The 72,089-nt window shown below is 48.2% G+C and overlaps 1 long non-coding RNA gene and 2 other non-coding genes across 3 annotated transcripts; 1 reads left to right on the top strand and 2 right to left on the bottom strand.

Annotated features, from left to right (window-relative positions):
* The first annotated feature begins 7,972 nt into the window (after window positions 1–7,972).
* On the top strand, window positions 7,973–8,054 carry TRNAL-UAG (transfer RNA leucine (anticodon UAG)). Its single transcript has one exon. It is a non-coding gene; the product is annotated as a tRNA-Leu (tRNA).
* A 37,251-nt stretch (window positions 8,055–45,305) lies between these two features.
* TRNAL-UAG (transfer RNA leucine (anticodon UAG)) lies at window positions 45,306–45,387 on the bottom strand. The gene has a single exon. It is a non-coding gene; the product is annotated as a tRNA-Leu (tRNA).
* Window positions 45,388–48,686: 3,299 nt separating this feature from the next.
* LOC149357535 (uncharacterized) lies at window positions 48,687–53,858 on the bottom strand. The gene is made up of 2 exons (XR_016289909.1): window positions 53,478–53,858; window positions 48,687–48,965 (listed from the first exon to the last, which is right to left on the bottom strand). It is a non-coding gene; the product is annotated as an uncharacterized LOC149357535 (long non-coding RNA).
* Between the last annotated feature and the right edge of the window lie 18,231 nt (window positions 53,859–72,089).

Consider the following 72,089-nt stretch of genomic DNA (forward strand, 5'->3'; position numbering starts at 1 on the left):
GAGGGGGGGGGGGGGGGTGTTCGTTAACTAGTTGTGTACTTCAGTACTTACTAAAAATGCTCAAGCTTACATTGGTTTCATTATTATTAATTTTCAGGACTGTCTTTGTACTGCATTTCTCTAGGTTTTGAATGATTCGCTACAATTCAGTTTTGAACAAGAACATTTCCGAGGCTCATTTTTTCTTCTTAACTTACCACTTGATGTGCGGAATACTTGTTACAGATGTGCAATCAATAACAGCGATGATGTTATGGCCATTCTGCTTATGCCCCTTCTCCATTTTCTCATTCCTTTTGTGGCGTACCTGGGTTGCCGAGCAGCCCTGCTTGATATATTCTAACATATTTACGTTTGCTACCTCGATTCTTTTATTACGCAGCGCTTCTAGGACCAATGGATCCAATGCTTGTTTTTTCGCCTTATGCAAAGATCATATCTAGAGGCGCCTCGTAGTAAATGTGTCTATTGTCGAGTACCCTTTTGCGGAGACCACTTTGTTTTTTTGGGCAAGTTGAAGTTTAGCTTTTCTTCGGATCTGTCAGTAGTAACCGTGGTAAACGTCTCGCACATGACCGGCAGTAAGCGGGTCTGTCTATAATTTTTCAGGTATTTCATATCGCCCAAATTGTGGATAAGGGCAGCACTAGAGTTCATCCATGACTGTGGTACTCATAGGGACATAGTACTACATGGTGCATTCATGATTGCAAGCCTTTTGAAGTATTTTGTATCCGCTTCCTTTCACAGTATAAAGACAGTTGATCTCCAAGAGTCGCTTCTTCCTTCTCCTTTTTTGTAGCCTTTGTATTATAGTTGCACTGTACATCTCCCATGGTGATATTTCCTTGTGTAGCTCCCTGACTGGGCATACATTTTCACAGTTCACTAAAGCACTCGTTTGCCACCATAATTGCCTTGTTCTTGCGGTTAATTACAATGTATTTGTCTTTTACTGACTACATCTAGGTTTTGCCAGATCACAGTTTCCTCCTTGCTACTTTCAGTTCTCCGTACTCCTTTTTTGTCATGCCTCTTTATGTCGCTAACTCTATAATCCTGCTAGCCTTAATTGTCTTTCATGATGAATGTTTTTATGTTCTGAAGTGCTGTAATTAAAACCTTTATTTTCTGCGATGATTCTGTCGTTGACTTGTTTAATTGCCTTAGCTCCTGCTTCTGGTGCATATTATGCGGTAACTTAGGCTTCGATCGCGTTCAGTGCCTTTACATATGGTTCGTCTTCTTGGGCTAAGGTGAAATATTTGTTTTATATTAAGATGCTGATTCCCTGTACATTTTTCCTTCCTGCTAAGCTATTTGTCTTGTTCGTATTGATGACTTTCCCGCCTTATATTCTCTAATCCAATTTAGTGCTGACATCGCGGTTGTATGGTCACTATATGCTTCAAGCCGCCGCGGTGGCTCAGTGGCTATAGTGCTCGGCTGCTGACCTGAAAGATGCCGGTTCGATTACGCCGGCGGCGGTCGAATTTCGATGGAGGCGAAATTCTAGAGGCCCGTGTGCTCTGCGATGTCAGTGTACGTTAAAGAACCCCAAGTGGTTGAAATTATTCGGAGCCCTCCTCTGAGGCGTCCGATAGCCTGAGTCACTTTAGGACGTTAAAACTCGTAAAACAAACTATATACTTTACCTTGCTTCAGATTTTCTATTGGGCCGCTGCGGCGGAAATGACGCGCTTCACGTGCGCTCCGCTAATTATTTACATTTTCAATGGTTAATTGTGTGCCTACCTGCTGAGAATGGGCGGACACTCTCCTCAGTGACCCTGGTGTGTGCCCTGCAGTTTTTCGGAGGTATGTATTCCTTTCTTAGTGGACTTTTGACCATTATTCATGGTGGTGTTGCCAGGCCTAGCAGCGCACAGCAGGCTTAGTGCGAGTGCGGGAGACTCCAGCGCTTGGCGTTCGGCGTTAGGCATAGTACAGCCGGGCGCCTCCGCCAGGCCCATCTTCATCCAGCAAATCAAGACTGGCCAACAACGAACGACAGCAGAGATTATGCTGCAGTCGAGCGTCCCGGTGACCGCGACCAGCCGAAGACAACCGGACCATGAATGATGAAGGCGGCTTTTGGACAACGCGGGAGCGCCGGCGCCCCAGCAAGCGGCACAAGATTTCTCACCAAGAGAGGGTGAACCGGCCCCGCTGTACAACGACAGTGAAGCCCACAACTAAAATATTGAAGAATGAAATATTCCTCCAACGCATTAGCCAAAGTTAAAGGCATGACTGAACCCACAGATGATTCAGCTAAGCTGGCAACGGCGCGCTGTGACGACTCGCCAAAAGCACCCTCGTCACGGTTTATGACGAAGAGCATGCGGATAAGCTGATCGGATTAAATCACCTCGTGCATAAAGATGGCAACCGAATGATTATCATTCTTAAGGTCGAACAGGTAACTTCTGAAAATTCCATGCGTGGTGTCATCCGCATCGACCCGCAAGAAGACAGTGGAACGATATCAGTGGTTTAGCTTCGAACGAGCTGAAATCATCAAAGTACTGAAAAGGGGCAAAAGTGATGAAGCTATCATCGTATCCGTAGATAACTCAACTAAACTGCCAAAAGTAGTCAAGTGCTGCATAAACATAACAAAGGTAGAAGAATATCTGCCGAAACATATGGCCTGTTATAACTTCCATAACATTGGTGATATGGGCAAGTTGTTTACCAAGAAGGGTCAAGGTCTTGATTACTGAGGGTAGTGTGTGCAAGAACTGAGGCTGCAATCACACTCCTGAAGAGGAGTGCGATGACGAGTTACTCTTCACCCTGTGTAAATCGTTGAAACGCATTGAAGTTAGGCTCGCTTCACACAGCACAGTGCCGACAACCGCTTCAGAGACATCTGCGTCTGGAGAGGCATCGTCCAAGGCAGGTGCGCAGTGGGCTTGCGCAGCATTGGCAACCACTCAAAACCGACTCGCGATAGTAAAGTTAATCACATAGATGAGAGCAACCTCGTGTATGCTCTCCGCCAGGAGATCGTGCAGCTGCGAACAGAAACGCGATCGATCACTCTCATCGTCACGTAGCTCCGTCACTCGACCAAGCCGATCCAGGTGCGTACGTAGAAACGTCAACCTAAAAAACGCGACAAAAAAAAAACACCGCTGGATACTGCGACTCCGCTCTCGCAAACAGCTCGGCAAGTCAAATACGAGGCCACACGTGACAGCCAAAAGAGATTTAGTTCCTCCAACAGGACTTCAAGTCTCGGTTTGCCACTCTCGAGCAAGTCATGAAGTTATCGGCTTTCCATGCTGGAATTAAAATAAGGAGGAGTGTCAGACTCCACGTAAAAAGAAAGCCCGATTTCAACAGAATAGCGGCCTGAGGGGCGAGTTGTTGCATGATGAAATTAACGGCGGCGCAACAAGGACACTACAAGAAAGGGACAAGTTGGTAGTGTGGTTAGTAGTGTGCGCATGTGGTGTCCCTTTCTTGTCAGTGTCCTTGTTGCGCCGCCGTTCATTTACTAATCCCAACGACAACCTTAAGTTCAACGACCGTTTCCGTAATGGGGCTATGGTTCTACAGTGGTTCTACATTGGAACTGTCGAAGATTTGTGCAAACAATTGGCAATCCTGCTTTAAGAAACGCGAGACGCACCTTTCCTGGGTACGGACTGATCGCGGATCTTACTATCAAACGCAAGGTAAAGGATACGGATGACGTTATCGTAACTTGTCACGCTGCAGTCTTCGTCCGCACAAATTTAGAGGCGGCGCAGGGCCACCTTTCTGGAGCCATTAATGAATACCGAGAAGTCGTCATTAGGAAAATGAGGCAACTGGACCCTAAACCCATGATTCTGGTATCTGTTTAGTACAGGCCTCAGGCCAAACATCCCAGAGTAGACAAATCCCAAAGGCTTCAACAGCTGATTGCAACCGATGACAACAGTCCAGTTACTGTTGGCGGTGATTCCAATACAACAGGTGCGCTCAGGGTTGCTCCATGACTGCCTGCAGGGGGCGTCATCTCGAAAAAGCTGTGGACTTATCTAAATTGCGGCTTTCTAACGAGCCACAGGTGCCCACGCCTGTGGTCCTCCACGCTTCAAAGCGACGAAATGGGAGTTTTTGCTCTTGCAATCCCTGGCGTGGTAAAACAATGAAAAATTTTAGACATTACGTGGGGTAGCGATCACTTCCCCATTGATATCCTCATTAAAGGTTAAAGGCTTCAAGCCTAGAAGACATTCTTCGTACATTGTCGCACCAGGCAGCAGTGGTGTGAAGAGCACGGTGCACGTTCCAGAGCTCAGCCGTCTTTCTGTGTTTGCTGCAGCTCCAAAAGTGCAGACTCTCCAGTGCCATTTACTGCCGATGTGCAAGTTCGTAATCCCGGGACTTCGACTACGCTGCACCACGACTTTGCCCACTGTAACTGTCAAGAGAACCACCTGTTGCGTCACGGTGACGTCGACACGTCTACAACTACAAATATAGGGTCATCGTCGGGGCTCGGTTCCTAAGGCAGCAGTCGTGTGAGCAGCACGGCGCACTTAACAGAACTAAGCCGTCTTTTTGTCTCTGCTGCAGCTGCGACATTGCAAACACGCAAGTGCCCACATGCAAGTTCTTTATCCTGAGACGTCGACTACGTCCCACCGAATTATTCACTGGTGCTATCAATAGAACGGCCTGTAGCCGGGACAGCCTCCACTACTGTGACTGCAATACAATTCGAGCACCTGAGGGGTGCATTAAAGAAGCTGAAGTGCTTGCCATATACGGTGCTCCCATGCAAGTGAAAAATGTTCTAGCCGGTGATCTACTCCAATTTGAAAGGGCGCTCAAAATCCGCACACTCCCTTATTCACATAAGGCGTGCAAGCAGGGTTCAAAAAATGAAGTGCCTTATTCTGTGGCAAGAAGTGCGTCGGCTTTGCACTTATAATGTAAATACTAAGGTGTGTGGATTATCAATACATGTGGGCTAGAGTGCATTTTTGCCTTAAGAATCCGCTGGTTTGACATGACCCATTCAAATGAAATGAAATCAAATCAAATCTTTATTTTCCATCAAGTGCTACAGATGGAGGGACTACGAAAAAAAGCTGCCACTTGGTGGCTTGACGGGTCCGCAGCCCCATGTATAAGGCAGCTTCTAGACAGCCCCAGAAATTAACAACCAATCAAAACACTTGATCAATGCAGAACAAAAGAAAAAGTCCTGAGCCATAGAAAACAAACACCAGAATAGATGAAATCAGGTTAGTCAATCAGCAAACAGGTCTCTAAGTTTAACAGTGGGAGAACTAAAGAAATCAAAATTAAGTGACTGATAATAGTTTCAAAGAGATGGCAGAGAATAACACAAACGCTCCATACCAGAATTCAAGCGTATTACAGCAACCTTCCACGGTCAGTAAGTTCTCCAACCCAAGTCCCACCCATGGCAGCGCCTGCAATAGATGGGCAGTGGCGCATCGCTTGACCGCAGCACCACTGCGCCATAAGTGGTAGGGAGTCCCAGGGATCTATGAATGGTAGGTTGGCTTGCGACACAGGTTGCTCCTCCCGAGCAGCCTCTCATGATTAATTGAAGTGTTGCCTGACACTGTGGGCAGATTTATATATATATATATATATATATATATATATATATATATATATATATATATATATATATATATATATATATATATATATATATATATATATATATATATATATATATATATATATTTATATATATATATATATATATATATATATATATATATATATATATATATATATATATATATTAAGCAAACAAGGGAAGGGGATTGAGGGGCTCGTTATAAATACGACAGAAGCCAACAGCCACAGAAACCAAGGGGCACAGGGGATTTTTTTTTTAATGGGCATTGAAGTCTCCAGTGAAGATCCAAGGGCCAGGTGTTACAGCGAGCACGTCAGCCTCTCGGCATCAAGCCGTGCTGTCGGAGACAAGTACGCGCCCACAAGCGTAAAAGTCAGGGTGCGTCTTTTCAGCGTTAGAAGGACGTACTGGCTGTCGTTGTGAGGGCGAACCGTATGGTGCACTTAAGTAAGCTCCCTTCGAACGGTAGACGATGCCCTTGCTGTTTCCCCTGTGCGTGGAGGATGCAAACGCTTCATAGCCAGAAATTCAGGTGCGTTTTTGTAGATTGGGCTCAGAAATCACGAGGACTGGAAATCGGTATTTGTAGACGTATTCTACAATGCCAGAAATTCGGGAATTGAGTCCACGGGCATTCAACTGGAAAATGGATGCTTCTCTGACTTGGCTTTGAAATGGTAATGCTAGAAAAGCGAGTCTATGTGCTTGCTACTGTAAAGCTGCAAGGACTGTATTAAGCGTGTCTAGCACCTGCAAGACATTCCGCGCTGCTGACGAGTGAAGACTAGGCAGTATCACACGCACGGCGTTCATAAGGGACCTGAAGATGGCGATCACCTGCACCTCCTCACCTAGGGCTAGATCTCGGCCTTGGGCTCGCTCAGTTGTAGGCGTAGGACAATGAAAATGTGGCGCCTGCTCAGACACCGAAGTCGACCGTGGCTGTGACAGTGGTGGCCATATGGCCTCTGAAGCACTCGTTCCGGCTTCGCCAGTTACTCGGTGGAGGGGCAGGACAAGTAGCAGGAGCGATGGGTGTTCTCTGGCACTGTCAGCCGATTGTTTTGTAGATCGTCGGCGACGAAAACGACGCCGACGCACAGTGGCTGCGGCCTCTCTGTGCGTTTAATCGTCTCGCACCGTATGTTTTAACACTGCCCGTTCTTTCTTTATGCGAGGACAGACTTTTGAAGAAGCGTCATGAGTGCCACGGCAGTTGGTGCATCGCGGCAAATATCACCACTAGGTGGCACAGCAGCGCGGGCACGCTATGATGTTATTACACCGACATGCCAAATGTTCATGCGCTTCCTGTACTGAAGCGGTTTCGGGACGAACGGGCGAACTGCATGCCGAAAATAGCCAACCTTCACATGCGATTAAACACAGTCGCCCTTAAAGCTGAGCTTGACGCATCCTAACTTGCCAATGTGGTGAACTTTGGTTATTTCGATGCTGTTTGTCGCTGGTTTAATAAGTATCAGCAGGTTGGAGTCAGAGATAGTCGCATCGACGTCGCAAATGAGGGTAGCGGTTGTGGCATTGTTTTAAAGAAGAGAACGAACGGAGATGTCTGCGATCTTCTTGATGGTGGCAACTCAATAAGGCGCTCCGCTCCGTGACATCGATGGCAAGGAGTTTGCTTCGGCTGTTGATCCTGACGTCCATGATCACTCCCGGGACGCGAGCCTCGAAGAACACCGACGTAGCTTGCCTGTTCAGCTGGTTGAGGTTGTCGGTGGATGCTTCAGGTACAAGCAGGACCATATGTACCGATCCAACACGCGTCGTGATGACGGTAGATGTAGTTGATGAGGACGAGTCCTCACTCTTACGCAATCTACTCTTGGCTTTCTTGCTCATCATTGAGACGATTCCGTCGTCCGCCGAGGAGTCTTCGCTTGTCGCCTAGTACAGCAGGGGGGCCTGGCTGCTTGCTTCGCTCGATTGGTAGAAGCGCTTGCTCTGGGCGGCTGCCGCCGACCCACCGGGTTCCAGAGGAGACCTAACGTCCTCCGCTTCCATCGCCGTCACGAAGAGGGAGCGGCGCCTCCCTGATTGAGCAGAAAACGAAAAAAACTTCAGAGGCAGAGAGACAGCATTCTGGTCTCGAACGACTTCGTCTTCCTTGTCCACTATATACCGGAAAACACATTACCTTCCTGCAGCAAAATCTTCTAGAGGAAATTCAATTGCAATATTACTTGAAAACTTCTTGCTTCTGAATTTTTGTCCCCCTGGCTTACAGTCGACACCTACTGAGTAACTTGCTGTGTGACGTTTTTCTTTCACTTGCTACTGACTGCAGTAAACTGCTTGCATGGAGCTAAAGTCGACGCTGTGAACATCGGTAGCGTGGCCGAGTGGTCTAAGGCGCTGGTTTTAGGCACCAGTCTCTTCGGAGGCGTGGGTTCGAATCCCACCGCTACCAGCATTTTTTTTTTGCTGCTTTACAATAGCCATGTCCGACGGGCACTTTCAAAGGCTATCGAATAGAGAGCATCCGAGATTTTCAAAGACTATCAAACAGTTGTGTTGCTGCTAGACGGGAAACTCGATCGCCGTGAGTTTCCATCATCTCACACCTAGGTGTTATGCCGCCACCGTCGCCGCCTATAATTTTGCAGGCATGCTAACAATCAGCTTACAAGTTTAACCTAGAAATATTAAAAACAATGTTTGTTCGTTACGTTAACATCAATCACTCTTGAAATGAACTTTCTTGTCATGGATAAGCTGAAGTAGCATTCTAGCACTTTTGAAGTAGCTGGTGTTTTTTGCTTTGTACAGCTAGCAACGATAGTACTATGCTTGCTGCAGTGTTTCAGCCCGACCTTTTTTTTCTGCAAAATAAGTTGTATATTTTAAAGTACCAATTTTTCAGAGATGAAAATGCAGTAACATTATTCCCGAGTGCATTGCTGTGTGCGCTCCGCGTCTGAGAGTAAACGCAGCCCCCGCTCGAAGGCCTTCGACATCTCGATAAAGTTCCGCGGTGCTCCGTTAACTCTATAGACTATTCGCCGTGTGCAGCGCTTGATTGCCGTTTGAGTCGATAGATTCAGGGTCATTTCGAGTGACAGGGATTTAAGCTAGCTTGGTGTACCGTATATGTGGGCGTCTCTTGCGGTATCTGATCCCACGTTATTGGCAAACAGGAGGAACGCTGCTATATTTTCTCTATATCGCAATGACTCAATCAAGGTTGCTTCTATGATGCTTGAAGATAAAGGCTCATTTGTCAAAATGGGGTTGCCGACAATGATTGAAATATAATAAGGAAGGTAAAGCAGAGCGAAAGAAGACATTTAGGCTAAGACAGCGGATACCAGTGAAAGACAACGTCATCATATGTTGAGAAGAAACGCGGCACACTTGAATTCCTATTAGTACTTGAGCGTTAAAGGGGCGATGTCCGGAATTTTAGGTCTATTATAGTCGGGTACAATTCAAGAACAAAGTGCCACGTGCTCCCGAAAGGAATAAATTGCGTTAGAATGTTTTGTCGGGCTAGTTTATTATGCATCCTCTATCGAACAGCGCGAATACAGAAAAGCACAAGACTCGAGGAAATAGCCGCTGTGTCCGTATGTTTCCTCCTCTCTTGTGCTTGTCTGTGTTCGCGCTGTTCGATTCAGAATGTTTAGCCCGCAAAGGAAGGCCTCCACTCCATCCAATGGCGTTGACCGATTCTCATCACGTCGGGGTTAATCATTATGTACCTGCCAGCAAGACATCGCAGCGGGTGGCAGATGAAGGGGGGTTAAAGGTGGCTTAATCGGATTAGCCGCGGCTTAATGAAACTCGGTCGACGGTATTGGCTGGAGGGCCTCCTTTACGGCGTATCTGCGGCTTCGTTCTTCGGTTGTATTCGACTTTACTGAAGAAGGATCATCAGAAAAGGAAAGGTGCAGAAATTGTGTCAATTCTCGGTCGACATCTCAACCGCGCCGTGAGGGAAGGGAGGGCGGTGGAAGTGAATAAAAGAAAGATAAACAGAAGTACTGTAATGGAAGGCTCCGTATTAATTCACACCAGCAGGGGATCTTTTAACTTTCGCTGACATCGCGCAGCACACACGCGCCTTTTGCGTTTCGCCTTTTAGAAACGGGGCTGCTGCAGCCGGGATCGAACCCAGGTACTCCGGCTCAGTAGCCGCGCCGCAGAGGAAGGGAGCGCCGCTAAAAATGATAAGAAGGTAAGGAGAAGAAAGAAGGACGGACAAAAGTGGACAGAAGGAGTGATTAAGAGCGCCCGGGCTACCCACGCGTCGGAGAAGAACGCAGAAGGAGCGAGAAAGAAAAATTAGTTTATGGTTTATGCGGGTTTAACGTCCCAAAGCGACTCAGGCTATGAGGGACGCCGTAGTGAAGGGCTCCGGAAATGTCGACCACCTGGGGTTCTTTAACCTGCACTGACATCGCACAGAGCACGGGCCTCTAGAATTTCGCCTCGATCGAAATTCGACCACCGTGGCCAGGATCGAATCCTCGTATTTCGGAGAAAGAAAAATGAGTCGGGCAGTTAGGATGATGATAGCACGCGCGTCCGCGAGTGGAACCAATGAAAGGGCAGCAGTCGGAGAACTTGAGTGTGCAGAAAAAACTAAGAGGAGAGGGAGGAAGAAAAAGAGAAAGCACGCGCCGGCTGATAGTTCACCTCATTGTTTGCAGCATTGCGAAACGCCGAGCTCTCTCGTCCAACCAGAGCCAGGCAACACAACAAATACTCCTGATATGTAAGCAGTATTGTGACTTTTAACGCGATACCGTTAGTGAGCCCGTTTCGCTCTGGTGTCGACGTTGTCGGCGTCTTCGTTGTGAGCAAAAAATCGCGGGCATGGATCTGGCAGGTGGTCTCCAGAGAGCAACCTAGGAGGAAATGGACCACCTAAGTCACGTGACCTTGTAGGTTATGACAACCTGTCAGCGGATAGTGAGCAAACTGCATATCGTGACAGGTGGCGGTTACATGAAGATTGGTCGCTCGGCAAGGGCAGCCTGGGTCTCACAAGCCCCACCGGTGCAGCTCCTACCATCGCAGGGCAGTGGTGCATCACCTGACCACTGCACCACTCCGCCAGGAGAGGTATGAGGACTCCCAGGGATCTATGAATCTAATTTAGAGAATGACCTTCAGCATATATGGTAATTAACCCACTACGGTATGACGTCATTCACTTCAGGCGGAGCTTAAGTGTCCCGCACATTTTTTTTAGAACAACTATTGCAGTATATGAAAAGGTAGTAGAATGGATAGTCTGGCTAGTTGGTATGCGTTCATTTTGGGCAGGAAACAGCGCTAAAGGAAGAAAGACTTGTTTTGTTCTTTGTTCTCTGTCTTTCGACCGTTGGCGCTGTTTTCTACCCATAATGAAAAATATAGTTTGAGATTATGTTTTTAAAGTATAGCGAGCGTTTCATTCACTGGTTCAATCAGCAGAGAAAATCCGCACGAACACAGCATTGCGAAGTGGTGTGCCGTCATTCGCAAACATGACGTCCGCCGAGTCGTCCCAGTCTCCTGCAGGCAGCAGCAGGTCACTTTAGCTCCTTCCTTCCCAGAGGTGGAGCCACCAGTCGCGGGGTGAGAGGCGCGTGGAGCACGTTTTGCAGCGCACGGCGTTCTGATTGGCTCAGATCGCCGCAGTCTTCACAGCACTGCTAACAACTTGTGAGATGGAGAGAAGCGCAGCTGCAGCAGGACCTTCGGCGTAGAGGAAGTAGGGCTGGGCACGATCCTTGAAAAAAGAAAAAAGAAGTATGTGAGGTACGAATTCCCTAAACAGCAGAAAAAATTGTCTTTCCGGACAGGTACAAGATACCGAATCAAAATTTATTTCCGGTGCAGATACTTGATATTGCATCGTGTATACTCCGATACAGCACTGAAGTCGCCAATAACAATAAAACTCGTAATATGTTTGCTAAGATAAGAAATTTCAGCCTGTTTTCTTGAATTTACAGCATACGCGATATTTCTCACTCTATTTGAAAGGTTTAAACGAGTCCTTACGCACGTATTTCTACAATTTCTTGAAACTCCACTGTCGGCGCAGCTGGTTTCTTTAAAACTTCAGCATTGGAATGACGCCATGGTGTCGTTGAGACGATCACTTCCATAAGCAGCCTAGCAAAATCTTTTTTTTTTTGCAGCTAATGTTCTTCGTGCGAACCAGTCTCTGAAGACTTGTCGACACATGGATACTTGAAGCCGTTTCTTATTATCTCCGTTTATTACTACAGTATTTACTAGGGGTGTGCGAATATTGATATTTTCGAATACACTCTAAACACGAATACACCTATAAGGGAGTAAAACGGAAGAAAGTTGTCCTTTTGCGCGCACCCTTTCGTAAAGGGTGTGCGCTAGAGGACAACTTTACTCCTTTTTTACTTATTTCTGTTTAGAGTGCAGGGGTCGGATGCGAATATGAACAAGAAACGCCTTCGAGTATCTTTTCAGTACAAAAAAAAAACTATTTCAGAATATGGTACAAAAGCAAATGTTGTTGCCCTTAATTTTCCAAAATAATGTATGGTCATTTAAAATGAAATAAACAAAGCTAGACAAAAACATGATGTGCACAGAAATACATACTACCTGAATAGACAGCATAACAGTATCCAACCTGCAATGTGCTCATGCAAAATGAAATCCCTAAAACGACAAGGCTGGGAACAAAAAATAAAATGATGGCGAGCAGAACCTCATTAATTCGGAGTTGAAGAGACCAGAAGAAATGCCCGAATTGTACGAAGGTCGATTTATCAAATGCCCCGCGGCCCTCGGAAAAAAAATAAACTGCCGAAAATGCGAAAATGCTGCAAAGCCTTATGAGGCGGCCCACGGCGCAAACACCTGCAAACCCGTGAAGAGCACACAACTTCGGCGTGCTGGGAGAACAGTGTGAACGCACACGATTGGGGGAACGTACATTGGCGTTGGAACTGCGAGGCTGCTTCTAAAAAGGAAAAATATGTGACCAGCGACGCAGGAGTCGGCGCCCGAAAGTGGCGCGGAGATGAGATTGGACTCCAGGCGAATGCGCGGCCGACAGCCGCAGTTGCCGCGGGTGAGCGGCGAAGCTCAGAAACCGAAACTACGCGGCCAGGCTATTTTTTGGCCCAGCGACAGGGGCCCTCGGGATGCCGTCAGCCTGCCGTTAAGCGCATTTAAGAGGTGCACGGGATAGAATGCACCATGCAGTAGGCGGGGTTTTGCTGGATAAATTTTGCAGGATAATAATCATAGAATTTCCTCAGCAGTCGGTCCGGAAGAGCCTCGCGATGCGGCCGTGCTTTAAGCGAAGAAAAAGAAAAAAGCCTCCGTAGTACACAGGAGCACGTAAGCACGTTGCCGTGCTGTATTTTATGAAGGTGGCTTTTAACACGGCAGCTTTAAGTGTCCCGTTCAGCGGAGAAACCGCCGTAGTTGGCGCCGGCGTGTCGAGAAAATGAGGATTGGTCGAAAGGGTTGTGACGTCAAAATCACATGATGTCGCACGGGTAATTAAAACACCCCACAACAATCACACAGCGTAGCAATGACGACGTCTCTACAGATGTCTCATTTGTCTACATGATCGTGATGTCATTCCACCGCCATTACTATGTGCCTTGAAAGAAAGAAAAGCAACTGCGCTGAACAGAAATACGGTTCAGCCGGGACTCGAATCGCTGCCGTTTGAATCGTGGGGCTGGAAGCGCTATTCCTAGACAGCTATTTAAATTGTTCTTTCTTTATTGCCTTCAAAGGACTGGGAATTGCATGCAGTACAAGTCGCGTGGTTATTTAAAAACTGCAGGACTGATATCTTGCAATGAACATTCCAACTTTTTCAGCTGTGGTATATTCCGAAACAGCAATACGATTTCATAATATCAGTCTCTGTCCTTCATCATATCTTGAATGTTTAAACACTCGTTCGACTTGTTTGAAGGCAGGCCTTCTGAGAAATAGCAGCAAATTTTTAAAACAAGATGGATAAATAAATAAAATAAAACAAAGGACATTAGCCGTGTCTACGAAGTGATATACAAAGAGGACCACAGGCCACCGAATGGACATATTGACCCTATTTACGCTTAAGGCGGAGCTTCAGTGTCCCCATGATTTTTATCAACGGATAACAGTGAAGCACTCGAGGATCCTCGAGGTACGGTCATAAAACTCAAGTTTCACTAACTCATCTTGATAACTGCGGCTTGTTGTAGCGTTGCACCTCCAAATGAAAGTAATTCGTCAGCTGGTGCATTTGACGCTGCCGGCACTGGTGACCCCACTGAGTCGCGCGCGGAACAGTGCGTGACATTTATTGTGCTTACAGACCAAACAACCACGGCCGCTCAATGGAAGCGCACTTGGTGCGGCCCGCCGCGTCGCGCCTCAATGACTGGGGAAGCGCGTATTGGGAGAAGTTACAGTTTCCGCCGTCATTCTCCGCGGGGGCGCCACCACTCCGTGACAAGCCGCCGCCTGCACCTATGGCCTGCACGGACGGCTAGACGACGCGGAAGGAGTGTGCTGGCTGTGTTCGCACGTGTTTTCGCTGTAACTGCTCTGCATGACCGCTTGTCTCCGCTAGTTCTGCGTGCTTGTCATCGGTGCCTGTGTCGACAGCGTCCTAAGCGCATGCGACACCATGCCACGCAACTGCTGCGTGCCGCTGTGCACCATAAACGCAAGAAAAGATCCGAACATCGGTTACCATGAGTTCCCGCAGAAGCAGCAAGCTATGCAACATGGTGGTTTCAACCCTTCTTCCCTATTTTGAGCAATGTCCGAGTTCATTTGCGAGAGAGAAGACCGCAGTCACACCGAGGACCTCTGCAAAGCCTTCCTAACGAAACTACCACTGCTGACCAAATGGGTAAAAAACATCAGTCTTACGGTGGAAAAAATCATACTTGCTCATAGACCTCTTTCGAGGAAAGTACTTCGCTTTCAAAATAGGCTTGAATTGCTTCGGTGCATCAAGTGGCTTCAAAATAAAACGAAAAACATTGGCTGAGCCTGCTGGCGTCTGGTTGAACTGGCTGTCTTGTGTTGTTTCTTTTGCAACTGTTTGTGTCAGCAGTATATTTACGAGGGCAATCCCAAAAGTAAGGTCTCCAAAGGGCTGCGGCCGCAGGGAAACTATATGCGTGGCTGCTCGCTATACTGCTGTGTTTATTGTTCCCCGTCTTCCATTACAAGCCACGACTCAGCGCGAAAGGGACTGTCAGTCTTGGCCCGGCAACCACTTGGAATGGAGTTCCCGTTTGTCGCTACCGCCAGGAGCGAAGTTCATGCAAATGGCGTTCAACCAATCGAAAATTATTGCTAGTTGACGGAAGTGTACGGAGAGTCTTGCATGGATGTTAAAATTTTCGCAAGTGGTGTAGGGAGTTCGCAGCTGGTCGCACGGAAGTTCACGACGAAGAAAGAAGCGGGAGACCGTCAATTTCTGATGACACAGTCGCGAAGGCCGAAGAAATGATGCGGAAATATCGGAGGATCTCACTCGACGAACTCTGCACTTTGGTTCCTGGCGTTTCTAGAGGCACTATTCATAGAAGTTTGACAGCAAGGTTGAAATATCGGAAGGTGTGCGCAAGGCGGGTTGCGCGAATGCTCACAGACGACCATCAACAACAATGCGTTGACTCCTCCCGCGAATTTCTTCCGCGTTCTGGAGATGAAACGGATACATTTTTGTGTTCTATTGTTACGGGTGATGAAACCTGAACATTCCACTTAACGCCTGAGACCAAACAAGAATCACGTGAGTGGCGGCACTCGTCTTTGTCCAAGCAGCGAAAATTCAAGCGAACACAGTCTGCCGGCACAGCCATGGCAACTGTGTTTTGGGATCGAAAATGGGTATTGTTGGTAGACTTCTTGGCGCCTGGCACCACAGTAAACGCGGACAGATATTGTGAGAGCCTTAAGGAACTCAGACCGGCGATTCAAAACCGCAGAAGAGGAACAACGCTCGCACCCACGTTGGCTGCCAAACCATCGCTCTTCTAGAACAGTTTGTATAGGACGTCATCAGCCACTCACCCTACAGTCCGGACTTGGCACCAATTGACTACCACTTCTTTCCAAAGCTAAAAGAACACCACGCTGGAAGGCACTTCACTAATGATTACGAAGTGAAAGATGCTGTCAAACGCTTCCTCAACGGCATAGAGGCGAGCTTTTATGACATGGGCATACAAAAACTGCCCCAGCGTCTGCAAGAATGCATAGACCGCAACGGCGATTATGTGAAAAAGTAGAAGAATGGTCTCCCTTTCAAGTGATCTCTAATTTGCTTAAAATAAGCATATCTTTCGATTTATAAAAGAACTGCAGACCTTAATTTTGGGATGACCCTCGTACGGGGTGGTATCCACTTGAAACTAGCTAAAACGGAGCAACAGGCTGAACTATAATGCTGAATGTTGCGACCACAGACGTAAGTTTACAAAAAGCGCACGTTGAATAAGTGGCCGAAACCTTGTCCCCAGTTGAAGATTGTAATATGTAATAAGTTATTACAGTGGTTGAAACGCCCGTAACCGAATGGATGACCGCTCGGCGAAGCGCACTTCTGCCCCGATTCTCGGTGTAAACGCACGTGCGATTTGGAAAAGCGCAGTGATGGCGACATGCCGCTATCACGCTATCAATAGCAAACTTGCACGTGGCATCATCATAATGTGTGAAACGCAGCTCAGAAAGGCTAAAATTATAAAGCGCCTACCGCGCGAACGCCTAAAGGAAAGCACTGCCAGGACTGCCTCGGCCGCTGCGCACAGCTCTCCTCCCGGACTCGTCCCGGAGCGGTGGCGCCGCAGCGGTGGCGATGAGAACTAGGCGCAATACGGCTCTTTCGGGCGACGCGACGGGCCGCACCCAGTGCGCTCTACATTGAGCGGCCGTGAAACAACAAATGTTCTGTAAGCACCTGAGCATGAAGGGGAAAATAATCCGTTTCTGTTGGCAACCGTTGCAACCTGAAATAGCCTTGAAGGGGTGTTGTTTCTACCATAACGTCGAGGCTGTCTCCATATCACTTTTCACCAAGTGTGCGGAAGTGCAAGATATAAGCCATCTGTCTGCCTAGCTTTGGCTGCAATGAAGGCTCCCAGCTAAACGCTGGGCTCTAATCGTTCACAATGTGGTCTCTCGTTCATAGTGGCCCAGCTGGCTCACTGCAGCAGTTTTTGTTTAGTCGTCCTATGGAACAATTGCAGTACTGCCGGGGCAGTGCACGTTCCCTGCCGCACCGAGCAAGTCAGGTTACTCTCCTCCCGCGCGCGCCCCGACCTTGCACAGCTGCGCCCCGGTGTCACGAGAGCATTTGCGCCTCCGCAAAACTGCGCCCGCCCATCTGCTCCCCGCTCCTCCGGCTTCAACCCGACACAAGACGCCTCTCTCGCTAGCGACCAATTTATTGCTATCGCACTAAGACACAGTACACGGTACTGATGGCGACTTCAATGCCAAGATAGGCAAGAAGTAGGCTGGAGACCAGGTAGTGGCCGACTACACCATAGGCTCTAGGAATAGCCGGGGGTTGTGTATTAGTCAAGTTCACAGAGAAAAAATTTGCGAATACCTTCTTCCGCAAACGAGAGAACAGGAAGTGGACGTGGAACAGCGCCAATAGTGAGACTATAAACGAAATCAGACTTCATACCGTGCGCTCACCCTCGCATCGTGCAGGATATGGATGCCCTCGGAATGGTGCGCTAAAGGATGATCAGGTCTAGAATTAGCCTAGACTTGAAGAGCTAACGAAAGAAACTGCTGAGGCGGCAGCCCATCAACGAGTTTGCGGTAAGAGGGAAAGTACACGAAATCAGGATCTCACTGCAGGACAGAATTTTAGCTTTGACTGAAGACGACCACCTTAATGTCCAAACAATGAACAATAATCTCACAGGTAAATATAGCAGAATGCGCAGTAGGAGTAGGCAGTAGGATGGTTAGACCGGATGCCGGTAGGGCCTCTCAGGTGGCGAAAGATGTGATTAAGAAACGCCAAAGCATGAGGGCGTCTGACCCCCCAGATAGAATAGAACTGGTACAGTTTTAAAAGCTAATCAATGAGCGCAAGGTAACCGACATAAGGAAATTTAATATGGAGAAAATTGAACATGCTCTGGAGAGTGGAGGTTACCTAAAAGAAGCGAATAGAAAACTAGACATAGGCACAAATTAGACGTCTGCGTTAAGCGACAAAGAAGGCAGTGTCAGTAGTAATATAAATATGATAGTTAAGTCATCGAAAAGTTCTGCACAGATCTATGAAGCAGCCATTGTAATCAGCACACTAATCAGAGAGACAGTAGAGCTCAGCAGCGACGCATCCTGCCAGTAACGCAGGAGGAAGTAAGGAAAGCCTTAGGAGCAATGCAAAGGGGGAAAGCAGATGGTGAGGATCAGGTAACCGGTGATCTGTTGAGGGACGGCGGGGAGATTGTGCTAAGTAAACTAGTCACCCTGCATACGCAATGCCTTGTGACCTCGACCGTACCAGAAACTTAAAGAAGCTTGGAAGAATGAAAAAAAAAATGTCCTCAATGACTTGAAAAATTACAGACCGATCCGCTTTCTGTCCGTTGCTTGCAAGTTTCCTAAGTAATCGCTAATAAAATCGAGACAACTTTAGACTTCAATCATCCAAATGATCAGGCAGGCTTTCATAGAGGCTACTGGACAATAGACCACATTCAAACAATCAATCAGGTGATGGAGATTTCCGCAGAATATAACCAACCACTACATGTAGCCTTCATAGATTACTAGAAAGCATCATTTGTTGAATCCTTAGTAGACATGCTGGCGTTACGGAATCAGGGTTTAAATGAGGCTTATGTAAAAATACTGGGGGATGTCTATAGCGGCTGCACAGTCACCACAGCCTTCCATACCGGCAACAATAACATTACAGTCTGGAAAATTGTCAAGAAGGAAGATAAGAACTCGTCATTGCTATTCACTGCATATTTACAAGAGGTATTCAGAGTTCTGGATAGGGACCAGCTGGGGATAACAGATAATGGAGGACGTCTTAGTAATCTGCTTTTCGCTGATAGCATTTCCTTGCCAAGTCAATCAGGGGATGAATTGCAAAGCATGCTTGCTGTTTTAGGGAAACAGAGCAGAACGGTAAGTCTAAAAATTAACATTCCGTAAACCAAAGTAATTTTCCCCAGTCTTGGAACGGAACAGAAATTTACGGGTGGTTGCGAGGCGCTGGAAGTTGTGGGTACCTCCCTTAGTCCCTCCGCGCACGGGTTCAGCACGTAGCCCAAGAGTGGGCTTCCTTACATGTCCCGAGGCGTGCGAAGAGAGAGACCCACTGCCTGGTTCGAGCACCGAGCCGTAAGGGGTCCGGTCTGCTCTTGCCGCGCTCGTGCGCTCTCAATCCAAGAGCAGTAGCACGTTTGCAGCACACGTTTTTATTGTGCTGACAACAGCGGTACACTCATACACAAGCACTGCATGCGGCACTCATTCCACCCGTGCGCACCTGGCATCCACCGCCACCCGACAGCGGGCCGCAGACGATGCGCGCGGGAAACCGGTGCGGTGGTAAAACTCTAGTGAGAGCCGCGGCTGACTCGGGTCAGCGGCGGCGGTTACTCGGCGGATTTCGCCGGGCGCTCGCAGGTTCCGCAAGAGCGGGGCGCGAGGCTCTCGGCTTGCGATGTTCGGGACCTGTGCGACAAGGCACGCGAATGGCCGTCGGCAAAGGCCTCGGGGACAGCGAATATTGGTCGCTCACGTACCTTGTCGCTTGCGTCGGCCCGTGTTCCGCCCTCGTCGCACGCCCGCCACCAACTCTCCCGCGCTCCCGCAACCCTCTACCGAACAGCACAACTTCGCCCCTACGTCACACCCCCGCAACCCAATCAGCGGACCACGTAGCACGACCCCCCTGTGGAGTGCAGCCGAGATCCCCGCGAGACCGGAGGGCCCAGCGGGTGGTTAGGCAGCGTCCAGAGCCGTACCGCGCCTCCGCTAGCGGACAGGGTTTCGCAGCAGTCGAAAAGGAGCAGCACAGGCTGCCCTCGAGACAGCGCGAATCCCCACAAAGTGATAAGAGAATACATCTGCAAGAAGAATAAGAATGGAGTGGAGCGCATTTGGCAGGTATTCTCAGATCATGAATGGTAATTGACCAATATACCATAAGAGAAAAACATACCAGGTGTCTCACAGGTGTTCACTAATGTTTAAACATAAGGTTTTTTAGGTGTAGAGAAGCTTTTTGCGGCATGGTGATACTTGTGTTGGCGGACGAAAAAAAACAAAAACTATTAAAGCAAACAAAACAAAAACAAAAACTATTAAAGCGATCAACTAAATTCTAATAGATCACTTCTTAACTGTTATCGATAGGCCTAAACTTAGTACCTGTTATCGATAGGCACCAATTGCAGTTTGAGATTTGTAGTCGGTAGTTAGTAATAGCCATATCAGTTTTTAGAATTTCGAAAACCCGGTTACCGTCGCCGGGTAACCGGGTAACCGACCCACATGGAGCGAACAGAGGCTGCGAATTTCATGCGGCGCGGCGGGACGCCGACGCGCGTTCGCCGTGCTGCACCACATACGGCGAAAAACAGGCGACCGCCGCCAGACAGCAGCCGTCTTGATACTGTAAACAAACCGACTCTCCTCGTAAGCCTAGAAGTGGGAGAACTCTCACTCTAAATAAAAAAATAAACCAAATTTATCGCTTATACGTTTTCCTGAAGGCAAGCTGAGACGAAGCGAAAGACCGGTGCTCTATTTACGGCCACTGAACGCACTGAAAAAGGCAGCAACAACGAGAATTCAGTCCGAAGCGAGGGGTCCGGCTTCGAAGGGCGCCGCCATGTTTGTCGCCGCGCGGCGGAAATCGGGCGGAAGCTAGATGCGGGAGCACAGCGCCCTCATTGGTCCGCGCTGAGCTTGCATGCGCCGCTTCCGGTGAGCGGCTGACCGCCGGGCGAACGCATCTAGCACTGCTTGGTCGGCGGCGAACGGCCGCTGGCGGCCAAGCGGCCGCCGCCGGGCGGCCGTTCGCAGGTTTTTCGCGAGAAAATCGCTCCATGTGGGTCGGGCTTCACGAGAGCCATAACCGCTGCGCGAGCGCGGCGGCTTGCCTGTTTTTTTTTTACGTGTGCCGACAGTGTTATTGCAATGCCACGAAGAGCGTCTCTAACATCAAAAACCCTATTTTTAAAAATTAGTGATCAGCTTCCCTGAAACACTTATACTCCGTTTCATACATAGCTGTCAACACAGCCAAGGCTGCGGCGCCTGTTCGCGCTCCTCGTCCGCATCGTAATGTAGTGCGTCGAAAGTGAAAAGAGTAATGAACTCAAAATTAAAGTAAATGTTGGTTGATTTTGCAGTATAGTGATAATGGTGTTTTATTTTGCAAAAAGATTGCTTTTTCTTTAATGTTTTTCAAAACAGAGTGTCTTAGTTTTCTGTTTTTTTTTCGGCTCCTCCAGTATCAGGTTTTCGCAGCTAGCCGGCCGGCGATGTCGTCTGCTTTCGTCTTTCAGTTTCCGAGTATGCGGAAATGGCACCGCTATCGCCTACTCGCTTGTTTTCTTCGCCCACTGCGGCTTCAAAAACATCTCCTGCTCGCCCGTTGTCTAAGCTGAAATCTCCGAAAATTCCGAAAGACTCCAAGCAGGTTATTGTCAACGTTTACTCTAGCGTAAGGAAGCGCTTCCCGGAGAAGAAAGTGCGTGAAGTTCTCGAAACTGTGGGCGAGATGACCGGGGTGAGCCCTCGGACAGTTGCGAGGTTCAAGAAGGAAGGTCTCGCTACTGGAATAAGATCACCACAAAAACGACCTAGGAAGGTGACCATATCTAGCTCTAGCAGTGTTAAATATGACAGCTTTGCAGTCAACGCAATCCGACTCGAGTTACATCGTATGTATGCCGTACACTACACTGCCTTTTCCCTTCGAGACAAGTAAACAGCGCTGAGTTTTTCAAAGTAGGTATTAGAGTTTGACAGTTTCGAGTTTCTACCTAATGAATCTTTTAAGAGAAATAAAAAAGCAATAAAAAAACCACCTGAGCCAACAGTCGAACCTAGGCCATTTGTAAAATGAACGCACAGGCGCGCGCTTCGTACCACTCAGCCACGACGCGAGGCGGACGAACACATTTTGCTTGTTTTTTTGCAGCGGACTATTTTCGTACCTTTGGCAGCGTTGACAGCTATGTATGAAACGGAGTATAGTATAAGATCTGTATCTTACCTGTACTCAAGTGTGGGGCAGAAGCGTGGAAGCTAACAAAAAGCGTTCAGCAACTGTCTACAACGCAGCGAGCTGTGGAAAGGCAAATGAAAATGACAGGGGCAACGTTAAGAGACAGGAACAGAGCAGAGTGGACAGGGAATAAACACAGATTAGCGACATCTCATTCGAAATTAACAAGAAATGCGTGGGGTAGCGCATGTAACCTGAAGTTCCGATGAGCGATGATAGTTAAGGGCTTGGACGAAGGAAAAAGAAAGGCCCTTTCCACACAACACCCTGAGAGAAAAGTGTGGAGGAAATCACGTGGTTTTTGCTCCATCGGGACTTGTCCGGGTGGCTTAGTAACGACGTCGCAGTTGCTGTTTACAATCCGGGCGGTAGCAGACGGCCGCGGCGTAGCTTTCGCGGTGCGGCGTAGGCGTGCTTTCCTCAACTGCTCGAGTTTGTTTTTGATCGTACTCACAGGCTGACGTTGGCGCCGTTCACTCATATCTCAGATGGAATTCAGTGCAAAACTCTCGTTGTTACGTGCATGGATTTCAACGTGCTTGGCGACCAAGATCGCACGGGAATTTCGTCTACTGCGTCACTGCTCGGAGCCGTCGGGAGACCGCCGCTGCTCACTGAGGAGCACTCGCGCTGTTCATTCACCAGTGATTCAATACGATGGGCGCTAGAGAGGTCGTCGGGGCGCTGTGCGGACATTTCGCGTCTTGTGCGTGCGGTGTGCGTGTGCCATTCGAGCTTCCGTCTACATCGGCAGTGAAACCTCGTTGCTGCTTATGCGTGTTCTTGCAACGCTCCAGCGATTGTCACTGGTGTTGGTATAACTGTCATTCTCGTTTTTCGGCGATTGCGCTTGAGTGAGCGGCGGTGGGACATGACATGGGCGGAGAGCGACATTGTAAAGGAAGCAGCTGCGCTCGCTTTACCCTTAGTATACAGAAACTTTGTTACACGCCCGTTTAAGCGTGTAACGTTTAGTGCGTCTAGCGGACATGCCGGGCTCAAGTGTATTCGTTCATATCGTGTCCAAGTCTGTGTTTTTGGTCGCGCGCTATTTTTAGATTGGTTTCCTCTAGCAGGTTTGCAATTGCTTCTCTAGCTGATGTCATGGTCAAGAAGTGCGAAAAAGGCGAAGCTCTAACTGCATTTGGAGGCCTTTTCTGAAATGTTTTTATTGTGCCCATGTCCTCTGAGAGTGTCATTTGTGGTAAAAAGTACTTAGTGAAATGAGGATCCACGTGTGCGCTGAATTTAATTGATGCCTGTGGTTATGTTGAAGAAAAATAATTCGATGCGTTCATTACGTACAATATAGATCGGCTTTCATTGTCTGTATTGCCGATCACAAGTAGACTGTGCTACTATGCAGTGACATTACAAGCCAGTATTTCACCAAGTAGAGAAAAACGGTGTGTACAGCTGCAGCTATTCACGTTAAACATGAAACACAACATTGAAATGATGCACGACACCGAGAAACTTATACTGCAGCCACTGGGTACTCTTAAACTTCTATAAGTCTGAAAAGCTACGGTCATATATATTATGCACAATACTATATCTGTGAATGTGAAACATGGTATGTTGCCATGCTACAAAGGGTGGATTCATGGAGGGGGCAGTCACATCTTAAACATGTATTTCTTGGAATTTTCTTTGAGAAAAAGGTGTTCAGAATAGTTAACCTATGTAAGATTTCACTCTTTTAGAGGGAAGCGACTCCATCTCCCCCTCCCCCCGTAAATCCTCCCCTGCTGTCTGCTATATGCACTTTGGCCCCCTCCGTTTCTGTCACCTCTATGAGTGGCTCTTGGAGTTATGAATAAAAAGTCATTCTTCGCATGGCCACCATTCCAAGACGTTATGATATTAGATTTAGCGTTCAGGGTCGAGAACACAAACTTTTTAGCATATTTGCCCATCCTCAATGCTGTATGAGAAAGCATTCCTTGCATGTCGAGGCGCACGAAAACATGCTGTGAAGATAAGTATAGTATTTAAGACCAACAACAAAATACTGCACAATTTTTCTTATCCTCACTGCGGCAGCAGAGGCAGTGTTGACATAGCCAGCTTCCCAAACATACGCAATGGAAGCAGATTGCAACATTCAGCAACAAGAGCGGCATTAAAAGGCGGGTTGAACACTAAGGTGGGGTGTGACCATGCACGGCAGCATTGTTCGCGACTCAGCCGGATGCAGACACGTGCATACTCATTCAGCATAAAACAGATGTTTTTACTAGCCACCAGAGAGCACGATTAAAGTGTGGCCAGTATGTGGAACACTTTTACGCAAGCATAGCATGCAAACAACCCAATATCAATAACCTTGCTCAGGGATCTCATGCATGAACCTGTAAACTCATTCCAGCAAAAGAAAGATTTTTTTTACAACCTCATGAGCACATTTGACAGCTGTCCACTCAAAAATCATTATGCTCTCAAATAGGAAGTGTGGCAGAGTGCCATTCAAATATAAGCGTCGTGCCAGCAAGCTGGACATGTATGGCTTCCAGGGTAGCCATATATACTAAAGCATTTTAGGAAGCTTAAGTTTAAAGGCAGTACTTTACACTGCATTAAGGTGGGATAGTTTGTTCGGAAGCTTCATGAAATACGCTGTGCGATCCAAGACACACATCATAAAAAATAAATTAAAGATGATAAACGGCATAGAGTAACAAGTTCTATTTCAGTGGCACCATGTGTAACAGTTTATATAAAAAAAAGAACATAAACAAGCATGCTCTTCAAAGTGTACATTAGATTTCGTTTTCTATTCTGCCATATATTGGCAGCAGCTATTTACTGATACATAGTTCCACTCATCTTATATTTTGTGCTCTTCACCTCATCTGGTGAAATGAACCGTCTAGCCATGCGATTAACTCCAGACTAGGAAGAACCGGGTGCAAGTATGCCAGTATATTTTGCCAAGTGCAGCCTGCAAGGAACCTAGCGGCACATATCTCTGGCGTGGCAAAACTACGCAGGCAAAAGCGGCGAAAGACACTGTGTACCCAAATAGGCCACCGCAATAAGTGAAAGTTCCTTCCCGGGCTTACCGCTGTTGCGATAAGCGCGTTTGCCGAATGCTACTTGATTATGACCGTGCAAGGCTAGACTGTTTCGTTCGAACAAGAGAGCAGGAATGACACGGAGACAACGCGGCAAAGAGGAATACCTGGAAGCAGCCGAATGTTTCGTACGAATATTTCCGACTCCTCCAGTACAAGAACAACCATCAGAAACCAAGCGCCGCTCGCACTGGAGTCTCTTTGGGCAAGCTCCTTCGCGGGGTTTGAAACGCGCGCAGAGAAATGTTTGCAAACAAGAGCGCGCCCGGTCAACATGGCGCGAGCTCGTTTCCGGCTTCAAAAAATGTGACGTGACGACCTCTTCTCTAAATTTTCCTTCCTTCATGGTTAAGGGCAACGGACTGGATTCCCCTGAGAAGGCAAGTGTAGCGAGGGGCGGCAAAAAGTTAGGTTGATGAATGAGATTTAAAAAATTGCTGGGATTAGGTGGTGGCGGTTGGCCCAGGACAGAGCTATTTGGAGAGATATGGGAGAGGCCTTTGTCCTTTTCTTTTGGCGTAGTTAGGCTGATTATCGTGACAACGCTGATCGATAAGGATGTAGCTCCAAATATAGAGGAATTCTGTAGCATTAATGAGAAGGTGGCAGTTCCCGTAGTTAAGCTGAATAAGAGGTGCAAATTAAGGCTGTACAAGCGGTCATGCAGCCGAAAGATGCTGTGATGACGTGGAATTGACAATGAGTAAAGTAAGAAGACAGTAGCCTGCACTGATGAGCAATTTCTATGCCAAGGTTGGCAAAAATCAGGCAGGGACGACTGTGGCATAGGTTTTAGGAGGAACATTGGTAAATTATTAGTAGATTCCTCCGAAAGAAATAATTTACGGCTCATGAATACCTTCTTCAGAGAACGGGAGAACTGTAAGTGGTCGTGGAAGAGCTCGAATGACCAGACTGAAAATAAAATATACGTACTTCTTACTGTGTGTGCAACCTGGCGTCACGCAGGATGTGGAGGTACTCAGAAATGTGAGATGTAGTGACCACAGGACGGTCATATCTGGAATAACTTAGACTTGCAGACGGAACGGAGAATACTTGTAAGGAAAAAGCCCATCGATGAGTTTGGGGTGAGAGGGGAATAGAAGAATTCAGGTTTTCGTTGCAGAGCAGACATTCCGCTTCAACCGACGATGACGATGACCTTAGTGTTCAAGCAATGAATGATAATCTGAATATATTATTACAGACTGCGCAATAGAAGTAGGGCGTAGGGTAGCTAGAGAGGACAGGAGAGGTGGTCATGGAGATCCTCGGGCAGTTGGCTGCCGCGCTGTAGCCGGACCGCCGCTACGGAGTCCGATCAAATACGATACTGGGGAGAGGGAGGAAAGACGGTAAGCTTTTGGGCCACGTGAAAGACCACCGCACGTTGGATGCCTAAGGAGGAATTAGGATGATAGCAACGAGCAGCAGTGTTGGTGACGGGAGCGTAGACGGAGAGAGGGAGGTGGATCCCACTGACGCAAGTGGTGCAGCCATGAGTGGGATAGTAGGGAGTTTTAGAATAGGGCGATCATATCAATTAGCGGGATAATGGCAATAGCGGGTTGTCAGTGCGCATGCGCAGCGGCGCCCCACTATTTTCCTATCCCACTAACTGATAGCCCCCCTCCCCCATATTTTAAAGGTTTACAGCATCTCGCATGTGACAGTGTCCGCAAGAAACGGGTAGCATTGGTGGGCGCGAGCTGGGCGTCGACTGTTACGAAGATTCAATTTGAATTCGATTCGACTTGCTTGGCGAGGATTTGCGGTCGTAGGACTGAGGGGTCTAAAAAACATACTTGTTTTCAAGCGTCCTTCATAAGTCTGAGCCGCTTTGGGACGATAAATTCCATAAACAAAGCTTGTTTTCAAAGTGCCAAAGCTGCCATCTTAGTTATCAAAACATGGCTCTATAGTGGGGCCAAACGTCCAATAATCTATTGCCGCCCGCGGATTTTTCCGGCCGGCGGATTGCCGGCCAACGATACCTATTGCCGGCCGCGGAATAAGCGAATGTTCTCTGTTTCGCTTGCATCGGAATGCCACAGCAGCGGCACTGATCGAACTTTCGTTCATAATCGAAGCAGCAAAATGATACTCACTCAGTCACTGCGGCATATAGTAGCAGTCGTAAAACGTTTCCTAGCTGCATTGTGAGCGGTTTAAAAAGAAAATGTGGCACTCAGATGAAGTCAGTAGAACACAGCAAACGTGAAATGATGCCGTCGTTGGCGAGAACCGCTATGTAGCAGGTAGAGTTGAGAAAAGAAATAGGCTTGAGAGCGATGCGCCTAAAGCAGTAATATATTGGACAAAGGCGGCGTTAATTGATGCAAATAGTTTTTAATGCACTAGATACTACACTCCAACTTTATCAGGGAAAAAACTGCGAAGAGAAGAAGTACGTGGGTATGTCAGAAGTTATCTGTACTTTTCGTTCTACAGTTCATTTGCACAAAAATAGGTCTACGGGAGGTACATTATATTTTTTTACATAGTCTTCACGCTCTTCGAAGCACTTAGTCCATCGGTCTACAGCTCGAGCATTCCTTTCAAGAATAAGCTTTTCGATTGGTCGTGAAGCCACGTTTGCACCGCTTCCCGCAATTCTGGGTTTGTGGAAATGCAACCACCTTGCAAAGCAACTTCGAGCGGTCCGAAACAGGCAGAAGTCGGAGGGAACTAGATCTGTACTGCGGGCTGGGTGTTCCAATACAGTCACAGTTTCTGATAAACTTCCGCCCTCTGCACACCCGGCGATTAGAGAAATCGGATCACTGCTCGTTGTTCCTACTTGGCTCAAACTGCAAGTGGAGCGAACGTGTTTACGAGGCAAGAATAGCTGGAAGGCAAATGAAACGATCGGGATCAAATTGCGCACGCGCGACCACAGGTGTACCAAAACGACGCATGCGCACTCAGAGAGCAGTATTACGGCCATGCGCGCCTGCATGCGTCGCAGCTGGCGGGCCGCAGAGACGTGCGGGAAGCTGTGAAAAAGTGGATTCACGACCAGCCGAAATTCTTGTTCTTGGAAGAAATTTGCAAGCTTGTGGCCTAATGGACCAAGTGCATTAAAAAGGGGGTGGGGGAGACTGTGTAGAAAAATGTTATATATGATAGTTAATAGTGGACCAGAAACAAAAACAACCATGCCACCGGATGGATCCGAATATATATATATATATATATATATATATATATATATATATATATATATATATATATATATATATATATATATATATATATATATATATATATATATATATATATGAGAGAAGCCAACAGCCACAGAAACCAAGGAGCACAGGGGGGATATTTTTTTTAATTTATTTATTTTTTTGTGTTGTTGATCAAGTAAGAATATTACTGACGCTTAAAGCTAATTTATTAGAAAAGCAGAAGGAAAAAACAACCACATGCCGCCGGTGGGATCCGAACCCACAATAATAATAATGTCAGTAATATTCTTACTTGATCAACAACACAAAAAAATAAATAAATTAAAAAAATATCCCCTGTGCTCCTTGGTTTCTGTGGCTGTTGGCTTCTCTCACATTTATAACGAGCCCCTCATTCCCCTTCCCTTTTTTGCTTAATTGCTTACCGAGGGCCTCGGTTCTGGCAGCCTTGATGCCATAGGAAGCATAAGAGGGTTCTCACACAGCTTCCACCCTCGCCGTTCGATGGCGTTCTACGTCACACCAGCGGTAACTCAGGACGTTCCACGTCCGCCGCTTACGAACGTGGGTGGCGCTGATGAACACTCTCAATGTTAGGTTATTTGTAAACATAAATACCCCCGAAAGCAGAAGGTTTGACAGCCGTCGCCGTAGCTCAGAGGTAGAGCACCGGACGCGTAATTTGGAGGTTGTGGGTTCGGATCCCACCGGCGGCATGTGGTTGTTTTTTCTTCTGCTTTTCTAATAAATTAGCTGTAAGCGTCAGTAATATTCTTACTCGATCAACAACACAAAAAAATAAATAAATTAAAAAAATATTCCCTGTGCTCCTTGGTTACTGTGGCTGTTGGCTTCTCTCACATTTATAACGAGCCTCTCATTCCCCTTCCCTTGTTTGCTTAATTGCTTAGCGAGGGCCTCGGTTCTGGCAGCCTTGATGCCATAGGAAGCATATGAGGGTTCTCACACAGCTTCCACCCTCGCCGTTCGATGGCGTTCTACGTCACACCAGCGGTAACTCAGGACGTTCCACGTCCGCCGCTTACGAACGTGGGTGGCGCTGATGAACACTCTCAAGGTTAGGTTATTTGTAAACATAAATACCCCCGAAAGCAGAAGGTTTGACAGCCGTCGCCGTAGCTCAGAGGTAGAGCACCGGACGCGTAATTCGGAGGTTGTGGGTTCGGATCCCACCGGCGGCATGTGGTTGTTTTTTCTTCTGCTTTTCTAATAAATTAGCTTTAAGCGTCAGTAATATTCTTACTTGATCAACAACACAAAAAAATTAATAAATTAAAAAAAAATATCCCCTGTGCTCCTTGGTTTCTGTGGCTGTTGGCTTCTCTCACATTTATAACGAGCCCCTCATTCCCCTTCCCTTGTTTGCTATATATATATATATATATATATATATATATATATATATATATATATATATATATATACACAGGTGTCCCAGCTAAAGGTAACCAAGCTTGTAAAAAAGAGGATGTTCCCTAACCCAGTTAGACCAACTGAGGGTTGTTCCCGCATCTAGCTTCCGCCCGATTTCCGCCGCGCGGCGACAAACATGGCGGCGCCCTTCGAAGCCGGACCCCTCGCTTCGGACTGAATTCTCGTTGTTGCTGCCTTTTTCAGTGCGTTCAGTGGCCGTAAATAGAGCACCGGTCTTTCGCTTCGTCTCAGCTTGCCTTCAAGAAAACGTATAAGCGATAAATTTGGTTTATTTTTTATTTAGAGGGAGAGTTCTCCCACTTCTAGGCTTACGAGGAGAGTCGGTTTGTTTACAGTATCAAGACGGCTGCTGTCTGGCGGCGGTCGCCTGTTTTTCGCCGTATGTGGTGCAGCACGGCGAACGCGCGTCGGCGTCCCGCCGCGCCGCATGAAATTCGCAGCGTCTGTTCGCTCCATGTGGGTCGGTTACCCGGTTACCCGGCGACGGTAACCGGGTTTTCGAAATTCTAAAAACTGATATGGCTATTACTAACTACCGACTACAAATCTCAAACTGCAATTGGTGCCTATCGATAACAAATAGTAAGTTTAGGCCTATCGATAACAGTTAAGAAGTGATCTATTAGAATTTAGTTGATCGCTTTAATAGTTTTTGTTTTTGTTTTGTTTGCTTTAATAGTTTTTGTTTTTTTTACGTCCGCCAACACAAGTATCACCTTGCCACAAAAAGCTTCTCTACACCTCAAAAACCTTATGTTTAAACATTAGTGAACACCTTCTGTGAGACACCTGGTATGTTTTTCTCTTATGGTATATTGGTCAACTACCATTCATGATCTGAGAGTACCTGCCAAATGCGCTCCACTCCATTCTTATTCTTCTTGCAGATGTATTCTCTTATCACTTTGTGGGGATTCGCGCTGTCTCGAGGGCAGCCTGTGCTGCTCCTTTTCGACTGCTGCGAAACCCTGTCCGCTAGCGGAGGCGCGGTACGGCTCTGGACGCTGCCTAACCACCCGCTGGGCCCTCCGGTCTCGCGGGGATCCCGGCTGCACTCCACAGGGGGGTCGTGCTACGTGGTCCGCTGATTGGGTTGCGGGGGTGTGACGTAGGGGCGAAGTTGTGCTGTTCGGTAGCGGGTTGCGGGAGCGGGAGAGAGTTGGTGGCGGGCGTGCAACGAGGGCGGAACACGATCACATGATTGATTGTTTGAATGTGGTCTATTGTCCAGTAGCCTTTATGAAAGCCTGCCTGATCATTTGGATGATTGAAGTCTAAAGTTGTCTCGATTTTATTAGCGATTACTTAGGAAACTTGCAAGCAACGGACAGAGAGCGGATCGGTCTGTAATTTTTCGAGTCATTGACGACATTTTGTTTTCATTCTTCCAAGCTTCTGTAAGTTTCTGGTACGGTCGAGGTCACAAGGCATTGCGTATACAGGGTGGCTAGTTTACTTAGCACAATCTCCCCGCCGTCCCTCAACAGATCAACGGTTACCTGATCCTCACCATCTGCTTTCCCCCTTTGCATTGCTCCTAAGGCTTTCCTTACTTCCTCCTGCGTTACTGGCAGGATGCCTCGCTGCTGTGCTCTACTGTCTCTCTGATTAGTGTGCTGATTACAATAGCTGCTTCATAGATCTGTGCAGAACTTTTCGGTGACTTAACTATCATGTTCATATTACTACTGACACTGCCTTCTTTGTCGCTTAACGCAGACGTCTAATTTGTGCCTATGTCTAGTTTCCTATTCGCTTCTTTTAGGTAACCTCCACTCTCCAGAGCATGTTCAATTTTCTCCATATTAAATTTCCTTATGTCGGTTACCTTGCGCTCATTGATTAGCTTTTAAAACTGTACCAGTTCTATTCTATCTGAGGGGTCAGACGCCCTCATGCTTTGGCGTTTCTTAATCACATCTTTCGCCACCTGAGAGGCCCTACCGGCATCCGGTCTAACCATCCTACTGCCTACTCCTACTGCGCATTCTGCTATATTTACCTGTGAGATTATTGTTCATTGTTTGGACATTAAGGTGGTCGTCTTCAGTCAAAGCTAAAATTCTGTCCTGCAGTGAGATCCTGATTTCGTGTACTTTCCCTCTTACCGCAAACTCGTTGATGGGCTGCCGCCTCAGCAGTTTCTTTCGTTAGCTCTTCAAGTCTAGGCTAATTCTAGACCTTATCATCCTTTAGCGCACCATTCCGAGGGCCTCCATATCCTGCACGATGCGAGGGTGAGCGCACAGTATGAAGTCTGATTTCGTTTATAGTCTCACTATTGGCGCTCTTCCACGCCCACTTCCTGTTCTCTCGTTTGCGGAAGAAGGTATTCGCAAATTGTTTCTCTGTGAACTCGACTAATACACCTCCTGCTATTGGTAGAGCCTATGCTGTAGTCGCCCACTACCTGGTCTCCAGACTCTTCTTGCCTATCTTGGCATTGAAGTCTCCATCAGTACCGTGTACTGTGTCTTAGTGCGATAGCAATAAATTGGTCGCTAGCGAGAGAGGCGTCCTGTGTCGGGATGAAGCCGGAGGAGCGGGGAACAGATGGGCGCGCCCAGTTTTGCGGCGGCGCGAATGTTCTCGTGACACCGGGGCGCAGCTGTGCAAGGTCGGGGCGCGCGCGGGAGGAGAGTAACCTGACTTGCTCGGTGCGGCAGGGAACGTGCACTGCCCCGGCAGTACTGCAATTGTTCCATAGGACGACTAAACAAAAACTGCTGCAGTGAGCCAGCTGGGCCACTATGAACGAGATACCACATTGTGAACGATTAGAGCCCAGCGTTTAGCTGGAAGCCATCATTGCAGCCAAAGCTAGGCAGACAGATGACTTATATCTTGCACTTCCGCACAATTGGTGAAAAGTGATATGGAGACAGCCTCGCCGTTAGGGTAGAAACAATACCCCTTCAAGCCTATTTCAGGTTCCGAAGGTTGCCAACAGAAACGGAAGATTTTCCCCTTCATGCTCAGGAGCTTACAGAGCATTTGCTGTTTACTCTGTAAGCACAATAAAGGTTACGCACTCTTCCACTCGCGACTCAATGAGGCCACCAGTGCTGGCAGCGTAAAATGATTCAGCTGACGAATTACTTTCATCTGGAGGCGCAACGCTACAACAAGCCGCGGTTATCACGATGCGTTAGAGAAACTCCAGTTTCATGACTGTACCTCGAGAATCCTCGAGTGCTTCACTCTGATCCGTTGATAAAAATTATGGGGACACTGAAGCTCCGCCTTAAGGGCGTGACGCGATAAGGTCAATAGGTCCCTCGGTGGCCTGTGGTGCTCTTTGCATATCACTTCTCAGACATGGCCACTGTTCTCTGCTTTATTTTATTATTTATTTACTATGTTTTAAAAATTTGTTTATATTTCCCACAATTCCTCCATTTAGCCATGAAGAACGAATATTTAAAAATTCACGATGTGATGAAGGACAGAGACTGCAATCACTAAATCGCATTGCTGTTTCTTAATCTACTACAGTTGAGAAAGTTGTGATGTTCACTGCCAGATATGAGTGCTGCAGTTTTGTAATAACCACGTGACTTGTATTGCGTGTAATTACGAGTCCTTAAGAAGGCAATAAAGAAAGAAAAAATCAAACAGCTGTCTAGGAATAGCGCTTCCAGCCCACGGCTCAAAGGGCAGCGGGTCGAGTCCCGGCTCAACCGTCTTTCTGTTCAGCGCGTTTGCTTTTCTTTCTTTCAATGGACTTAGTAATGGCGGTGGAATGACATCTCGACCAGGTAGGCCAATGAGAAATCTGTAGTGACGTTGTCATTGCTGCACTGTGTGATTGTTGTGCAATGTTTTAACTACCCGCGCGACATCATGTGATTTTGACGTCACAACCCTTTCGACCAATCCTGATTTTCTCGACACGTCGGCGCCAACTACGTCATTTTCTCCGCTGTGCGGGACCCTTAAAGCTGCCGTGTTAAAAGGCACCTTCATAAAATACAGCACGGCTACGTGCTTATGTGCTCCTGTGTACAACAGAGGCTTTTTTTTCTTTTTCTTCTCTTAAAGCACGGCCTCATCGCGAGGCTCTTCCGGACTGACTGCTGAGGGGATCCTATGATTATTAATAAACAGAGACTGGGAAGATATGCTTTGTCTAATAAAAACTTTTGGCCCTTTTATTCTTTGTTGTTTTCCTTCTAGGCTTTAAGTAAGGATGGTTGACTTCAAACGTCGGCTAAAGATAGTGCTGGGAAAAGAACTCTTCGGCTGTGTTAAGCACGCGTAGCTTGCATCTTTTAGCACAGCGCAAAGGCAGAGGGAACTGCTAAATACTAGGGGTGCGCAAATATTCGAAATTTTGGATACGGACCGATTATGTTTGATATTCGAGAATTTCCGAATATTTGAAAATTCCCGAATACTCTCCTGCGATCGTATCCCGCGCCGACTTTCATAAATTCGACCACGGGAAAACCGCAATGTCTGGGCAAATTATCCGACGGAGTTTAAAAGTTCCAGGAAAACAATACAAAGGTCATGTTCATTTTCTTCGCCATTTTTTATATTGCGTGGGCCGACCGCATTCCGACGCCGTTAGGCTTCAGCAGGGGCGAAACTCGGCAGGTGGGCTTTTCCACATACCACACGTGCTGCGAACAAGATGGCCGACGATCCGCTTCGAAAAATCGCAACGCGAAAGCTCGCTTTTTTTTAGTGTTATCCTCCCATGATATGTTACATGCTTAATGCCTATGCACATGGTATTCGTCTTGTCGCCTTCATAATTCTATGAGCGTGACCTTCGCCGTCTCATTTCGATGTACTATGCACTGCGGGGAAGCCTACTTGCTGAATTTCGCGTGAGGCTTCCGAAGGGGCGAGTCGAGGTTTCACAACAGGGCAAGTGATCCTGCAAAAACCCCGCCTACTGCATAGTGCATTCTAACCCGTGCACCTCTTAAATGCGCTTAACGGCAGGCTCACGACATCTGGAGGGCCCCTGTCGCTGGGCCAAAAAAAAGCTTGGCCGCGTAGTTTCGGTTTCTGAGCTCCGCCTCTCACCCGCGGCAACTGCAGCTGTCGGGCCGCGCATTCGCCTGGAATCCAATCTCAGCTTAGCGCCGCTTTCGCGCGCCGACTGCAGCGCCGCTGGTCATTTCTTTTTCCTTTTTAGAAGTAGTCTCGCAGTTCCAACGTCAATGTGCGTTCCCCCAATCGCTTGTGTTCACATTGTTCTTCCAGCACGCCGAGGCTGGGCGCTCTTCATGGGTTTGCAGGTGTTTGCGCGGTGGGCCGCCTCATTTTCGGCAGTTTAGTTTTTTTTTCGAGGGCCGCGGGGCATTTGATAAATCGACCTTCGTATAATTCGGGCGAATCTTCTGGTCTCTTCAACTCCGATTTCATGAGGTTTTGCTCGCCATCATTTTATGTTTTGTTCCCAGCCTTGTCGTTTTAGGGATTTCATTTTGCATGAGCACATTACAGGTTGGGTACTGTTATGCTGTCTATTCAAGTATTATGTATTTCTGTGCACATCATGTTTTTTTTTGTCTAGCTTTGTTTATTTCAGTTGAAATGACCGCACAGTATATTGAAAAATTAAGGGCAACAACATTTGTGTTGTACCATTTTCTGAAATAATTTTTTTTGTACTGAAAAGATACTCGAAGGCGTTTCTTGTTCATATTCGCATCCGATCCCTGCACTCTAAACAGGAAGAAGTAAAAAGGGAGTAAAGTTGTCCTCTAGCGCGCACCCTATTATAAAGGGGAGTGCGCAGGAGGACAGCTTTCTTCCGTTTTACTCCCTTCTATGTGTATTCGTGTTTAGAGTGTATTCGAAAATATCAATGTTCGCACACCCCTAGTAAATACTGCAGTAATAAACGGAGATAATAAGAAACAGCTTCAAGTATCAATGTGTCGACAAGTATTCAAAGACTGGTTCGCGCGAAGAACATTAGCTGCAAAAAAAAAAAGATTTTGCTAGGCTGCTTATGGAAGTGATCGTCTCAACGACACCATGGCGTCATTCCAATGCTGAAGTTTTAATGAAACCAGCTGCGCCGACAATGGAGTTCCAGGAAATTGTAGAAATACGTGCGTAAGGATTCGTTTAAACCTTTCAAATATTGCCACGTATCATTTGTAGTGTTTGTTCGTTCACGCTCAAGGCTGCAGGAAAGGGTTGTTATCACTTTTGTTCGTGACGCGAGAAGCGACCGGACTAATCTCGATTGTTCACAGCCATGAACAGCTGCATCTACTTGTTTCTAGATTACTCTAGATGATCTCGACCTGTTATCTCGAAGTTTCCTTGCCGGCTTTAAATTGAACGATGCCGCGAGCAGCGGGCATTCGTAGTTCGACGACCGACGAGCACGCTTGTTGCTTACGCCGCCGCCGAGTGAGTCAGTTCTTTTGCGGGCGCAAGTCAGCCCAAATAAAGAGCTTCGTTTCCAAGACTGGTTGGTGTCTTCCTGACCGCTGGACTGCCGTCACTACAACGTGACATCTGGTGGAGGTGCTGGGTAGCCTCCCATGTTCCGGACACCCCCTACAAGTCGAGACGCCAGCCCTTTGAGTCATCTACCGCAGGACCTGAGTCCAGTCCACCGCGCAAGCCGACGCCTGCAAGGGGACGAACCTGAGTTCGGGATTCTTCCGGACCCTACCCGGAAGCGAAAGCCAGCAGCAACATCTACCATGAGCTTGCCCCAGACGATGACTCCAATCATTCTTCAGCAGCCCCGGGTGCCACCAACCTTCGACGCTTCGCCTGGCGCCGACCCCGAAGAATGGCTGGAACAGTTCGACCGTGTGGCTGCCTTCAACAACTGGGATGATGCTACGAAGCTTAGGTACGTCTTCTTCGCCTTGGAGGGACCAGCAAAAGTCTGGTTTGAGAATGAGGAAGCTAACCTCACGAACTGGGAAACCTTCAAGGAGCAGCTTCTAAAGACCTTCACGAGCGTTGTGCGAAAGGAGAGAGCCCAGCAGATGCTACAGTCTCGCATACAACACCCAAACGAGACCGTTGCTGTGTACACTGAGGAAATGAAGCGTCTCTTCCGGCGTGCCGACGCAAACATGAAGGAAGAAGAAAAAGTAAGGTTGCTCATGCGAGGAGTTAAAGAGCAACTCTTTGCCGGCCTCGTCCGCAACCCACCGAAAACTGTCGCGGAATTTGTAGAAGAGGCATCCACGATGGAAAAAACTCTGGATGCCCGAGCCCGCCAGTATGACCGCCAGCAGCGCATTTTCTCAGCAAGCTGCCTGGACACCGCTAACAGCAATGACCTGCGGGATGTTATACGTCAAGTTGTGCGAGAGGAGCTCCGATGATTGCTGCCAACGGGAACGCAGCCGCAAATTTCATCGCTCACTGACGTCATCCGGGACGAGGTTCAACAGGCCTTGGGTGTGACGCCGACACCCACGCAGCCTCTGCAGCCCCCAGCCATGACTTACGCCGCAGCTGTGCGCCGTCCTGCCCCTCGACGACGGGACCCAAGCCCCTATCGCCCTCAGCCAGCTGCGTTGGACCGCCGCCCACTCGCCCCAACCCGCCCGTCCTACGAGCGACGCGCGCAGCCGAGGAAATGCGACGAGTGGAGAACTCCCGACCAGCGCCGCCCACTATGCTTCCACTGTGGCGAAGCCGGTCACATCCTCCGGCACTGCCCATACAGAAGACTGGGCATCCGAGGGTTCTCTTACGACGCTCCACGACCCCGACCCGGCCAGCGACCAGCCGAAATTGAGGAATTTTTGCGTCGGGAAGAATGCTCACCACCCAGCCACCTATCACGTTCCCCGTCGCCTTCGTCTCCGCGCTTCGTATCTCCGAGCCGAGGCTACGCTGTGCGTGGACGCTCCCCCAGCCCCCGAAGTTTAAACTGAATAAAGCAGCCTCTGGAGGTGAGGTTGCTTCTAAGCGCAAGGACAAAGATCCTCCACCGACGATAACTCCGACGACACCTCCGACGACACCTCCGACGACACCTCCGACGACAACACCGACGACGACAACACCGACGACGACAACACCGACGACGACAACACCGACGACGACAACACCAACGACGACAACACCGACGACGACAACACCGACGACGACAACAGCGACGACGACAACAGCGACGACGACAACACCGACGACGACAACACCGACGACGACAGCTCCGACGACGACGACACCGACGACGACGCGGCCAGACTTGCAGCTTTTACCGTTGCCCAGTGAAGTACCGTCGCAGTACGCCCACCGCAGCCTCACTACTCGACGAAGCCGAGATCGTACACCGAAGACAACGTGCAATGCGAAAACGCGAACAAGTGACCTTGAAGTTATGATCGACGATCACGCGGTTACTGCCTTGGTGGACACCGGAGCTGACTACTCCGTCATGAGTGGGCCACTCGCTGTCCGACTCAGGAAGGTAACAACAACTTGGAATGGCCCGCTGATCCGCACCGCAGGTGGTAACCTGATTACGCCGTCAGGACACTGCACCGCGAGAGTTACTGTAAATGGGAGAACCTACGCGACAACCTTCCTGATCCTTCAGCAATGCTCGCGAGACGTGATTTTAGGAATGGACTTCCTGAATGAACATCGGGCGATCATCAACCTTCGATCCAAGTCGATCAAGCTTTCCACGGACAAAGCCATATCTGCAGCGACGACAGCGACTTATCGCGTTGCCTTAAACGTCCTTGACGAAGTACTGAGCGTGCCGCCCCGATCAAGTGTCTTCGCCTGCATAGGTACTGGAGACGTCGAAACTGCCGAAGGCGTCGTCGAGGGGAACACCCAGTTACTCCTTGATCGAGGACTGGGCGTCGCAAGGGGAGTCGCCCAAATCCGAAATGGCCAAGCCCAGGTGCTGCTAACCAACTTCACCGAAGAATACCGGCATCTAAACAAAGGTACGACGATCGCTTTCCTCGACGAGCTGGCAGACATCAGAGACATATTTGCCCTACCCGACCAACCCGTAGAACCATCTAACCAAGGCCATCAATCAACGTTTGATATCAACCCGGCATTACCACGGAGCAGACAAGAACAAATACGCAGTCTTCTTCAAAAGTACAGCGATTGCTTCTCATCAGCATCGAATGTGCGAAGAACCCGGCTTGCCAAGCACCGCATTTTCACAGACGAACACGCCCGACCACTGCGGCAGAGCCCCTACCGCGTATCGCCGATAGAACGCCAAGCTATCCGCAAGCAAGTAGAGGAAATGCTACGTGACGACGTCATCCAGCCATCAAGGAGCCCCTGGGCAGCACCAGTTGTCCTAGTGAAAAAGAAAGACGGCACCCTTCGCTTCTGCGTCGATTACCGCCGCCTGAACAGCATTACGAAGAAGGATGTCTACCCCCTCCCCCGCATCGACGACACACTGGATCGGCTATGCAACGCTAAGTACTTCTCATCGATGGACCTGAAGAGCGGCTACTGGCAAATTGAAGTCGACGAAAGAGATCGCGAGAAGACTGCGTTCATCACGCCAGACGGACTCTTCGAGTTCAAGGTGATGCCATTCGGCCTCTGCTCTGCCCCAGCGACGTTCCAGCGAGTAATGGATACAGTGCTCGCAGGCTTGAAGTGGCAAATTTGTCTAGTCTACTTAGATGACGTTGTTGTCTTCTCCACAAGCTTTGAAGACCACCTCAGAAGGCTTCGGACCGTGCTGGAAACAATCAAGTCTTCGGGCCTAACACTGAAACCAGAGAAGTGCCACTTCGCCTACGAGGAGCTGCTGTTCCTTGGTCACGTCGTAAGCAAGGATGGAGTTCACCCAGACCCTCAGAAGACGGCTGCGATCGCACAGTTTCCACAGCCTAATGACAAGAAAGCTATACGCAGATTTCTTGGATTGTGCGCTTATTACCGGCGATTCGTCAAGAACTTTTCGCGCATCGCTGAGCCTTTGACCCAACTTACCAAGGCGGACGTGCCTTTTAAATGGGAAACGCCGCAAGAGGAGGCTTTCAAAGAGCTAAAGCGCCGATTACAGTCCCCTCCTGTGCTAGGGCACTTTGATGAAAACGCCGAAACCGAAATCCATACCGATGCAAGCAGTGTGGGCTTAGGAGCGGTGCCCGTTCAGAAAAATGGTGGAGAGGAAAAAGTTATTGCGTACGCTAGCCGTTCACTGTCGAAAGCCGAAGCCAACTATTCGACGACCGAGAAAGAATGTCTCGCCATTATTTGGGCCACGTCGAAATTTCGCCCCTACCTGTACGGACGACCATTCAAGGTTGTGAGCGATCACCATGCTCTGTGCTGGCTAGCCAATTTGAAAGATCCCTCCGGCCGCCTTGCCCGTTGGAGCCTGCGTCTTCAAGAATTCGACATAACTGTAGTCTACAAATCTGGCCGCAAGCATTCCGACGCAGACTGCTTGTCGCGAGCCCCCGTCGACGCAGCAAGCGAAGAAGACGACGACGCTTTCTTAGGACCGGTAAGCGCCAGCAGTTTCGCGGAGCAGCAGCGCTCGGATCCTGACTTGCAAAGCCTAGTTGATTATCTGAAAGGCAAGACCGCATCGCCTCCGCGAGGGTTCAAGCGGCAACTGTCGTCCTTCGTCCTTCACAATAATGTCCTCCTGAAGAAGAACTTCGAGCCGAACAGGACAGTGCATCTTCTTGTCGTGCCCAAAAATCTCAGGCAAGAAATTATGCAGGCATGTCATGATGAGCCGACTGCAGGACATCTCGGGATTGCTCGCACGTTTCACCGCATCCAGGAGAAGTACTATTGGCCACGGCTAGCTACCGACGTTTCCCATTACGTGAAAACGTGCCGTGAGTGTCAGCGACGCAAAACGCCTCCGACTAGACCAGCCGGACTCCTGAACCCCATACCACCGCCAACTAAGCCCTTTCAGCAAATAGGGATGGACCTCCTCGGCCCCTTTCCGACCTCTTCATCAGGAAACAAGTGGATCATCGTGGCCACTGACTACATGACCCGCTACGCCGAAGCAAAAGCGTTGCCTAGTGGTACCGCAACAGAAGTCGCAAAATTTTTTGTCGAGCAAATTCTCCTGCGACACGGCGCCCCTGAAGTGCTCATCACCGACAGAGGGACGGCATTTACAGCGGAGCTGACGCAAGCCATTTTAAACTACAGCCAGACAAGCCATCGGCGGACCACTGCCTATCATCCACAAACCAACGGACTCACCGAGCGTCTGAACAAGACCATCGCAGACATGCTCTCCATGTACATCGACGCCGAACACAAGACGTGGGACTCCATTCTGCCCTACGTGATCTTCGCTTATAATACTGCCGTCCAGGAGACAACCAGGTTTCCCCATTCCAGCTGGTATACGGCAGGAAGCCCACGACAGCACTCGACGCAATGCTCCCGCACGTTTCCGACGAAGACAACCTCGACGTCGCCGCCTACCTTCATCGCGCCGAGGAAGCCCGAAGACTTGCGCGCCTTCGCATTCAAGACCAGCAGCACACCGACGCCCGACGCTACAATCTGCGCCGACGAGACACGCATTACAAGCCAGGTGATCGGGTTTGGATATGGACGCCAGTTCGCCGCCGTGGATTGAGCGAAAAGTTGCTGCGACGCTACTTTGGCCCGTACAGGGTTCTCCGTCGGATCGGTGACCTCGACTATGAAGTCATCCCCGACGCCACGACAGCATCTCAGCGACGCCGCCCACGCCCGGAAGTCGTACATGTCGTACGCCTTAAACCTTACTATGAACGCTAATGGACTCGATGTTTACATTGTCCGTATTTTTCATTTTTTAAGCGTCGAGGCGACGCTTCTTTGGAAGGGGGGTAATGCCACGTATCATTTGTAGTGTTTGTTCGTTCACGCTCTAGGCTGCAGGAAAGGGTTGTTATCACTTTTGTTCGTGACGCGAGAAGCGATCGGACTAATCTCGATTGTTCACAGCCATGAACAGCTGCATCTACTTGTTTCTAGATTACTCTAGATGATCTCGACCTGTTATCTCGAAGTTTCCTTGCCGGCTTTAAATTGAACGATGCCGCGAGCAGCGGGCATTCGTAGTTCGACGACCGACGAGCACGCTTGTTGCTTACGCCGCCGCCGAGTGAGTCAGTTCTTTTGCGGGCGCAAGTCAGCCCAAATAAAGAGCTTCGTTTCCAAGACTGGTTGGTGTCTTCCTGACCGCTGGACTGCCGTCACTACAACGTGACAATAAGTGCGCAATATTGCGCATGCTACAAATTCAAGAAAACAGCCTGAAATTGCTTAGGTTAGCCAACGTATTACCAGCTTTATGGTTATTGGCGATTTCAGTGATGTATCGGAGTATCGACGATGCAATATCAAGTATCTTCACCGGAAATCAATTTTGGTTCGGTATCTTGTACCGGTATCGGAAATACAATTTTTTTGCGGTTTAGGGAATTCGTACCTCACATGCTTTTTTTTTTTTCAAGTATCGTGACCAGCCATACTTCCTCTACGCCGAAGGTCCTGCTGCAGCTGCGCTTCTCTCCATCTCACAAGTTGTTAGCAGTGCTGTGAAGACTGCGGCGATCTGAGCCAATCAGAACGCCGTGCGCTGCAAAACGTGCTCCACGCGCCTCTCACCCCGCGACTGGTGGCTCCACCTCTGGGAAGGAAGGAGCTAAAGTGACCTGCTGCTGCCTGCAGGAGACTGGGACGACTCGGCGGACGTCATGTTTGCGAATGACGGCACACCACTTCGCAATGCTGTGTTCGTGCGGATTTTCTCTGCTGATTTAACCAGTGAATGAAACGCTCGCTGTACATTCAAAACACCATCTCAAACTAGCTTTTTCATTATGGGTAGAAAACAGCGCCAACGGACGAGACAGCGAACAAAAAAACAAACAAATCTTTCTTCCTTTAGGGCTGTTTTCTGCCCAGAATGAAGGCATACCAACTAGCCAAACTATCCATTCCACTACCTTTTTCATAGACTGCAATAATTGTTTAAAAAACATTGTAGGGGACACTTAATCGAATGACGTCATACCGTAGTTGGTTAATTCGCATACATGCAGAAGGTAATTCTCTAAAATAGATTCATAGATCCCTGGGAGTCCTCATGCCCCTCCTGGCGCAGCTGGCGGTGTAGCGCTGATGCGCCACTGCCCTGCGATGGCAGGTGCTGCCACCGTTGGGGCTTGTGAGACCTAGGGTGCCCTTGCCGAGCGACCAATAATTATGTAACTTTCGCCTGCCACGATAAGCAGTTTGCTCACTATCCGCTGCCAGGTTGTCATAATCTGCAAGGTCACGTGACCTAGGTGGCCCAGATGCCTTCTAGGTTGCTCTCTGCAGACCACCTGCCAGAGCCATGCCCGCGATTTTTTGCACATAACGATGACGCCGACAACGTCGGTACCGGAGCAAAACGGGGTCATCGCGTCAACAGTAACAACATTGCTTACATATTAGGAGTATTTGTTGTCTTGCCTAGCTCTGGTTGGACGAGAGGGCTCGGCGTTTCACAATGCTGTAAACAATGAGATGAAGTATCAGCCGGCGCGCGCTTTCTCTTTTTCTTCCTCCCTCTCCTCTTCGTTTTTTTCTGCGCACTCAAGTTTTCCGACTGCGCCCTTTCATTGGTTCCACTCGCGGACGCGCGTACTATCATCATCCGTACTTCCTGACGCATTTTTCTTTCTCTGAAATACGCGGGTTGGATCCTGGCCGCGGTGGTCGAATTTCGATCGAGGCGAAACTCTAGAGGCTCGTGTGCTGTGCGATGTCAGTGCACGTTAAAGAACCCCAGGTGGTCGAAATTTCTGGAGCCCTTCACTACGGCGTCCCTCATAGCCTGAGTCGCTTTGGGACATTAAACCTGCATAAACCATATTTTTCTTTCTCGCTCCTTCTACGCTCTTCTTCGTTGCGTGGGTAGCCCGGGCGCTCTTAATCACTCCTCCTCTCCACTTTTGTCCGTCCTTCTTTCTTCGCCTTACCTCCTTATCATTTATAGCGGCGCTCCCTTCCTCTGCGGCGCGGCTACCGAGCCGGAGTACCTGGGTTCGATTCCGGCTGCGGCGGCCCCGTTACTATGAAGGCGAAACGCGAAAGGCTCCTGTGTGCGGCGCGATGTCAGCGAAAGTTAAAGATCCCCTGCTGGTGGTAATTAATCCGGAGCCCTCCACTACAGTACTTCTGTTTATCTTTCTTTTATTCACTTCCACCGCCCTCCCTTCCCTCACGGCGCGGTTGAGATGTCGACCAAGAATTGACACAACTTCTGCACCTTTCCTTTTCTGATGATCCTTCTTCAGTAAAGTCGAATACAACCGAAGAACGAAGCCGCAGACACCCCGTCAAGAAGGCCCTCCAGCCAATACCATCGACCGAGGTTCATTAAGCCGCGGCTAATCCGATTAAGCCACCTTTAACCCCCCTTCATCTGCCACCCGCTGCGATGTCTTGCTGGCAGGTACAGAATGATTAACCCCGACGTGATGAGAATCGGTCAACGCCATTGGATGGAGGCCTTCCTTTGCGGGCTAAACATTCTGAATCGAACAGCGCGAACACAGACAAGAACAAGAGACGAGAAAGCATACAGACACAGCGACTATTTCCTCGAGCCTTGTGCTTTTCTGTATTCGCGCTGTTCGATAGAGGATGCATAACCAACTAGCCCGACAAAACATTCTAACGTAATTTATTCCTTTCGGGAGGACGTGGCACTTTGTTCTTGAATTGTACCCGACTATAATAGACCTAAAATTCCGGACATCGCCCCTCTAACGCTCAAGAACTAATAGGAATTCAAGTGTGCCGCGTTTCTTCTCAACCTATATGACGTTGTCTTTGACTGGTATCCGCTGTTTTAGCCTAAATGTCTTCTTTCGCTCTGCTTTACCTTCCTTATTATTTTTCAATCATTCTCGGCAACCCCATTTTGACAAATGAGCCTTTATCTTCAAGCATCATAGAAGCAACCTTGATTGAGTCATTGCGATATAGAGAAAATATAGAAAATATAGCAGCGTTCGGGATCAGGTACCCCAAGAGACGCCCACATATACGGTACACCAAGCTAGCTTAAATCCCTGTCACTCGAAATGACCCTGAATCTATCGACTCAAACGGCAATCAAGCGCGGCACACGGCCAATAGTCTATAGAGTTAACGGAGCACCGCGGAACTTTATCGAGATCTCGAAGGCCTTCGAGCGGGGGCTGCGTTTACTCTCAGACGCGGAGCGCACACAGCAACGCACTCGGGAATAATGTTACTGCATTTTGATCTCTGAAAAATTGGTACTTTAAAATATACAACTTATTTGGCAGAAAAAAAAAAAAGGTCGGGCTGAAACACTGCAGCAAGTATAGTACTATCGTTGCTAGCTGTACAAAGCAAAAAACACCAGCTACTTCAAAAGTGCTAGAATGCTACTTCAGCTTATCCAAGACAAGAAAGTTCATTTCAAGAGTGATTAATGTTAACGTAACGAACAAACATTGTTTTTAATATTTCTAGGTTAAACTTGTAAGCTGATTGTTAGCATGCCTGCAAAATTATAGGCGGCGACGGTGGCGGCATAACACCTAGGTGTGAGATGATGGAAACTCACGGCGATCGAGTTTCCCGTCTAGCAGCAACACAACTGTTTGATAGTCATTGAAAATCTCGGATGCTCTCTACTCGATAGCCTTTGAAAGTGCCCGTCGGACAGGGCTATTGTAAAGCAGCAAAAAAAATGCTGGTAGCGGTGGGATTCGAACCCACGCCTCCGAAGAGACTGGTGCCTAAAACCAGCGCCTTAGACCACTCGGCCACGCTACCGATGTTCACTGCGTTCACTTTAGCTCCATGCAAGCAGTTTACTACAGTCAGTAGCAAGTGAAAGAAAAACGTCCTACAGCAAGTTACTCAGTAGGTGTCGACTGTAAGCCAGGGGGACAAAAATTTAGAAGCAAGAAGCTTTCTTTCTCCAAGTAATATCGCAATCGAATTTCCTCTAGAAGATTTTCCCGCAGGAAGGTAATGTGTTTTCCGGCATATAGTGGAGAAGGAAGACGAAGTCGTTCGAGACCGGAATGCTGTCTCTCTGCCTATGAAGTTTTTTTCGTTTTTTGCACAATCAGGGAGGCGCCGCTCCCTCTTCGTGACGGCGATGGAAGCGGAGGACGTTAGGTCTCCTCTGGAACCCGGCGGGTCGGCGGCAGCCGCCCAGAGGAAGCGATTCTACCAATCGAGCGAAGCAAGCAGCCCGGCCCCCCTGCTGTACTAGGCGACAAGCGAAGACTCCTCGGCGGACGACGGGTTCGTCTCAATGATGAGCAAGAAAGCCAAGAGTAGATTGCGTAAGAGTGAGGACTCGTCCTCATCAACTACATCTACCGTCATCACGACGCGTGTTGGATCGGTACATATGGACCTGCTTGTTCCTGAAGCATCCACCGACAACCTCAACCAGCTCAACAGGCAAGCTACGTCGGTGTTCTTCGAGGCTCGCGTCCCGGGAGTGATCAAGGACGTCAGGATCAACAGCCGAAGCAAACTCCTTGCCATCGATGTCACGGAGCGGAGCGCCTTATTGAGTTGCCACCATCAAGAAGATCGCAGACATCCCCGTCCGTTCTCTTCTTCAAAACAATGCCACAACCGCTACCATCATTTGCGACGTCGATGCGACTATCTCTGACTCCAACCTGCTGATACTTATTAAACCAGCGACGAACAGCATCGAAATAACCGAAGTTCACCACATTGGGAAGTCAGGATGCTTCAATCTCACCTTTAAGGGCGACTGTATTTAATCGCATGTGGAGGTTGGCTACTTTCGGCATGCAGTTCCCCGTTCGTCCCGAAACCGCTTGAGTACCGGAAGCGCATGAACATTTGGCATGTCAGTGTAATAACACCATAGCGGGCCCGCGCTGCTGTGCCACCTAGTGGTGATATTTGCCGCCCTACTGTCTTGAAGTGCGCCAACTGCCGTGGCCCTCATGACGCTTCTTCAAAAGTCTGTCCCCGCCTGAAGAAATAACGGGCGGTATTAAAACATACGGTGCGAGACGATTAAACGCACAGAGAGGCCCCAGCCACTGTGAGTCGGCGTCGTTTTCGTCGCCGACGATCTACAAAACAATCGGATGACAGTGCCAGAGAACCCCCATCGTTCCTGCTACTTGTCCTTCCCCTCCACCGAGTAACGTAAGCCCGGTGACTGGCGAAGCCGGACCGAGTGCTTCAGAGGTCATATGGCCACCACTGTCACAGCCACCCTTGACCTCGGTGTCTGAGCAGGCGCCACGTTCTCACTGTCCTACGCCTACAGCTGAGCGAGCCCAAGGCCGAGATCTAGCCCTAGGGGAGGAGGTGCAGGTGATCGCCATCTTGAGGTCCCTTATAAACGCCGTGCGTGTGATGCTGCCTAGTCTTCACTCGCCAGCAGCGTGGAATACCTTGCAGGTACTAGACACGCTTAATACAGTTCTTTCAGCTTTACAGCAACAAACACAATGGATCTTGTAGCATTATCATTTCAAAGCCAAGTCAGAGAAGCATCCATTTTTCATTTGAATGCCCGTAGACTCAATTCCCGCATTTCGGACATTGGAGAATACGTCTACAAGTACAGATTTCCAGTGCTTGTGATTTCTGAGCCCAGTCTACAAAAGCCCACCTGAATTTCTGGATATGAAGCGTTGGCATCCTCCCCGCAGAGGGGAAACAGCAAGGCAATCGTCTACATTCGAAGGGAGCTTACTTATGAGCACCATACGGTTCACCCTCACAACGACAATCAGTACGCCTGTCTAACGCTGAAAAGACGCACCCTGACGTTTACGCTTGTGGGCGCGTACTTGTCTCCGACAGCACGGCTTGATGCCGAGAGGCTGACTTGCTCGCTGTAACACCTGGCCCTTGGATCTTCACTGCAGACTCCAATGCCCATCACGCCATGTGGGTAGGCAGCCGGATGGATTCAAAGGACAGAAGTCTTGTCTATTTCGCCGCTGACCACGACCTAGAATGCCTTAAAGGGATGCTGAAAGGTTTCCCAAAAAAATTGAGTGAAGAGGTACACTTTACAGTTTTCCACCCTCGGAATTCGAATTTCTCATCGAAATTAGGCAAAAGAAAGCGCAAACCTATTTTATTTTGGCGAAAAGTGTCGCAGCAGCCTCGAGCCAGCTCGCGCGCCTCGTTGCCGCCTGTGATTGGCTGGGCGCCTCGTGACGTAAACACTGGCGTTGGCTCGGTGAGCCCGGCTCGGTCGCCGCCGATGTAGTACATGAAGCGCGGCGCGCGGTGTTCCGGTTGTTGGTTTGATGCTTATATCACGATGGAACACATCGAAGATTACCAGGAGGATCTTGGCGTCATCCCCTACATGTACGAACCAATCGCAAAGAGCAAACCGCTCCAAGGAAGCAACGATGCTGGCGCAAGCGGTGCTTTTGGCTTGAACGAAAGCGAAGCGTCAGCATCTCCACGTGTTGGAAATGTCCATTGGTAAGCATACTTTTCTAGCCAAACTTCATTCAGAGATACAATAAATTAATTTTGAAGCGAGCAAATGTAGTATAGCACTGCTCCACGAAATTTTCCTAATGCAATGTAAGCGGGATGCGATCGTCGGCATTGTTGTCTTGCCGCTTGTCGGTGCTGCCGCAAATCTGCTTGTAATCCACACAGACCATTAAGAAGCGCAAGAAGTTATCAGGCTCTTTTTGCACGCAAATTTTATGCTGGCATCGCTTCATGGTCGCTGCGTGCCGGCTCGGTTCATAACACACGCGAAAGACAGAAGTTCGCGGCGCTTTGCGGCAGAACTCGTCGAGGTGACAAACGTGCGCCTTCCGTTCTGCGTGCCAAGATGGGATCTGGCAGTAAATTGAAATCCTTGTTTAGGCGAGTTGCTTCATACTGCAAGCCCTTGTAGGAATATCTCCATCCGTTTGCGGCCGCCTTTATCGCGCTGTTCTCGATGGCCTCGTGCTGCAACCAAGCAGGCCGAATCGCAAGGCTGGCTGTAGCACACGTGGCGAACAATTATATAATATTATTATTAATGTATGAAGCCATGCTGCACTCGGCAATTTTTTACGACTACATGTGTTATTATAAACGTATTCCTGGCAGAACACTTTACTGGTATTGGCTGCATTAGAACTTGAACAGACTTGTCAGCCTTGTCATCACTTTTAGAAAAGTTCGATGGCAGGGTCCTCAGCAGCATCTGCCAGTGGCATTCGACTTGTTGCACAGTCCTGATTTGTATTGCCGTTTGGTGTGGATTCTTGACTGCCTGGTGGTGTGCAGCCTCCAGGTGTGATGTCATTTTCCATGCACTCTTCATTTGCACTATCGTCTGGTGCGCAGTCTTGATCTTGCAGCAGTTCAGCAAGAAACTGAAAGGCATAAGCCACATGATGTTATTGTTCCAAACAGAACAAAAGTGTGCTTCAGTATGAGTAAAATCTGCTGGTTTATTAAATAAACCATTTTGTTGATTGGCGAAGTTAAAAAGGAAAAAGGTCGGATTTGGCCGGTTGGTCCGATCGTACGTTGGTCAGCGGTACTTTGTCCGCTCGTCCGGCGACACGTTGCCGGTTGGGGCAGCCACTCCAGACTTCTTCAGACAAAACTGATTTAATCAAGACGAGACCGAAATACAAACACTTAAAGAAAAGGCGGTTTAAAGAAAGGCTGTTAAAAAAAGGCCGTCGAAAAGCGGCCGAGACTGGGACTCGGCGCGCTCCCCCCGCTCTTTGTTTGCAGCGGTTTTTATCCCCTCGATAATTGGGCGGAGCTTTAATAAACCGGCTCTCGCCCAATTCCAACCAATACTGCTGCAGTGGCACTGCGCATACAAGTAGGCGGAGCCCAGTGCACGCCAGGGCCCGACTCTGGAGGCGCCACTGCTTAGCTAGACAGTCGGGGGTTTAAGGAGTCGTCGACCTTATTGTCCCCCACCCGCACTTCTATGTTTGTCAAGGGATCCTTTCAAGGGGTCGTCGGCCCCTTGGTCCCCGACAAGGCGGTCGCGGTCTTTCCCGCAGCCTTGGACGGCATCCGAAGCGCGCGACCCGCTGTCGCCATTCCTAACCCCTGCCGACTTCAGACGGACACGGTAGGGGGGGAATTAGCCTACGGGCGCCGTAGGCTTCTGCCTTAACACCTCCCCACCAAGAATGTTGGGTGGACGCTCGCCGTACACACAACATACCAAAGCGCGCAAAAGTACAAAAGACCCGGCCGTGAACAGCAAAAAAAAAAAAACAGCACAAAAAAAAACGGATCTCAACTGAGCGCTGTACGAACAACATAAAAAAGGAGCGCTTCTGCGTCCTACTAACAACTGCACAAAGAGCATGTTCAAGACCACATGATGCATGCATCAACACTCACACTCCTTAACTTCTTTTCACAAGCAACCACAACAGTCGAAACACTTGTAACATGGGAGTCCAACATCAATGCACTTGAGTTCACAGTCCACCACGTTCCCCCATGTTCCCCCACTCTCACCCACTGCCCCATTGTGTGCCCGAGCCAAGGAACATTTTTACGCTTTATGCGACCTGGCAGTGGCAGAGTGGGCTAAGGCTGAGGACATTGGCATTCGTCGCTATCCACCAGGATCGAACCCCTGATCGGTTCTCATAATAGTAAACATTACGTGCCGCAGCGTGCACAATCCCCACATTCTTCCTGCTTTCCGCGGTCGCTCATCTCCTACCGCAGTGGAGCCGCCGCCCGTGTGCGCATACGGTGCACAAGCCTCCGCACAAGGCTCTAAGTGCTTGTGCCTAGAGGGCCCTCTTGAATGTGCCATGGCCAGCTCAACCAATTCATCGTAACTGCCCTCTAGGTTTGCGATCCACCTGCTGCGGAGACCCGCCAGGAGATTGCAGGATGGGTCGCGTTTCGACCCTATCAGCGGCGGTGTATCTTCGTCTCCTTCAGAGAGTGAGATGAATTCGTCGTCTTCGTCACTGCTCAGACTCCTTTCATTGACCGCCATACTCATTGCGGTGTTACCTGAATCCGAGTTTCTCGGATCGGAACAGTCTGGCTCACCCAGCTGTTCTTCCGGCTTCTCGGAAGCTACAGCCTGTGCTACGGATGCTTTCTGAGCCATGCCGCTCTCGCCACACCCTGCTTTACATACTGCCGCTTCAGCTGGCAACAAAATGTCGCGCTGGGCAACCCGACCGGCCGAGCATTCCACGTCGTCGCGCTCATCAGTGCCATTAGTATCACTAACAGCATGCTCGCCTGCCTCGGAAAATACGACCTGCACTGTCTGATCACTGGCCGAATTCTTCTCAGGCACATCCGTGGAGCTCACCTCCACCTTGGGATTCAAAGACTCCTGGTCTTTGTCAACAATAATGCCTGACTCCACAACTCGCGGCTCCTCGACGCTAGTGATCGCTGCCCTGTCTGCAGGAACCCGAGGTTCCTCTTGACTGCTCTCTAACGGAACCGACTGCATGCCGCTGCTGCTATCCGCTTTACTCACTACTTTGATCAGCGTTTGATCAGCGTGCCATACAATACGGTAGGACGGCAACTGTGACGTCTCCGTCAGTGCACTGGCCGCTCTCCGTGAGCGTTCCTCCTTCAAAATCCTTTTCTTCTCCTGCCGTAGCTTCTCTTCGGCTATCGCTAACTGACGCTTGAGGTCTAGAATGTACGCGTCGCTCCTCTCTTTTGCTCTGGCTCGCTCAGCCTCTGACATTGGGGCTCGCTCATGGCCATCCCAACATCCACAGCCATAACCACTTCGCCAGCCTAATGTACTCATTGCGCCTCGGTTACTTTAACCTTGCGGCTCAAGCACTCCCGAGGCAAGTAAAGTGAGACTGGAGAAACTCACTCTGTTATCGGGCTATCGATCATGGCACTTGCAGCGCAGCAGCGGCAGGTTGCGTCCATAGGCGCAGAGGAGTAGCCGGCATCCAGGGCTCGCAGTTGTCCCACCACGTCCTCGCAGTGGACGGAGTCGCCAATCTCAGGTGCCGCCGAGGTCGCGGCGCTTCGCTCCGTCGGTCTCGCTTCGCTCGCTCCTTGGCGCTGTCGCGGAGTCTTGGCTCCGAGGCCTCGCGGAAGGGTATCGCCTCACTTGGACCTTGGTCCCCGGGACTCTTCACCAAGGTAATTGCCCCGTCAGGCTTCCGGAAGGTAGTGCCTCCAACCGCTCGCAGAAAGCCGCTCGGACTATCCTGGTCACGGCACCAGTTAAAAAGGAAAAAGGTCGGATTTGGCCGGTTGGTCCGATCGTACGTTGGTCAGCGGTACTTTGTCCGCTCGTCCGGCGACACGTTGCCGGTTGGGGCAGCCACTCCAGACTTCTTCAGACAAAACTGATTTAATCAAGACGAGACCGAAATACAAACACTTAAAGAAAAGGCGGTTTAAAGAAAGGCTGTTAAAAAAAGGCCGTCGAAAAGCGGCCGAGACTGGGACTCGGCGCGCTCCCCCCGCTCTTTGTTTGCAGCGGTTTTTATCCCCTCGATAATTGGGCGGAGCTTTAATAAACCGGCTCTCGCCCAATTCCAACCAATACTGCTGCAGTGGCACTGCGCATACAAGTAGGCGGAGCCCAGTGCACGCCAGGGCCCGACTCTGGAGGCGCCACTGCTTAGCTAGACAGTCGGGGGTTTAAGGAGTCGTCGACCTTATTGTCCCCCACCCGCACTTCTATGTTTGTCAAGGGATCCTTTCAAGGGGTCGTCGGCCCCTTGGTCCCCGACAAGGCGGTCGCGGTCTTTCCCGCAGCCTTGGACGGCATCCGAAGCGCGCGACCCGCTGTCGCCATTCCTAACCCCTGCCGACTTCAGACGGACACGGTAGGGGGGGAATTAGCCTACGGGCGCCGTAGGCTTCTGCCTTAACAGGCGAGCTCCGTGCGAAGTGAGATCATTTATTATATACCAGGTGTTCCTTTAGAAGGTCCAAAATTTATTTAAAAAAATGGGTAACTAACCTTGTATTAATTTTATACCTGGGGCTATATTGGGGGATACGGCAGACACCAGTAATAGGCAGAAGGCTTCCATTAGCTCACTAAAATGCATATCTTAATTAAATTTTTATTTTCATATTATGTTGTATTTCATATTATGTTGTATTTGCAGATTTGGAGCACCTCCTGCAAATACTATAGGCAAGCAAAAAAGATCACTTTAAAAACCCTGACAGGCAACTTCAAGCGCTAACACAGAATCAGCGGCCGCGTCCGACGTAGATCGCTCAAAAAAAAAGTGTGCGCTTTGGGGCCGGACTGCAAGCGCCATGACTGCGCACATTGGGCGCTGACGAGGCCGCTATCAGCCAGGCCCCAGGCGAAAACAAATTCAAAACGAAACGCCGCGCGCCCGTATACCAGAAACATGTGCAAACAGTTTTCTCGGCGCTCCGACCACGAAGAAAAATGTGCCGCGTACTACTCCCTATGTTCTCGCCACTGAGGGCTACGCATGAATCCTAGAATATCCGAGCTCCAACATAATTGAGTAAAGAGTCTGCATATAACGTCTTTTCACGTGCTCGCTTACCGAACGAAGTTCTCTGCTCACGCGCGGCGCGCAGTCTCTGGTTGTGAGGCGCACTTCGCGTCGCTCCACCTCTTGCAGTATTAATAGCAGTTTAACGATTTTTACTCAGCCAAAAAATTTAGGGCCGAGTTCTGATATGAGTAATGCTTTACGAGATGCATGATGCATGCCTGCAAGCATAACAGCTAAGCACTTATTTTGTAAGCTGCAGTTTGCTGCCGTCCTGACATTCTCATTCCAGCGCCGTTCATCTCACTACTACCGGAAGTCTTGCATCCACAAAATTACGCGCCATACACTACACAGAACACCGGTTCGCGCAGTCAAATTCTCATAGAGTTAAACACAAATTCTTACCTCGAGCTTCCTCCTTTTCGGGAAAGCTGGCCTCGGTGGCGGTGACGAGCTCCTGTGCGCGAAGACAGACGGTATTGCGCCGGGTTTCAGTCCAGCTGACTTTGTTGACAGGCCCAATGAACGCATTATCGACAGGCTATGGTTATAGTCTTCATCACGAAAGTGGTCAGAGCATAGCACTGTAGTCTTTGAGGGCTTGAAATCCCTTCGCTTCACAGCAGCGACCCACCTCGCGGAAAGCTTCTTATTTTGCGGGAAATTATGAAAGACCACATCGTCGCGGCCGCTGGTGTTAGTGCAGCCGAAGGCTGCGCAGAACACCGGCATGATGGTCCACCGCTTCACTCGATGCTGCCCACGTTTCTGTACGTCACCACAAACATAAAAAAGCACAAATACAGGAACACACGGCAGATCGAAGCAGCGTACGATGGCACGCACGCAGAAACAAGCACGGTCGCGGAGGCTGCATGGCGACGGAACACCAATGTTTACGTCACCACCCCACGGTTTCCGGTTTCGGCTCGCATCGTCAGGGTCATCAGCAGCGCTCGGCGGACAGCGTGGGGCGGAGCTACCGCGCAATTTTAAATGGCGATTACGTCGCTCCTAAGTGATTAATCTGCAAAAAAATTTCACCCGCATGATTTTTAAGGTTCCCACATCCATACGTGAGCATCTTAATGAATTCGAAAATCTCTTCAGCTTCCCTTTAACGACGGTTCTCCAACGTACATTCGTGGACTGTCTTACAGCAGCTGTCTGGACTTGGCGTTTGTGTCTCGCTGCCTTACGAGACGTGTCCAGTGATTTGCCGATGTAGAAACGCATGGAAGTGACCACATTCCCACATATATTATTTTTCTTGGTCTGGCTGGTTGCATATGTACCAAACGTTTGCAACGTGTAGACTGGTCTATGTCGAAAACCCTTATGAAATATACCTGCAGAGAAGACAATACAACAGGTATTGCAGAGCGCATCAAGGCGGCTACGGGAAACGCGAGATGCTTCTTCACTCCACTGCCAAAGGTCACAGACTTCGATGTGGAGCTGCAGCACATCCGATCACTTTGACGAAGAGCAGAACGAAGATACTGGCGCAGAAAGTCGCTCCTCGACCTCAGGGATGCAAGGCACACGCAGAAGAAAATATAGAACAGAATTCAAATCTTGCATGCTGACCATTGAAAGACATTCTGTGAATAGCTGGATCCACGAACGCCTCTCTCACGCATTTGGAGTGGGCTGCGTGGTCTACGAACATCTCCTCACCAGCTTCACCCATTCAAGTCTCTGGCACTTCACCAAGAACGCAGCGAAGCGGAGATTGTGAAGACTTTTGGGCACGAATAGTAGGCCGCAAGAACTCATCCATAACTCTGAATTGCTATGAAGTGCCCAGTTCTAGGGACTCGCAAATGGACCTCCTTTTCTCCATGGAAGAACTAGACGCCGCCATGGCTGTTTGCAGACGGTCATCGTCCCCGGGTCCCGATGGAGTAAAAAAAATTGCGCCTCTCCCGTAACCGAGAGTAGAGTAAGCATGAAATGTTTACGGGCCTAACACAGGCTCCATTGCTCGGCTTAAGCAGCTGTGACGGTGTCGGCATTGAAATCCAGGACAATGCAGAAGCGTACGCGGACACGACGAGACGCAGGCCTGACAAGGATGTATATGCAGCACGTTCGAATACTCCGCGAGCGTGTATACATCTGCCTGCCAGAGGGGGAAAGGGCTTGAAGGCCAAGCGGCCGGTCTTTTACATGCGTGAGTGTGGGACCGCAGCGCCATCCTTGGGGAGGGAGCGAAAGTTTTCCGCCGAAAGCCCTTCTCGCCCTCTTCCTCTAAGCGGCCTTCTCTCAAAGCCCATAACAGATCACGTATGACAACGAAGTGTATTGTGGCATGTATGTGCTTTTTCCACGCGTTATTAGAAATCGGAAATTATAATTCCGTGCATTATCAAATGCACAGCTCGACTGATATCTTGATAAACATTGAGAAGACACTGGCAGCAGTTATTTTTTGTGACTCGTTTGGAGAGCAACCGGCGCTTGTATGCCGGTCCCGTAGGAGGGCTTAGAGAGTCTCGTTGAATCTCGTTAAGTCTCGTACGGTGCCCGGATGTTCTCGTTTCAGAGCCCGGATGAGTGGAAATCAGAGCCCGGATGAGTGGAATTCAGTGCCCGGATGATGGCTATCGGTCTCGGCGTGACGTCACCACAATGCCGACAACGGGAGCTAAAAGCATTTCATGCTTAATACTCTGCACTTGCAAACCTTGGTCAGGAGGCTGGACGTGCTCTTTTAGGCCATTTCAACTGATCATGATTTGCTGGTACAGTTCCGGATGCGTGGAAATCAAGTCGTCTAGTTCCGGTCCTTAAACCCGGAAAATCACGGCTTGACTTTGCATCGTGTCGTTCAAATGCGTTGGCTAGCTGCGCGGGCAAACTCATGGAAAAGAAGGTACTTAAACGAATTGAGTGGTATCTAGAGCGCTAACAAATATACCCAGATGAAATGTCGGGGTTTCGAGGTGGACGTTCGTCTATTGATAGCGTGATTCACCTGGTGTCATCAGTTCAACATCAGAGACATCTGAAGCGCTTGACCACGGCGTTGTTTCTGGATGTTAAAGGGGCATAGGACGACGTCACTCATCAAGCATTTTTCACGCTCTGGAATCTGCAGAACTTGGTGGTCGCATGTTCTGATGGATACGCAATTATTTATCCAACAGATCCCTCTTTATTCAGAACGAGGATGAACCAACGTCTTCACATTTCACTTCCCGTAGGGTCCCACAGGGTGGGGTACTTAGTCCAACGCTTTTCAACCTTGCACTTTTCGGCCTTAGCGACGTACTACCACAGTCGACGCAACCCTCAGTCTATGCGGACGATATCTGTATCCGGGCATCAGGAGCTACGCGACCACAAGTTAGAGCAAGGCTTCAAAAGGCGGCCAGCATTCTTACGGCCTACCTCCGCCTGCAAAGCATAGAGGTTTCTACTAAAAAATGTTCCCTTGTTGCCTTTACACGCAAGAGAATGTATCATTACCCCGCATGCACAAATGGCTCAACAATAACCTGCGAAATAAGCCATAGCTTCCTTGAAGTAATCATTGATCGTAACCTATCATGGAGCCCACATGTCTCGTACATGAATAGGCGACTGACATCGAACGTTCCCGTTCTCTCCTTTCTTGGAGGGAAGTCGTGAGGCGCATCCGTGCAGTCGATGCTCCAGCTGTACACCGCATTATTCATGGGATACCTTTGGTAAAATCTTCCTGCACTTGGAAACTTGAGGAAAACGAACATACGGTGTCTACAAAGTATTCAAGCTCAAGCTCTCAGGACGTGCCTAGGACTGCCGAAATGGGCGTCTACAGCCGCAACAGTACTCATCGCCCGGGAGAAACCAGTGACTGCCTATATAACAATCGATACCTTGAGAGCATATATTTGACACCTCTCTAGGATCCCCGCTCACCATCTTGCCATTCTTCCTGCTAACCGGCCGCGTACATCCTTTGCGAAAATTATTGATGCCCATCGCAACTTTTTACCATCCCACTTTACACCAGCCTCTAGACAGACCTCTTCATTATGGAGCCTGCACCAACCTCGCGTAGTTTTTTCTATACCAGGCACCAAAAAGAAGGCTGCTTTATCGCCAGCAGCATTATAACATACCACTGTTGAATATTTGCATGAGAAGCAGGGACACCGACTGCACGTATACACCGATGGCTCAGTGACCCCGTCCAGTTCCTCGGGCTCCGTGGTCGTCCCCGTAAGGACCATAATTAAGAAAGTGAAAACATCACACTTCATCGACTGGTACAGAACTTACTGCGATTCGCGTCGCCATTGAGCATATTAGTGAAGAAACAAACCGGCAATGGTCTCCAAGCTTTACAATCTGCTCTTCGTCATGGGTCCCATGAATAACTGGTCGCGAAAACTGAGACCTACACCACACCGCCATCAGTAAAGGGCACGATATTATTTACCAATGAGTGCCAGGACACAGCGGCATCGCAGGCAACCACCTCGCGGACGAGGCCGCGCGTACTGCTCACCACAATGGCTATTTTGTGTGCATCCCCATCTCGAGAACCGACGCAGCGGGTAGGCTTCGAACACTGGCGCGAGGGATCACGCTTGCCTTGCGGACTTCGGGCCAGTTTTCGAACCAGCGTCTGTTATCTCTGGATCCTGTCCTTAAGTTGCGGCTCCCATCCGGACTACCACGACGTGAGGCAACTTTGCTGTGCCGCCTACGGCTTAATGTCGCATTCACAAACCACTTCTCTACTGTGATTGGCATGACTGATAACCCTGCGTGTGACATCTGTGGCTGTGATGACACCATATCTCATATTCTTTTGTGAATGTCCAGCGTACTGTTATGTAATACATTATCTCCGCCTTGCGCTGGAATCCAACACTTCACGCCCGCTAACGGAGTTCCAGATTCTTGGACCCTGGCCAGAGAGATCATCGGCGGTGAGGGCCTGCCAGGCCCTCTGGCGGTTCTTGCGAGTGTCGGGCCTGCACGACAGGCTATGACTTTGCCTAAGCCTTTACGCCTCCTGCTTTTTCTCATCCCTTTCTTTCCTCCCTCACCTTTATATGCCCTCATCTCTTTCCCCCAGAGCAGGGTAGCAAACTGGTTTCATCTACCGGCTAACCTCCCCGCCTTTCCTCTTCCTCCTCCTCCTCCGGTATATATAGTGGACGGGTAATTATCCATCTTTATAAATGTCGAAATTTCGAGCGTTTCGGAATATGTATAGGTGCCGAATTATATATTGCTGTTTTTTAATATCGCCTAATATGGCGTGAAATTCCTTACGCTTATTCGGTCGCATGATAGTTGTCTTGTGCGTGCACATACATTTTATGCACAGGTTGCAGACTGTGCTCCTGCTGGCTATGTACCAGGTGCGGAAAAGCTAGTAAAAGAATACTTTTAACGAAAAAATGACCCGTATCTAACGCGAAAATTACCGTACATTGAAGCCACGAGTCTCTCATCTTTCAGGCAGACTCCTGACCCCCTTGGAACTAGAGGGTGTTCAAAAATTACTGATTCGAAATAGTCCGGCAAATACCCAGACCTATCCTGAAAAATATAATGGCGGACATTGTAGAGTGCACTTCCCGGCAGTTCAAGACGACTATTTGAAAAAAGCACTTACTTGAGTGTCCTACTTCTAACGTCGAGTGTCCATGAAAACAGCACTTGGTCTTCAGTTATGCTTAGCAGGGATAATCCAAATCCAGTCTTTCTAAATACAGAGGATGCCTAACGTACCATTCGCTTTTTGCTGTCACGAAGCGCAGCGAGCGAAATAAAGCGAATTCATCAAGAAGGACTTCCGCTTCGACAAGCGCCGCCGTATTCCACGCTACCAAAGAGGTCTTTCACATTTTCTTCATTTCACTCTCGCAGGAAACCTACCCCCAGAGTAAATTCTTCGCGAAATCGGTCTCCGGCGCCTGCGATTTATATTCCTGGTATGGACAATCTAAATTTTAAAAACACATCTTTTTTACCCACGTTTGAGTACTGTGGGCAATGAACATAATGCAGACAATAGCCCGAAAACTGCGGTAGTAAGTCGGAAGCGAAGAACGCAAGCACACTTGATAAGAGGAAAGAGGAGCATCCCGGAGCAGCGCCAATACTGACTTGCGCCAATACAACTTTGCTGGCCTCGCAGCCATACACCGCATGTCTGGTTGCCTAGGAACAACGCAAGAAGCTCTTGGCAAGCATAACAGGCTCAGTTTGTTTTCAGAGCTTTTTACGGCCAACGAGGCGAACTATCGCCGCCAATGGCCGCTTTACTTCATTTAAATGTCAGCGTAGGAAATGTTGATATTCTTTTCGGAGCCGGCTACTCATCTCTCGCCATATAATGAAATATAATGTATGCACAGCAAAGAAAGAAAGAAGGTATGGGGTGAGAACAGCTCCGAAAATGTTCCAACCCAGAGTTTCTCTTTGGTCTCTTGGTACTGATGACTCAAAAACAGGGCGGTGCATCCTGGTCACGAACCAGGAACTAAAACATGCGCAGTTTTTGAGCTATTGCGATCATCCATGCGAACGTACGGTGTGGCTGATATTTCGACGTGAGAGGTCGACAGCATCCTGCTTGATAAGAGAGTTCATCACTGCGGGCGCCTTGTCGAAAAACACGACAGGATATTTTCTTTCGTCACGCACATTCTTTGCAGTGTTTTTGGCCATAAACTTGAATATAATAAAAAAAGAATTGCCTGTGGTATTCTGTGACTTCTTGTCCCAGCAACATAAGTACAGATAAGTAGTACCGATACATACTGTGGTACTGCAGATGAATACTACAACAGTGAAGAAAAATCGGCCGTAGCGTCAAAAAGACAAAACATCGTGTCGTACTTTGGGCAAGATTCTAATGTTTTTTGTTTTTTTTTAGATTGGGTAGAGACTACACGAGCCCTTCCATAAACTCTACCAAGCTTTTTTTTATGCAGCCATGGTTGAATTTGCAAGTAACTTTCTCTTCAAAGCAGAGTGTGAAACTCGGAGAGGAAGTTGCAGTAATCCACATCGGCGCCATTATGATACTGCCTAGAATCCTGCGCATAATGAGGCGTAATAGGCACCTTTAGCATACCGTGGAACCACTACCCTTACCGGAGTAACGGTAGCTCGCGCGCCGTCAATGTCCATGAGTAGGTCACCTAGTGGGCGTCGGTTGACGCCAGGTACCCGGCAGTTGCGCTTACGCCTGCCGCGTCGGAGCCAATTAGCGCGTACTCTCTGGGTGTAGGAAAAAAACGTTCCCGGAACACGAGTCCCCGGAAAAAAGGTCCCCGGAAAAAGCGTCCCCTGAGAAAGCGCTCTCTGGGAAGAAATGTCCCCAAGTGAAAACTTACCCAAAAATTAATTCTTCCACTACCCGCCAGACAAAAAATTGCCCTCTTTATTGAACTTGTCCTTGAATTTGAGAATAAATGTAAGCATGAAGTATTTTGTAGTACCACATCTCACCACGATCCTAGTCTTCTTTTTGAAAATAAATGCCGCAGCGTTTAAGTCAGTACAGAGACAAGTATCCAACCTTTTTCACACTGCAAACCGTTATTTCACGTCTGCTAACACGTCTGCTAACCACGTCCGCTACCTTGCAAGCTCTGGTACCAGCGGGAAACTGCTTTCTCCAGGTGCAGCGCATTGGCGCTGAACTACCACCCCCTGAATACTGCATCGGGCATCGGGCTCATGTGATAGCGCGATGATAGTGAACACTGCATGCCCAGAGCTTGTGCCACGTTATAATTAACCTATAAATACGAAGCACAGCAACAAACATATTTAGCTTGTGTCTGTCTGTGTGTTAAAATTTCCTTCTCATCAAGCATTCTGTTGCAAATCTGTGAAGCCTTGCGCGATAAACCACTTCCACATGTGTCCAGACCGCTGAGTTCAGGGGTCCGTAATTCGTTCTACCGTCCAACAACTTCAATCCGCCTCATCTTGTAAAAGCCCACTAGTGGCGCCTCCCGCATGTGAGGCAGATACTGAAATCCCTGTGGGGTACAAGGTGTTTAATGGCACCCGTTTAGGGACATATTTTCCCACTTCACAAATGGGGACGTTTTTAGCGGGGGCATTTTTTCCGCGGACCTTTTTTGCCAGGTACTATCGGGGACAAAATGGTATACTCCTCGCGGCGGGAGCTGGAGCAACGGAAAACTGCGGCACTTTGGCGAGCTGAAGCACGAAACGTTGAAACGAGCAAAGCGACATGCCTGCTGATAATAAAGGTCACGCACTGGCTTTCTCGATCCCAGATGCCGCCTTTAGATGGCGTTGTAACGCCGTTTTCCGTTGCTCCGGTTCCCGCCGCGTGGAGTATACACCGTTTTTGTCCCCGATAGTACATCGAGGGCGTTTTTTCCGGAACCCGTGCTCACTGGTGGTGGGCGGGCTACCGGTAGTCCGGCACGTGGTATGCTAAAGGTTTCTAATATTAACGACTCACTGATTAAAACTGCATTAGGCCTGAATCGGAGGCGTATAGATGACAGCGGCGAGTTGTTGCTAACACTTGTCGCCGAAATGTGGTGAATCGTATTGAAAGCCATCGCAAGCACTCCTTTCTGTTGAATACATGTGCTGAACAGCAAAGTAACCACGGTGCATTTGGTCTGATGCGCAAGAACCGCGCTCCAAAAAACAGTGGCATTTTCAGAGAGAGGCCGCAAAGGAAATTTACCGAAGTCTTGTGGAATCGTGAGGTGCGGACTCTAACGAAAGATAGAAATTTGTTGATAATAGGGAGTAGTGCTTACCCTGAGAATTATTTACGCAGTACGTCGTGGCTCTCCGTGCAAATTGAAGCTGTGCAGCAACAGAAACACGCGAGGGATGTCGTAGGAGAACTTCGGTTCATACTGCTTCATGCGCTAATGATGTTTAACTGCTTAGGTGTTATCGTTGAAACCGCATTGTGAGCTTTCTGTTTTTCACTATTTTATTCGCCATGCTGTTAATGGTACCGAAGTATTAGTCGAAAATTAGTGAACAAGTTATGCACTTTTATGGATGCTTGCATAAATTTTTCCACTTAAGGCACGTTCAGGTCTCCACAGCGAGCGAAGAACTAGTCTTTATTGCTTGAGTTTGGCGCATGATAGCCTTAGATGCTTATGCGGGACCAAACCCCACAAAACACAACAATAGTCTCTGTTGTCCATTAGGAATCTCCCGGGCCATAAATGCGTCAAGGTACGGTTTTTTTTATGTACTTCGTTGTGAGAACAGATACGCTGAAATCCGATTAATTTCTATTTATTTAGCCTTCGAGGTACGGGGTAGGGACTCAAAAATGCAAGGTGAAACCCTATACAAAACGTAGCTTATATATGAAAAAAAAAATCATGGCACAAAAAGCACGAAGCGAAACCGCATAATATATCGCAGGAATACTTTGAGAAAGAACAGTCTCAGTGAAATGTCATGGCGGGCAGTGCGCTTTAATGTGGCTCAAAATGTCACGGTGAGCAATGCATTGCGAGAATTGATTAGCCACAGTGCATGGCCGGAAATTGCGACCGCTTTCGCGGTGACAATGCACCGAATGGGATAAGCGGCGAATAAAGAGAACTCGTGACTGTTGGCCTCAAAGGCGCGATGGGGACCTTTATCCACTGCCTGCAAGGGCGCACTTTGGTGCAGTCGCTATCTCTGCGCTCGTTTTTGCGCAAGCCAGCGGAGTTGAGCGCACAACGGTAACCTGCACCGAAAGTTGATTCTTGATTGCCGGTGATGTTACGCATTGCCATTAAATCTATGTGCCCTTTAAAGCGATATCCTTTGTTCAACGTGAGACGCACCTCAGGCAAGAAAAGTTCCGTCGTATGAAAGTACATTTTCTTAATAATTTGGCGAGCGTCGCCGTCTCTGTACGCCCTTACAAAAATGCACATTGAGCTTCTATTGACAGCTTACTGAGTCCGTGTATAGTCTATGACATTAAACAAAAACTCAAACTTTATTGAGCTCGTTCATTAAGATGTAAGAATGTTCTCTACTGATATGAGTCAACAGTAGCCGCTTTCTTGCAGGTAATTTGAACCCCAATAGACGATATGCGAAATTGCTTGGCGGTCTGGCAACACCGCGCCCACAACTTCCGGTTTCCATCTTGGCGCGGTCGAGCTCGTCGAGCTGGTGCATCGTTTGCTATGCGTACTTTCTTCTTGCGAGTGGAATTTCAACAGGCAAGCTTCAGCTGCTGCGTTGTTTTCTCAGCTGATCTTCGACCAAATGTAGGTGCTTTCAATAAGCGCCAGCTTACTCCTACCGCATCCTCAGCTTCGCTTGAAGTCTGGCGCTGATGATCGCAATAATCCGCACTCGAAAGTGGGTTGGAAAGTCGAACCGTGACCGTGTGCTGTTGTCGTTTTAATGCTCGCATTAAAGCACCAGTTCAAGCATCACACATTATCATGGCTATTTTATTCCCAGGTGGACGCGAATTCATCTGGTAGGGTAGCGAGCGGTTATTTTGCGGTGAGTGCGCACGTGTGTTGACAAACTTCTGTGACAGTGCGAACTTTCGTTCGCGCCGACGCCAGGAGCTTCGTGCATTGCAGTATAATCACACAAGACCCTCGACCAGCTGCGTAATTCGATTCCTTTACTATAATGTGCAATGCGCATCCGCGGTTTTCAACGTCACCGTTTCAGAGCCCGGCGTCGGTTGATTTTCGCCACAATTCGTTGAAACCGCGTCCTGCATAAGACGCAGTCAGTCGACATTAACAAGAGGAAAGTAGGTATGCACATATAATTCAAAATATTGTAGGCAAAGACGCAGCTTTTTTTTTCAGATAAGCACTGAGCCACCGCGGCGGCTTGATTAGATAAAGATGTTACAGCTGTAGGTGCATGCACGGACTCGATACGCTGGTCAAGCTGTGTGTGCAGGGGCGAAATTAGCATGTTCGGTTGCTTCCGAAACTTAATTAGCTTACTCGCAAACTTGGACAAATGGCTTTGTTGCGAAGCAAGCTGTTGGAGCTTGCCACAACGATAATAAAATCTGATGGCCTGAAGCGTTTTCAGAACACTTAGACATGCGTCCCTCCTTCATAATAAAGTAGCTATATTATTCGCTTCTTTTTTTTTAGATTTTCGTGGCCGCAGATATCGAAGGTATAGGAATCCTCCAGAAATAAACCATTCGCACCTCAGTTTTTATACGTAGGGTGTATTGCTTCACAAAGACTCCTTAACGCGCATAACATATGCGTATATGGTCCAGAGAGTTTGCTCGCCCTTCTAAAACTAATTGAACACGGGAAAAACTTAACTGAACACGTAGCAAACTAAGCAGTAATCGGCATATGGTTCTTCGAGTGAACTTATTTCGCCACGGCACAAGCGATTGGCCCGCTCAAAAAAATTACCTTCTCTATTACGTTGTTCAAGTATGCGTCTATATATATTCACGCCCGACCGGAGAGTTGATAAATGCACGAAATCGGCTTCTAATTTTGATCAGAGACAACAAAGGCTGTGGTCCTTATCTTAATTTAAACAACAAATCACCTCGAGAGATTTGTCAAAAATCAGCGTAGAAAGCGAAAGCTGCGCACTGATCCGCGAGCTGACACATGATACCTCGCATGGCGTTTTGTGTTACTAAAACGTTGGGACGGGGTAAAAAAATAGAAAAGCGAAAAGCTGGAACGCACCTAGTTCTGGCACGCATCGTAGTGTCTTTTCACAGTGGAGAGGGTAGCGCAACACTGCATCGGCATTTTACTTTTCAAACGAAGCGCAGCCGTTTTAACCCAACGCTAGGCAGCGGTTTCGTTTTCTGTACCGTGCCAACATGGAGGACTTAGTTCTCGGAGCGCCGAGAGATGGCGCTGCGCATTTCGCATATCGTCTATTGAATGTGAGTCAACAGGAAGCCAACTGTCTGCGCGTCAGTTGGATCTCGGTTAATTTCGTTCAGCAATTGTTTCCTAGAGCTTAATTTTACTATGAACACACAATAAAAAGCTGATCAGTATTGTTAATATTTCAGCGATATTTATGAACCATTCACTGGAAGCATTGAAAAATTCGGTCAAATGGAAAAAAAAACCTTCTACAAAAGTAGAAGTCTATATCAAGCTTCAATTTTAAGAACTGACTTATACCATTCTTTGCCGCCGCGGTGGCTCAGTGGCTATGGTGCTCGGCTGCTGACCCAAAAGACGCGGGTTCGATCCCGGCCGCGGCGGCTAGAATTTCTTTGGAGGAGAAATTCTGGAGGCCCGTGTACTGTGCGATGTCAGTGCACGTTAAAGAACCCCAGGTGGTCGAAATTTCCGGAGCCCTTCACTACGGCGTCTCTCATAGCCTCAGTCGCTTTGGGACGTTAAATCCCATAAACCAACCAACCTTATACCATTATTTTTCGCTGTTCCTACACTAAGGACTCACTTTAAGGAGCATTACATTGCAGTTAAACCTATAGGTTTGTGCCACCAACAGATTGCGTCTATTATCCTGAAATTTGTTTCTACATCCGCGGTTATTAGCAATTCGCCACTAATACTTGATGGTACACCCTTCGTAGCCAGTGTATAAGCATAAGCCTTTCGAGGCAGGTGAACGTATAGGTGTAGCATCTTTATGTTATGTTTAATGTCGTCTACGCGAAATTATTTACTGTTTACAGTGTGCTGGAAAATTTGGTGATTCCGGTTAGAAAATGCTGGTTCAGCGGAAGCTGCGCATACTTTAAAAACCAGCGCAACGGACGTCGGACAAGCGAGCAGACGCGAAAAACATTTTTCCCGCCTACTCGCTTGTCTTTCGTTCGTTGCGCTGTTTGTTTTTTTTTTAAGTATGTTGCACCAGCTGGCTCAACTCTCCGTTTTCCTGCGCATAAGTTTTTGGTTTCGTGGAAGCTTGAAAGCGTATCATTGGGGTGTGCGCATAGTATTTCAGAAATGTTAAATTACATGGCAGACTGGATATTTTATTGATCTTTTTCCCAAAGAAAGAATTTTATAGCGTTCTGGTTATGTTTTCGAATCAAGATGTAGGCTGTTACCGCTGGGGATAGTGAGTGGACTCAGTACTCATTCGAATTCCATAACATATAGAATGTATCGAGGAAGCTCAACTTAGTCTCTGTTACCACTCTGTATTGGGCTTCAGTTTGATCGTGGTATCCAATTCGTTATGGTCCCTCAATAGAAAACCTCAATGAATGACGGGTCAATTTATTACGAAAAGGTTGTAGTGAGCAGATTGTATTAAAGGGGCTCTGAAACACCTTCCGAGCAGAGCACATGAGCTGGCTCAATCACTGCTTTGCGTTTTCATAAACACTTGAGCCAAATAATACATTTCTACACAGAGCAGAGCACGCGCGAAAGGGCGAGCCTTTTCCGGCTACTTTTTCATGCTCGCACCCGTCTCTGTCGCACCGCTTCTGCATATACCAGTTCAGGGATGACTATTGGCTAGATTCTTTCAGATGTCAGTTGCTGTGTGCGCGGTCAATAAGCAGCGTAGCTCTGGCGAGTCAGGAAGCTACTCCTCCGGCGGTGGGCTGAGGAGCGCCGACCTTTCAGCGCGCAAACAGTGACGAGGGGAGAGGGAAAGGCGCGAATACGCTGAAATTCAAATTTTGACTGGAGGTAACTAACCTTCTGCAAATAGCATAAAAAAAAATTGTTTCTAGAGGATATTCGTGAAGCGGCGTCCTTTAACATCACATGCATACCTAAACTTTATAACAGCCCTTCTCAGAGGCCCCTTAAACGTGAATTTGAACCCGTAATGTATATGTGTAAGCGAGGCTATACTGTTTTCGAGACAGAACAACAGCACAAAAGAAAACACATTCACAAAAGGAAAAAATCACGCACAAGGACGAACGCTGCACTTACAACTGTTTTATTGCAACAACTCATGATGAATATAAAGCCTGCATCGCCTATGCGCACACAGAAATACTGAAAAAAAAAGACACATGCCAAAGGCAAACACACAGCCGACATACACTGTAGGCAACACTTTGTTTCAGATAAAACGTTGAATTCTGGTGTGTATAAGAATACTGACGCATCGCCTACAGAGTTATTGCCACTTTTCCTTATATGATACACTTTTGAGGAGTTGAACTCTTTTGCCTAGACCTTTTAATTGTCCAAATGCGGCGCACACTTCTTGGAGGCCCTGTAAAGCTGAATTAAATTGGTTTGAAGTATGCGTATTTTAACAATTAACTTGAACTAAGATTTGAACTGAGTGCAAATCTCATTCCTCAATCGGTCGTTGGCACATCGGCCAGTTTGGCCGACATACGGTCTTCCGCACGGTAGTGATATTTCACACATCACTCCTTTTTTTTTTTATTCAAATACCCCAAAGGCCCTTTACAGGCATTACATAGGGGGTTAAAGAAAAACAATAAAGCAATCGTATTACATAACACAGTGAAAAATATCACACAGCATAAACAAACATGAGCTCAGATAAATAGGGAAGACAACAGGATAAATAAAGTATTTTAAAACACGCACACACGTGGACCACATTGTTCAAGACAATCTAAAAAAGAATACACATTGCACATAGTGCCTGGTATGTTTTTTCCGCATTCATTTTTTCTGGTCTGCTTACCGGAGATACTAGGGCATAGTCCAGTGAGCTTAACCACGCCAGAAAAAAACAAGCCGTACACCAAACATGCTCGCAACTTTCTTCATGTTGTGCGATACTTGGTGCAAATAGGCAGCAACTTCCGGTCGCAAGGTCCTTTCATTCTGCGTCGATCGTATTCAGATTCGTTGCGTGTGTCTTCACTTTTTTCAGGGAGGTTTCGGCCACAGCCGTCACGACCCACAAAGAATAGCCTGAAGCTGATATTCTTGCCAGTTGATTATCAAAAATGGCCTGTGTTTCATAAATGCACGGTTTCCCGAAAGCATTCGAGGCGCAAGTTAATTATGTTTTTCCTTATTAGTTTTTAAAGCGCCGAATCTTAACACAAGAGTTGTTTTTGAACACGAGGGGTGTACTCCTGACACCCACGGTCTTCACAAAACTTGACATGTAAATGTAAAAATTTAAGGTCATTCTTCCTCGGTGTTTCAAAAGTGAAAGTCGGTTCCTTTCCATGCTTGTAAAAAACTTCTAAAGTTCTATTCACAATAGCGCAGTAGTGTAAACGGCTCTGTTTGTCCAAAACGATAATAAAAGAAATCTTCAGCGTATTGGAACCCTTTTGAGGCCAAAAGGGTTCCTGAGGCCAAAATTTGTTCCATTCTGGCTGAAAAAATTCTCTTAAATTGAGTGCTACGCAGGTCCCAGTGTATATTCCTTTCTTTTGTAAATAGCGCTGGCTTTTAAAAGCGATAAAAGTACCTCTGAGATAAAATTCTGAACGCGTTAAAAATTGTCATCTGAATTCTGGAAATGGCACTGTTTTCAATCCACAGTTTCAGTGATGTGAAAAGCTGCGGTTGAGGTATGGAATAAAACAGATCTGCTGCATCAGCACAAAGCCGAATCCAGAGTTGCGGTTGGCCTTTAGAAAATAAATTTCCGCCTTAGAGTCCTTCATGGAGAGAGGGTCAGTAATGGTAAGTCGTTTCAAAGATCTTTCCAGAAACTGAGTTACATGCTACTGCCAATTGGCATTTTCACTTGCTTTAGTCCGAAATTCTACCCATGCTTCTCTGCACTAAACAGCACTTTGAACGCATTGCCTTTACAATTATAACAAACATTTTTACAGTTGTAAAAAAGCTTAAACATCCTGTCATGTCCAATATCTTCGTAGAAGTCAGTAATGTTTTGTTTGGAAATTGTTTCACAATGTTTTATAAGCGGTAAGTTCTTCTGCATGGCTTGAAGGGCTTTCTCGTAGGAAATACCTTTTGGTAACGCCACCAAGCCTCCTCCTTTGTATGGTTTAAAAAAAAAGACAGTTCAGGTTCCTCAAAGTGCGTCTCATCGTCTGCAAAGACATTGTGGCATGCCTATCTTTACACGTAACAGCTGTCTTCTAACGAAAGTGTGCATCGTCAAGCAAGCACCTTTCCTGTTGTTCGCCCGATGCTTTCTTCGTTATGCGTTGATTTAGTGCGACCAGCTCTTGTATCGTCGCTGTCACTGCTATGTATCGAGAATGCAATAAACTCGCCGAAGAGCTCGGTTAACTGATGCTATACTGTTCATCGCAAGAATTTAAATGAACGAAAGAAAATCTACCTTTTCATGGATTCTTTATGTGTTTACTGCGCAATCTTTGAGATTAGATGCTCTCTACTGTCAGAGTGAAAGAGCACCAGGGTAGGGGCAGACAGAGCACCAAATAGAAAAATCGCTTTGCTTGACGCCTTGAAGGCAAACCTGTTCTTCTTCAGTAACTTTGTACTCTTATCTGCAGCGTAAAGGAGCTTTCCTAATGCCCCTCCACCAATGAGATTAACCTGCAGACCTGAAAGGCTATTGAAAGGGGAAGAGCAGATCTGAAGCTAGTACAAATGAACCTGCGAGGCAGACGACAGGGCTTTAGGTGTTGTAGATAATGAGAATTTTATTATTTATTCAGAGAGTATACCTGGATCGTTCGAGGACATCCTAAGTGGGGGTCACAACTTATAATAAAACACAGCTTCCTTTGGACAGCGGATCTACATAGACAAAAGGAATTACTTTTAAGGATCTGTTTTTAAGAAATGTGACTTTGAAAAACAGTCGTCCAGGAATGGTACTTCTGGTTTTTAAAGGAATTATCCTGCAGCGCAGAAACATAGTCTGCAAAATGGTGAATACTTGTTTTTGTTAGCAACATGTGAGCATCAGTCGCATTGCCTCTCACGGAGCAAGAACAATTGTATCGTTTTGAAGGTCCAGTTCATTAAGGTTTAACGCCCCAAAGCGACTCAAGCTATGAGGGACGCCGTAGTGAAGGGCGCCGGAAATTTCGACCACGTGGGGTTCTTTAACGTGCACTGACATCGCACAGCAGACGGGCCTCTAGAATTTCGCCTCCATCGGCATTCGGCCGCCGCGGCCGGGATCGATCCCGCATCTATCGGGTCAGCAGCTGAGCGCCGCAACCACTAAGCCACGGCGACGTGATGGAAAAGGTTATCTTAGAACGAAAACAGGTGAAATGACGAGGGACAAACACTTTTTAGTGAAAGATAAAACAGGTACGATCCAATATCAAGCGGTCAAGATTTTCCAGCAGCAACGATATTTGCAAGCAGTGAAATGTTGCGTTGTATTGTACAGGCTCTCCATCGGATGAAAGGGGGAAAGTTTTTAATCACGCCCTCAAATGTATATTCGTGAGTCCAACACGTCCTATTTCGAGATGAAAATGCGCTAAGCGAACTATAAAATTTGCTAGGCATTTTGAGGCGAATGAAGCTGGTCAAGATCACTAAAATAATTGTCGCTGTCCTCAAGTACAACCTTAGTGGATAGTTTCCAGATCGTTGCAAGCATGCCAAAAGGTGCTGCGCTCCGCTATCACCGTCTTGTGATTATAGCGGTGTGTTTTCAGTCGCCGCTCGCCGTAATAAAAAAAGAGGAAGTGGATGGTCACACTCGCCATTAAGTTTCTTAAAATTGTCTGGAGGCCAAAATGGCACTGCTGTCTACGCGAGTGTCCTAAAAAACATTTCATCCATCGTGGGAACGCCATGAAGATGTTTCGTTTCATTTGGTTTATGGGGTTTAACGTCCCAAAGCGACTAAGGCTATGAGAGACGCCGTAGTGGAGGGCTCCGGAAATTTCAACCACCTGGGGTTCTTAAACGTGCACTGACATCGCACAGTACACGGGCCTCTAGAATTTCTTCTCCAAAAAAATTCAACCGTCGCGGCCGAGATCGAATCCGCGTCTTTCGCGTCAGAAGCCGAGCTCCATAACCACTGAGCCACCGCGGCGGCCCATGAAGATGTGGTTCAGCATTTACCTTTGGTGGTGTTGGGCCGAAAGCATTGAGTCTGCCAGGCAATCATGGTTGCACCGTGATACGATGGACATATTCAGCAACCGTAGCTACTCTGTGCCGATTAAACTGATGATAATGATGCATTTTTATGGCGCAAGAGAATCTATGGCCAAACAGCGCCAAAGCACAAGATGTTTTCGGCTGCTCAAGGTGGGGCAGAGGACAATTTTCCAAGCATTTCAAATCACAGAAGCCGAACACCAGGCCATGGGAAAGCTTGTGCCCATTGTATCACCGGTGGGTACCGGGTGGCACTGCGGATCGAACCTCGCACCTCCCGCATGCGAGGCTGATTCTCGAAGCACTACGCCATCGCTGTGGTGCCGATTAAACTATTTTAGTAGAACGTATTTTATTTCAGCGAATTTTACGCAAGTTCACGTTTGGAATTAAGCTTGCATGAAAACTAGCAAAGCGTTTTCGGGCGGTTTCCCTTAAGAAAAATTGCAATGTTACAATACACTTCACACTTTTGGGCCAACATTAGCTAAACAAAAAAACGCAACTACATCTTCCCGACATACTCCGAGGGATGAAGTTTCGAGTCGTTGCTTATCTCTATAGCTACTTATGAGAAAATCAATCCCTTACAAAAATACTTTACGAGTTTAAATTGAGATTTAACTAAATCTGCTCGATAGAGTCTTTTGATAATAAATTGCCCCGGTAGTGCGGTTTTCTACTGAGTTACCGTAACAAACTGCCACCGTGTTCAAAGTGAAACGCAATACAGAGTGGAAACTGAGACTCAACTGAGCTTACTAGATGCGTCCTACCGAGCGCAAATAAAATGTCTATTGAGTCCTTGCATTCCATACGCTGAGTGGTAACAGCCTGAACCTGGTACGAAAACCTTATGAGAACGATGTAAAATTATGTCTTTGGATAAAAATCAGTCGAAGGTTCAATCCGCTGTACATTCTAGCCTTTCTTGAACATATTTCGCACGCACTGCAACGGTACGCTTTTGATCTTCCACAGGCTGCAAGTGCAAGGACGTGAATCATGAGCTTTACAACAAATAACCTCTCTGCCAGCCCCCCGCAAG

The sequence above is a fragment of the Amblyomma mixtum genome, chromosome 3, assembly GCF_055824585.1.
Source record: "Amblyomma mixtum isolate Tamu chromosome 3, ASM5582458v1, whole genome shotgun sequence".
In the NCBI taxonomy this organism is placed as follows: domain Eukaryota; kingdom Metazoa; phylum Arthropoda; class Arachnida; order Ixodida; family Ixodidae; genus Amblyomma; species Amblyomma mixtum.